The sequence below is a fragment of the Mytilus trossulus genome, chromosome 1 (assembly GCF_036588685.1).
Source record: "Mytilus trossulus isolate FHL-02 chromosome 1, PNRI_Mtr1.1.1.hap1, whole genome shotgun sequence".
NCBI classification, from domain to species: domain Eukaryota; kingdom Metazoa; phylum Mollusca; class Bivalvia; order Mytilida; family Mytilidae; genus Mytilus; species Mytilus trossulus.
Window position 1 is genome coordinate 3,061,467 of NC_086373.1, and position 72,089 is coordinate 3,133,555.

Here is a 72,089-nt window from a genome sequence, read left to right on the forward strand (position 1 = left end):
GGTGTGTCAATCAAAGTATCATCAGCCGAGTCCTGGTTTGCTGATTGATTGCTGTATATAGACGTGTCTTGTGTACCTGTTACCATATCAGTGATGATCGGAGGTATTCCCAAGATCCAAGATTTGGGGGCTGTGCGGTTGTTTCCAGCTCCTCGGTGTTTGAAGTCGGGTCTCTTGATGGTGAAGTGACTGCTGTAGTCTCCTCTGGTAGTTTCAAACATTCAAATTTTCTTTTATCATTAAGTTTCGCTCATTCAAATATCTAAACCGTTTACCTTTCTACAACAACAAATCCAAGAATTTCATAGTATGAGTATTTATTTTAAAAGTAAATTTTAGCAGGTTATGTTTCTTATTTGCTATTTCAAATAGTTGTTTAATTTGCTCACTGCTTCCATTAAATATAATGAAGCCATCATTTCATATTCGTTTATGAAATTTGATACTGTCTTTGTATGGATATTGTTCTATAATATTATTTATATGGTCAAATATAGCAATATCAGATATTTCCGGGGAGGCAAACCGCCCATTATAACGCCAACGATTTGTTTGTATGCGTTTTCATTAAAAGTAAATTCAGTTTTTGTCAGTAAAATACTCCGAATATCAAGAAGACTTTCTGTGGATGGTCTTTTAATTTCATAATTTCTTGATTTACATGGTCTTTCAGCGTACTTTCTATAGCCGTTTTAATTTCATTGAAATTGAGATTAGTATATAGCGATGTTATATCATAGGAAACAAGTAAATCACTCTGTTTCCTATGAGTATTTTCTATGTATCTGATAAAATGGCTAGTATCTGATAGATATGTATCTTGTGTCTTTACCAATGGAAGAAGAATATAATCTAGGTATTTTCCAATATTTAGTAATGGTCTCGAGTATTGACTAATAATCGGTCGACCTGGTACATGTACTTTTTCTTTATTCATACATTTATTTTAGTACATTTCTAATGTTTCCGTACTTAGTTTGTGAATCTTAGGAAGGAAGTGGGCTTTTTGAGTTTTAAATGTTTCACCTTCTTCTCGTAAAAATTTGAAAGAAGTTAAACTTTAGGTAAAATATTTAGAAAGCTGTGAAAATTGCAAAATTTGGTTGAACAGATAGGGACTTTTAATTGGTGGTATGACACCTTTAAGCGAAATGCGATAAAACATCAAATTCAGACAACAATTGATTTGTTTTGTCTTAACTGATCATTTGAAATAATAGTAGCCACATTTCAACCTTTTTGGTGGCAAAATGTCACATATTGCAAAGGAGTAGGTCCGGTAAGAGCCCTTTTTGGTCCCAAAATATAACAGTTTTACAAAATTGTTAAAATGTAAACTTTTAGTTATTTATTTGATAGTAGAATGGTTCTGCTACATACATATTGGCTATTTTTGGCAATACAATGCACATATATTGAGTACTAGTACCATTACGTCATGCTAAATTACTGAAATCATCAAAATTCAAGCATTTTAGTTAAATTTCAGACGGTTTTCGTGTAAAACGAAAGTGGCCGCATTCGTGTTCAGCCAAAATATTAAAATGGAAGTTGATTTGATGAGTATACATAACATATATAAAGATTGAGGATGAACACGGATGCGGCCACTTTCATTTTTGACAAAAACCATCTGAAAAGTGACATTTTTCACATATTTTGTAGATTTTTCATATTTAGCTTGAATCGGATCGTTTTTATGACTAAATGAGTTAAAATCTTTCACAAAAAATAATTGAATCAAATGAAATAGACACTTAAGTGTTTAAAAAGTGGTCAAAATCTTTCGTCAGATGAAACTGAAATTTGAGGCCAAAACTTGAGTTTGTGCTATTTTTAGCTTTTCTTACCCTGACAATATGCTTTTATACAAAAAAAAATGTCCTAAAATGTTATTATATCATTGCGTCATCCTATGTACTAAGCACTGCAGATAGCATAGCCTAATGTAAACAATGCTGAAACTCACAAAAATACCATTTATTATTCCAAATGATATTTTTATATCTAAAATTTTATTAACTGATGTAAATAAAAACAGTTACATTACCATGACTGCACTTTTGATCAATTTGTATGACTTTACTGACACCAGATGAAAAAAGGGGGGTCAATTGTCCTTGACACTTAAATACCTTCGATTTTGTACTAAATTCATTGCAAAAATTGTTGAAAGTCTTCAAAGTAGTAGAACAAACAAGGAAAAATCAGCAAAAACTGATCTTTATATTGAAAGTGTATGTTCCTGTAGCCCAAAATCAAATTTTCAAGTATTTTCTATCAAAGTCATACATTACAGTCAGTTTAAATTATGCTGTGAAATTTTAAAGATAAGTCCCATATTGGTCAGAAAGACTGTTTTTAACTACAAATTGACCAAGAATTAGGAATAAAGCAAAACAAAAGATTTCTAATCACCTTTTTTGTCTCTTTTGATGTCTCTTTAAGCGAAATGCGGTGAAACATCAAATTCAAAAAACAAATGATTTTTTTTGTCTTAACTGATCATTTGAAATAATACTAGCCACATTTCAACCTTTTTGGTGGCAAAATGTCACATATTGCAAACGTAGAGCCTAAAACTTGAGTTTGTGCTATTTTCAGCTTTTCTCACCCTGACAATATGCTTTTATATAAAAAAAAAAAACCCATCCTAAATTGTTATAAATGCACAGAAAGTTGTTTTTGGGGTGTTGAACATTGAAACATAGGTTGGTTACTACCCCAAACAAATTTTGTCATGCAGATTTAATGAAATTATCTGATTTTTACCCCTTATATCATTGCGTCATACTATGTTCTTGGCAGATAGCATAGCCTAATGTAAACAATGCTAAATAAATGCAGTGTTAATTGAGCTGTGACATTTTTAATATAAGTCGCACATTGGTCAGAAAGACTGTTTTTAACTACAAATTGACTAAGGATTAAGAATAAAGCAAAACAAAAGATTTCTAATCAACTTTTTTGTCTCTTTCGGTGTCATACCACCAATTTCTCCCTCAAATTTAGAACGTCATATGTGAAAGTAGGCCTACTCTGATAATAAAAAGTGCATTTGATGTCATTGTTCACCTAAACTAACCAACACATTTGCAGAAATGAAACTTTTGTTGAAAAATATATATTAAGACCATTTTGATTCAAATTTTACCAGTCTTGGAGTTTGCATTTAAAATTGATGATAAATGCGCTCCGTGGTATACTAATTTAAGATTTCCAGAAAACCAGGGGTTATTTTTAGTGGTACCTCCTTTCGGGAGCTCTCTTCATTCTTATATGATTTTGAATGTATGTTGAAAGTTGGCATGCAGAAAGGTGACACCTGAACAATTCAGGATATACCTAGTTTCTATAAAGTTAAACTTAAGGTAAAATATTTAGAAAGCTGTGAAAATAGCAAAATTTGGTTTAACAGATAGGGACTTTTAATTGGTGGTATGACACCTAAAACTACGTCCCTTCATAAACCGTCATCCATTTAACCGAGTTCAATATTTTCTTGAAAAGGAACTTTAGGTTACTCATGGATGCAGTTGAGGTCCATGCTTCATGATAAGTTATTAAACAAGTGCCAAAATGGACCAAAAATTTACTTTTGATCTGAATCGTCCAAAACTGTACAGTTTAATATTTAGAAGCGCTTCATTAATCGTCGTTTTAATATTTTCATACAGATTTTGAACCCTTTTAATAGGCCGTAGATGTGGATGCTTTAGCTTTCCATCACGACATATATTTTGAAGTTTAAGCAAAAAAGCCTGCACTCATATTGCTGTGCACGCAAAAAACCTTACTTGCAAAGACTCACAAAGAACTTTTGGCTAACAGTCTCACTGGTAATTCCTTTATACAATACATCATATAGAAAAGAAGAGATTTTAGAAAATTGTAAATCCGTCCTTTATTTTCTTATAAAAATCATATATGCATCTTATAAAGACCGATATGTATCCGGGTGTTCAAGATGTTCGATTAAACATCTTTCTAAATTTAACAAAAAATCTTTGTATGTAATAATATATTGAACACTCATAAAAACGGAGGTTTGGCTAGCCAACAAAAAAGTTCGACCAACCATTGTTTCTTAAAATGTCCTGTACCAAGTCAGGGAAATGGCCATTGTTATATTAAAGTTCGTTTTTCTGTGTGTTGCGTTATAGTGTTGTGTTTCTGTTGGGTCGTTGTTCTCCTCTTATATATTATGTGTTTCCCTCAGTTTTAGTTTGTAACTTGGATTTGCTTTTCCTCAATCGATTTATGAATTTCGAACAGCAATATACTTCTGTTGCCTTTATTTACGACACATGAGTTAAAAATGAAAAATTCATGGTTCTTTTTTTTCACTAAAAGTTGTTTTCATTAAACAATTACCTACTTGTGGACGTAAGGTATTTACTACATCATTGAATATGATTTCTTAAGCCACTAAAATCATAAATTGTTAAGACTATAATTGTATACTATAATAAACTGCTTAAAAACAAGTTTAATTGAATGCGAATAAATAAAAGAAATATAAAATCTAACAAAATAGTAAATCAATATTGAAAAAAAATTACAAAATGAAAGCAAAAGAAAAAAAACTTACAAAAAAATCCCCATATGTATTGAACGAAAAGTTCACAAATTGTAAAGGAGAGTTTCATCCTCACTTTTTCATTTATGTTTGAACTTTTTTTTTTATTTCTTCGTGTTCTTTTGCACTTATTGTTTTTGTTTCTTCATTCAATTAAAGATGCGAGAAATTAAATGTTTTTTTTTTTATTTCAGTCACGCCTTGTACAGCCGGTCCTTGTATACATGGATATTGCAATTTGTCTAACTCTATGGAAATTTATCCCTTTCCGAACCCATTGTATAAAAAAATGTAATCAACGTGTGGTTGCTAGTGATCTCAAAAGATCATTGGATGATTTTAAGGGTCATGACCTTTTTAGCTAACTGAATGAATCAAAATGTGATAACAGGTGTTAATGAAATTGACAACTTCGTGCAATGTGAAAGGCACTCGAAGAGGATTTTTGGTTAACAAAAAAAGAAAATGTCTTTTTAATCATTAGAGAAACAGATTCTTACATAGTTACTCGTGGATTATCGAATTTATCCAATCTCGATAGTTAAATTATAAATTTTAAAGTCCTCGCCGAGGCGGCTTGGACTTTAAAATTGATAATTTAACTATCTCGAAATTTGATAATCCACTGGTATCAATGTAAGAATCTATATATAACTAATGATGGTTATACATGTACTTGTGATTCGGTATACTTCGGTGTCAACTATCAATATAAGTACACAAATTCATTATTACATACTGACATTCTTGATCAACAAGATCAAAGAGAGAAAATAGATTCAAATACAATTTAAATTACTAGTAAAAAAGATGGAGTAATCTATAACACCTGAAAAAATCAAAAGTTTAACTATACAATCAATATAAATATTGGAACAACCACTGTCATATTCCTGACATGGTACAGGCATATTCCCCAAAAAATGGTGGTTACTTTACCATTCCAAGACTTTTTGGTCCCTAGGAAGTTGTATATTATAGGTCGAGTGATAATAACCGGGCTGATATCGAATGTACTCGATAACATAGTAAGACTAATATAGAAAATATTATCCATGTGGTTTATACTAAAGTCGCCATTCCCTCAAGCTCTGATCCGCAAAATCTGTTGAAGGAAAAAAGTTTCAAAACGAAAACGATAAATGTACAGAAAAAAAATCTCAAAAGTACTGAACTCTGAGGAAAATTCAAAACGTAAAGCCCTTAATCAAATGTCAAAATCTAAAGCTCAAACGTATGAATACGACTTTATACAGGTATTTTCTTGCTAGTTTAACCTCCCATCTGTATGACAGTCACATACAATTCCATTACTTTGGAAACGATGTGTGAACAAAACAAACAGACATAATATGTTAATATGTCAAAAATAAAGGTTCAGCAGTCAACATTGTGTTGTAATCTTTATCACAATAAAACAAACACATATGATACAAAGAAGCACAAAAGGGCATATAAACAAAGCAGACAAGCATTTGAAAATTTACCATAGCAGCACAACAACACAATAATGGGATGTAGAAGAACAAAGCCAGATCATATGTAGCAAAGAAACACAAAACGGCATATAGACAAAGAAAATTAGCAAAAATGAAAGAAAGGAATACAAATATTGTACCATTGAACAATAACAAAAAGACAGGATGTATATAAGTACAGATCCACGTCCAATGGATATCCCCATATTATTATTAAGATGATAAACATTTGCAACTCATATTTGCATATATTTGGAAACATCTTTATCTTATGTTTGTATATTTAACGTGAAAATAAAAAATGATTCTGAAATTAAAAATCAGCAGATAATAATAACATTGGTGTTCAAATCTTCAATCAACCTTGGCACTTTATTGATATAAGTAAAAATGTCCCACGTCATCGTCTTACGTTTGAAAACGGTCCAAGATATTTTGATATTGATCTTGATTCTATATTTCAGAATAAACAAATTATTATCCCCCCATAAGCAATGCATTGCTATACATATCTTGAACAAGCATATATGGAAAATCTGTAATTATTCTGGGTTTATTTGATAAAATTTTCGCTTTATAAAATTTCAAATACTGTACATGTACCTACTCTTTGAAAATCAAATGCAATGGTTATATCGCGTGTTGGTAGCGTATCGTGTAGACAGCGTGACACTGTTGTAGGACTGAGCTTCTGATTCTAGATTGCAATGAATTGGAATTGGAAGTTTCTGCGTACTGATGTTTCTCGCAAAGACGTTACTTTTTTCGATGCAGGCTGGTGATTGTGGGATAGTTGCAATATCTATGATAATTATTTAATGTCATCCCTGAGGATCGTCATTGTTTTGGCAGTTAAGTTTGTTCTTTATTTGATATAATTAAAAATTGATAGTTTCAAATCTGGATTGAAATATAGCATTTATTTGAAGTACAACAATATGGAATGCAGACTATGTGGGAAATTCAACTATGCTTTTGCATTGTAAAATTTGCTGACTGTAACATATTTATTTTTTATTTTTTAGACAATCCATGTGCGGCTAATCCGTGTAAGAATGGTGGCACATGTGAAGTTCGTCCAGATTATTCCTACAGATGTGCATGTACTCCAAACAGTAGAGGTTCACATTGTCAATGTGAGTTATCAAAACATATAAGTGTATCTATATAGCTACTCCTCAAGTTCAAAAGTAACCAATTCTGCAAACTGAACACATCCAAGTAATAAATGAACATAAGATCAGAAAATATTTGCTATGTCAATGCTGTATTTTTCATACTTTACTTGCTGAACGCATTCTACTAATTATATCTGACATATTTTTGTCTTATGTTTAGACTCTTGCATCAAAGAATGGATACTGCATGAGACAACGTGTTACTACTTCAGCACCTTTGGAGTTAATTGGTTGCGTGCACAGGTAAAATGTATTGAAATAAGTTTTCATTTTTTTCATTTTTGTTGTTGTAATTCTTGAAATTTTGCTTGACCCAATGTGTGAAATAACATACTACAGTATTACACACAAACTACAAAATTTAAGAAACAGGGGATAGACTGATCAACATTGACAATTAGGGTCAGTTTTAAACAAAACTTAACGGCAAAACAGATGATTTCAGCGTCCCAACTGAGAACAATCAATTTCAATGTAGCAAGATTTCAGCAGCGCCTGCATACGGAGTATATATCTTCCAATTTATACGATAGTCCCGGGCTTGTATTACCTATCATGATTTCCTTGATAAAGGATTGCTACCCACAAGAAAGCTATTAAACCAAATGTGACCTACCGAATTAGACTATTTATCGGATGTGTAATAACATATGCAACACGATGGATGCCATATGTGAAGCAGGATCTGATTACCCTTCTGGAGCACCTGAGATCACCAATTTTTTTTTAGGGGGGTCGTGTTGCTAACTCTTTTGTTTTCTATATTGTTTATTATTTGTCCGTTTGTCTTTTTATTTTTAGCCATGGCGTTTTTAGTCTATTTTAGATCTTCAGTTTGACTGTCCGTATGGTATCTTTCGTCACTCTTTTATTCTTTTATAGGGATATATTAAACAACTATATCCTTTTTATGAGGCCGATACAATTATTTATTAAATAATACAATTATAACAGCCCTAATAATAACAAAACGCCATGTGTCATCCCGTTGACGTCATCCTAGTCATTAAAATCACGTGATCTATATTGCTTTTCAGTCCGGTCCAATATTTCCAATACGGACTTGCAATGAATTCTGAATAACTTGTAAATATATATCGTGCATGTAATTCAGGATACATTGCCAGTCCGTATTGTACAAATTGGCCCTTTATTCTCATTTAATGTATCTAATACAACATTTAGAACACGTCTGTATTTAAAAAGTTGGATTATTTAGTAAAATTGTTATCAACTGGCTGTTTCTGTATTGGCACTGGTAAAGGCTATAGTATAATAATTTTGTAAATCTGATAATTTATACAAGCAAGATGTATTTACACTATAGCAAAATATAACAAAGTTTTCAAATCCCGATCATAGAACTTGGACATTTATATCCATTAGTGATAGAGAACTTTCACTATTGATACGCATTATATAGCCATCTAACAATTGTTATCGTAATATCATTCCAACATATTTCCTAAAACTCAACATTGAGAACATCTATACTTGTTTATTTGGAAATATTTGTTTGGTATAAAGATCACAGATATTTCCGTAAATAAGCTCCTTAAGCTTCTTCCTGATAATAGTTATCAAAAGTTATAATTTAGTACGCCACACTCGAGTTTCGTCTAAATAAGACTCATCAGTGACACTCATGTCAAAAAATTTATAAATCCAAACAAGTACAAATTTGAAGAGCATTGAGGATCCGAAATTCCAAAAAAATGTGCCAAATATGGCTAAGGTAATCTATGCCTAGGATAAGAAAATCCTTAGTTTTTTCGAAAAATTCAAAAGCTTTGTAAACAGGAATTGTATAAAAATGACTACATAATTTATGTTCATATAAACACCGAAGTGTTGTTACTGGGCTGGTGATACCCTCGGGGGCGAAATGTCCACCAGCGTTGCCATCGACCCAGTAATGTAAATAGTTATCAAAGGTACCGGGATTATAATTAAGTACGCCAGCCTTACTTTAGCAGTAACATGTTTTAAAGACCGTTATTTAGTGCTTTTGATCTAGCTACACAAAAGGTTTCATATTATAGGACACTTTAAAACTGAGCGGAATTTCGAAGAGAGAGGAATCATTTAAAGCCATAGGATTCCAGGGGGAGAAAACTTAAAAACAAAATTATTTAAAGTTTATATCAACAAGTCACCAACAATTTGGTTTGGATAGTCATATTGGCTTTTTAAGCAACGAATTGTTTTTTTCTTTTTTATATTGCAAATCCTTGCCTATTCAATTCCGATCAGTGATTTTCAAAAATTACATACAAGAATTCAAAAACAATCTATTCATGACCACTTTATCTTTTAATAAGGATATAATCAAAGAAAAACAAGAATACAAGCCAAATTATACAGTATAAAACTTTTTAGTCATTAAAGTAAAGCTAAAAAAAGTTATCAAAAGTACCAGGATTATAATATTAAACGCCAGACGCGCGTTTCGTCTACATAAGACTCATCAGTGACGCTCAGATCAAAATAGTTAAAAAGCCAAACAAATACAAAGTTGAAATTGTGCCAAATACGGCTAAGGTAATCTACTCCTGGGGTAAGAAAATCCTTAGTTTTTCGAAAACATTTAATCTGCTGATATGAGATCATGCTCTCAATAGTAACGACTTCAGTATGTACCAGGGGTTTCAATATCACAAACAAGTCAAAATTTTTACTGTATTTTAAAAAAAACACAGCATACAAGACAATCATTTATTTAATTACCGGTAATCAAATGCTCCGATTATGTCACTTGACCCATATATTTATTTCTCAAAGTTACTTTATCGAAATTAAGTTGAAAAAAAAAAAATCTGAAGTGATTTGATATGTCTTTTTTTTATTTATGAGTTATAAGAATAAAACAAGAGTTTCAAACACACCGGAATGCCGAAGGTGTACGCGACTTACTTCTTGTGTATATTTTAGCATACTTCTATCCTATATGTCAAAATATTTTTGTCAGAGGTAGAGTTTAAGATCTCTGATAGTACCTCTTGTATATTTTTTTCGGTCATCTTTCCGTAAAAAATGGGTCAAAAAGAATTTATAAGGATGCATCTTTAAGAACAAATATGAATACATTTAACCTTAATCATTTTTTTTAACTTCTCGTCTTTAATTATAATGATGTATGGATTCTAGATAGAGTCTATGCAAAAGTATGCGTGATTTGAATGTCCCGTTTGGTATCTTTCTTCTTTTATCTATAACATCATTGCTCACAATTTTTTTTTATGAAATTTTGGCGTTTAACTTATGAAAATCGGGCATGTGCGGACTATTTAATTGTTTTTTTTTTTTCTAAAATAATATCTTTATTGCACTTTTCTTTGCTGTTTTTACAAATTACTCGACTTACAGCAGTTGGCCGAGTATCCCTGTGAATTAGTCACTTGATAACCAGGGAATTTATTCAGTGAATTCATGTTTATAGGTAGTACGTTAATTTTACAATTTATAGGTATAATATACATCTTAGACATACATTTTACAAAATTTGTACAGTTTTGTCAGGTTTTGTTTTTAAAGATTAAAACTTTGTGATCATTTACCTTTTGTTGAAAGCCGTTAAAGCTGATTGATCAGTTGTCCTGATTAGTTCGTATTTGGCACAACTTTTTGGAATTTTGGATCCGCAATGCTCTTCAACTTTGTATTTATTTGGCTTTTTAACTATTTTGATCTGAGCGTCACTGATGAGTCTTATGTAGACGAAACGCGCGTCTGGCGTATAAAATTATAATCCTGGTACTTTTGATAACTATTTACACCACTGGGTCGATGCCACTGCTGGTGGACGTTTCGTCCCCGAGGGTATCACCAGCCCAGTAGTCAGCATTTCGGTGTTGACATGAATATCAATTATATGGTCATTTTTATAAATTTTCTGTTTACAAAACTTTGAATTTTTCGAAATACTAAGGATTTTCTTACCCCAGGAGTAGATTACCTTAGCCGTATTTGGCACAACTTTTTGGAATTTTGGATCCGCAATGCTCTTCATCTTTGTATTTATTTGGCTTTTTAACTATTTTGATCTGAGCGTCACTGATGAGTCTTATGTAGACGAAACGCGCGTCTGGCGTATAAAATTATAATCCTGGTACTTTTGATAACTATTTACACCACTGGGTCGATGCCACTGCTGGTGGACGTTTCGTCCCCGAGGGTATCACCAGCCCAGTAGTCAGCATTTCGGTGTTGACATGAATATCAATTATATGGTCATTTTTATAAATTTTCTGTTTACAAAACTTTGAATTTTTCGAAATACTAAGGATTTTCTTACCCCAGGAGTAGATTACCTTAGCCGTATTTGGCACAACTTTTTGGAATTTTGGATCCGCAATGCTCTTCAACTTTGTATTTATTTGGCTTTTTAACTATTTTGATCTGAGCGTCACTGATGAGTCTTATGTAGACGAAACGCGCGTCTGGCGTATAAAATTATAATCCTGGTACTTTTGATAACTATTTACACCACTGGGTCGATGCCACTGCTGGTGGACGTTTCGTCCCCGAGGGTATCACCAGCCCAGTAGTCAGCATTTCGGTGTTGACATGAATATCAATTAATGGTCATTTTTATAAATGTTCTGTTTACAAAACTTTGAATTTTTCGAAATACTAAGGATTTTCTTACCCCAGGAGTAGATTACCTTAGCCGTATTTGGCACAACTTTTTGGAATTTTGGATCCGCAATGCTCTTCAACTTTGTATTTATTTGGCTTTTTAACTATTTTGATCTGAGCGTCACTGATGAGTCTTATGTAGACGAAACGCGCGTCTGGCGTATAAAATTATAATCCTGGTACTTTTGATAACTATTTACACCACTGGGTCGATGCCACTGCTGGTGGACGTTTCGTCCCCGAGGGTATCACCAGCCCAGTAGTCAGCATTTCGGTGTTGACATGAATGTCAATTATATGGTAATTTTTATAAATTTTCTGTTTACAAAACTTTGAATTTTTCGATATACTAAGGATTTTCTTACCCCAGGAGTAGATTACCTTAGCCGTATTTGGCACAACTTTTTGGAATTTTGGATCCGCAATGCTCTTCAACTTTGTTTTTATTTGGCTTTTTAACTATTTTGATCTGAGCGTCACTGATGAGTCTTATGTAGACGAAACGCGCGTCTGGCGTATAAAATTATAATCCTGGTACTTTTGATAACTATTTACACCACTGGGTCGATGCCACTGCTGGTGGACGTTTCGTCCCCGAGGGTATCACCAGCCCAGTAGTCAGCATTTCGGTGTTGACATGAATATCAATTATATGGTCATTTTTATAAATTTTCTGTTTACAAAACTTTGAATTTTTCGAAATACTAAGGATTTTCTTACCCCAGGAGTAGATTACCTTAGCCGTATTTGGCACAACTTTTTGGAATTTTGGATCCGCAATGCTCTTCAACTTTGTATTTATTTGGCTTTTTAACTATTTTGATCTGAGCGTCACTGATGAGTCTTATGTAGACGAAACGCGCGTCTGGCGTATAAAATTATAATCCTGGTACTTTTGATAACTATTTACACCACTGGGTCGATGCCACTGCTGGTGGACGTTTCGTCCCCGAGGGTATCACCAGCCCAGTAGTCAGCATTTCGGTGTTGACATGAATATCAATTATATGGTCATTTTTATAAATTTTCTGTTTACAAAACTTTGAATTTTTCGAAATACTAAGGATTTTCTTACCCCAGGAGTAGATTACCTTAGCCTTATTTGGCACAACTTTTTGGAATTTTGAATCCGCAATGCTCTTCAACTTTGTATTTATTTGGCTTTTTAACTATTTTGATCTGAGCGTCACTGATGAGTCTTATGTAGACGAAACGCGCGTCTGGCGTATAAAATTATAATCCTGGTACTTTTGATAACTATTTACACCACTGGGTCGATGCCACTGCTGGTGGACGTTTCGTCCCCGAGGGTATCACCAGCCCAGTAGTCAGCATTTCGGTGTTGACATGAATGTCAATTATATGGTCATTTTTATAAATTTTCTGTTTACAAAACTTTGAATGTTTCGAAATACTAAGGATTTTCTTACCCCAGGAGTAGATTACCTTAGCCGTATTTGGCACAACTTTTTGGAATTTTGGATCCGCAATGCTCTTCAACTTTGTATTTATTTGGCTTTTTAACTATTTTGATCTGAGAGTCACTGGTGAGTCTTATGTAGACGAAACGCGAGTCTGGCGTATAAAATTATAATCCTGGTACTTTTGATAACTATTTACACCACTGGGTCGATGCCACTGCTGGTGGACGTTTCGTCCCCGAGGGTATCACCAGCCCAGTAGTCAGCATTTCGGTGTTGACATGAATGTCAATTATATGGTCATTTTTATAAATTTTCTGTTTACAAAACTTTGAATTTTTCAAAATACTAAGGATTTTCTTACCCCAGGAGTAGATTACCTTAGCCGTATTTGGCACAACTTTTTGGAATTTTGGATCCGCAATGCTCTTCAACTTTGTATTTATTTGGCTTTTTAACTATTTTGATCTGAGCGTCACTGATGAGTCTTATGTAGACGAAACGCGCGTCTGGCGTATAAAATTATAATCCTGGTACTTTTGATAACTATTTACACCACTGGGTCGATGCCACTGCTGGTGGACGTTTCGTCCCCGAGGGTATCACCAGCCCAGTAGTCAGCATTTCGGTGTTGACATGAATATCAATTATATGGTCATTTTTATAAATTTTCTGTTTACAAAACTTTGAATTTTTCGAAATACTAAGGATTTTCTTACCCCAGGAGTAGATTACCTTAGCCGTATTTGGCACAACTTTTTGGAATTTTGGATCCGCAATGCTCTTCAACTTTGTATTTATTTGGCTTTTTAACTATTTTGATCTGAGCGTCACTGATGAGTCTTATGTAGACGAAACGCGCGTCTGGCGTATAAAATTATAATCCTGGTACTTTTGATAACTATTTACACCACTGGGTCGATGCCACTGCTGGTGGACGTTTCGTCCCCGAGGGTATCACCAGCCCAGTAGTCAGCATTTCGGTGTTGACATGAATGTCAATTATATGGTCATTTTTATAAATTTTCTGTTTACAAAACTTTGAATTTTTCGAAATACTAAGGATTTTCTTACCCCAGGAGTAGATTACCTTAGCCGTTTTTGGCACAACTTTTTGGAATTTTGGATCCGCAATGCTCTTCAACTTTGTATTTATTTGGCTTTTTAACTATTTTGATCTGAGCGTCACTGATGAGTCTTATGTAGACGAAACGCGCGTCTGGCGTATAAAATTATAATCCTGGTACTTTTGATAACTATTTACACCACTGGGTCGATGCCACTGCTGGTGGACGTTTCGTCCCCGAGGGTATCACCAGCCCAGTAGTCAGCATTTCGGTGTTGACATGAATATCAATTATATGGTCATTTTTATAAATTTTCTGTTTACAAAACTTTGAATTTTTCGAAATACTAAGGATTTTCTTACCCCAGGAGTAGATTACCTTAGCCGTATTTGGCACAACTTTTTGGAATTTTGGATCCGCAATGCTCTTCAACTTTGTATTTATTTGGCTTTTTAACTATTTTGATCTGAGCGTCACTGATGAGTCTTATGTAGATGAAACGCGCGTCTGGCGTATAAAATTATAATCCTGGTACTTTTGATAACTATTTACACCACTGGGTCGATGCCACTGCTGGTGGACGTTTCGTCCCCGAGGGTATCACCAGCCCAGTAGTCAGCATTTCGGTGTTGACATGAATATCAATTATATGGTCATTTTTATAAATTTTCTGTTTACAAAACTTTGAATTTTTCGAAATACTAAGGATTTTCTTACCCCAGGAGTAGATTACCTTAGCCGTATTTGGCACAACTTTTTGGAATTTTGGATCCGCAATGCTCTTCAACTTTGTATTTATTTGGCTTTTTAACTATTTTGATCTGAGCGTCACTGATGAGTCTTATGTAGATGAAACGCGCGTCTGGCGTATAAAATTATAATCCTGGTACTTTTGATAACTATTTACACCACTGGGTCGATGCCACTGCTGGTGGACGTTTCGTCCCCGAGGGTATCACCAGCCCAGTAGTCAGCATTTCGGTGTTGACATGAATATCAATTATATGGTCATTTTTATAAATTTTCTGTTTACAAAACTTTGAATTTTTCGAAATACTTAGGATTTTCTTACCCCAGGAGTAGATTACCTTAGCCGTATTTGGCACAACTTTTTGGAATTTTGGATCCGCAATGCTCTTCAACTTTGTATTTATTTGGCTTTTTAACTATTTTGATCTGAGCGTCACTGATGAGTCTTATGTAGACGAAACGCGCGTCTGGCGTATAAAATTATAATCCTGGTACTTTTGATAACTATTTACACCACTGGGTCGATGCCACTGCTGGTGGACGTTTCGTCTCCGAGGGTATCACCAGCCCAGTAGTCAGCATTTCGGTGTTGACATGAATATCAATTATATGGTCATTTTTATAAATTTTCTGTTTACAAAACTTTGAATTTTTCGAAATACTAAGGATTTTCCTACCCCAGGAGTAGATTACCTTAGCCGTATTTGGCACAACTTTTTGGAATTTTGGATCCGCAATGCTCTTCAACTTTGTATTTATTTGACTTTTTAACTATTTTGATCTGAGCGTCACTGATGAGTCTTATGTAGACGAAACGCGCGTCTGGCGTATAAAATTATAATCCTGGTACTTTTGATAACTATTTACACCACTGGGTCGATGCCACTGCTGGTGGACGTTTCGTCCCCGAGGGTATCACCAGCCCAGTAGTCAGCATTTCGGTGTTGACATGAATAACAATTATATGGTCATTTTTATAAATTTTCTGTTTACAAAACTTTGAATTTTTCGAAATACTAAGGATTTTCTTACCCCAGGAGTAGATTACCTTAGCCGTATTTGGCACAACTTTTTGGAATTTTGGATCCGCAATGCTCTTCAACTTTGTATTTATTTGGCTTTTTAACTATTTTGATCTGAGCGTCACTGATGAGTCTTATGTAGACGAAGCGCGCGTCTGGCGTATAAAATTATAATCCTGGTACTTTTGATAACTATTTACACCACTGGGTCGATGCCACTGCTGGTGGACGTTTCGTCCCCGAGGGTATCACCAGCCCAGTAGTCAGCATTTCGGTGTTGACATGAATGTCAATTATATGGTCATTTTTATAAATTTTCTGTTTACAAAACTTTGAATTTTTCGAAATACTAAGGATTTTCTTACCCCAGGAGTAGATTACCTTAGCCGTATTTGGCACAACTTTTTGGAATTTTGGATCCGCAATGCTCTTCAACTTTGTATTTATTTGGCTTTTTAACTATTTTGATCTGAGCGTCACTGATGAGTCTTATGTAGACGAAACGCGCGTCTGGCGTATAAAATTATAATCCTGGTACTTTTGATAACTATTTACACCACTGGGTCGATGCCACTGCTGGTGGACGTTTCGTCCCCGAGGGTATCACCAGCCCAGTAGTCAGCATTTCGGTGTTGACATGAATATCAATTATATGGTCATTTTTATAAATTTTCTGTTTACAAAACTTTGAATTTTTCGAAATACTACGGATTTTCTTACCCCAGGAGTAGATTACCTTAGCCGTATTTGGCACAACTTTTTGGAATTTTGGATCCGCAATGCTCTTCAACTTTGTATTTTTTGGCTTTTTAACTATTTTGATCTGAGCGTCACTGATGAGTCTTATGTAGACGAAACGCGCGTCTGGCGTATAAAATTATAATCCTGGTACTTTTGATAACTATTTACACCACTGGGTCGATGCCACTGCTGGTGGACGTTTCGTCCCCGAGGGTATCACCAGCCCAGTAGTCAGCATTTCGGTGTTGACATGAATGTCAATTATATGGTCATTTTTATAAATTTTCTGTTTACAAAACTTTGAATTTTTCGAAATACTAAGGATTTTCTTACCCCAGGAGTAGATTACCTTAGCCGTATTTGGCACAACTTTTTGAAATTTTGGATCCGCAATGCTCTTCAACTTTGTATTTATTTGGCTTTTTAACTATTTTGATCTGAGCGTCACTGATGAGTCTTATGTAGACGAAACGCGCGTCTGGCGTATAAAATTATAATCCTGGTACTTTTGATAACTATTTACACCACTGGGTCGATGCCACTGCTGGTGGACGTTTCGTCCCCGAGGGTATCACCAGCCCAGTAGTCAGCATTTCGGTGTTGACATGAATATCAATTATATGGTCATTTTTATAAATTTTCTGTTTACAAAACTTTGAATTTTTCGAAATACTAAGGATTTTCTTACCCCAGGAGTAGATTACCTTAGCCGTATTTGGCACAACTTTTTGGAATTTTGGATCCGCAATGCTCTTCAACTTTGTATTTATTTGGCTTTTTATCTATTTTGATCTGAGCGTCACTGATGAGTCTTATGTAGACGAAACGCGCGTCTGGCGTATAAAATTATAATCCTGGTACTTTTGATAACTATTTACACCACTGGGTCGATGCCACTGCTGGTGGACGTTTCGTCCCCGAGGGTATCACCAGCCCAGTAGTCAGCATTTCGGTGTTGACATGAATATCAATTATATGGTCATTTTTATAAATTTTCTGTTTACAAAACTTTGAATTTTTCGAAATACTAAGGATTTTCTTACCCCAGGAGTAGATTACCTTAGCCGTATTTGGCACAACTTTTTGGAATTTTGGATCCGCAATGCTCTTCAACTTTGTATTTATTTGGCTTTTTAACTATTTTGATCTGAGCGTCACTGATGAGTCTTATGTAGACGAAACGCGCGTCAGGCGTATAAAATTATAATCCTGGTACTTTTGATAACTATTTACACCACTGGGTCGATGCCACTGCTGGTGGACGTTTCGTCCCCGAGGGTATCACCAGCCCAGTAGTCAGCATTTCGGTGTTGACATGAATATCAATTATATGGTCATTTTTATAAATTTTCTGTTTACAAAACTTAGAATTTTTCGAAATACTAAGGATTTTCTTACCCCAGGAGTAGATTACCTTAGCCGTATTTGGCACAACTTTTTGGAATTTTGGATCCGCAATGCTCTTCAACTTTGTATTTATTTGGCTTTTTAACTATTTTGATCTGAGCGTCACTGATGAGTCTTATGTAGACGAAACGCGCGTCTGGCGTATAAAATTATAATCCTGGTACTTTTGATAACTATTTACACCACTGGGTCGATGCCACTGCTGGTGGACGTTTCGTCTCCGAGGGTATCACCAGCCCAGTAGTCAGCATTTCGGTGTTGACATGAATATCAATTATATGGTCATTTTTATAAATTTTCTGTTTACAAAACTTTGAATTTTTCGAAATACTAAGGATTTTCTTACCCCAGGAGTAGATTACCTTAGCCGTATTTGGCACAACTTTTTGGAATTTTGGATCCGCAATGCTCTTCAACTTTGTATTTATTTGGCTTTTTAACTATTTTGATCTGAGCGTCACTGATGAGTCTTATGTAGACGAAACGCGCGTCTGGCGTATAAAATTATAATCCTGGTACTTTTGATAACTATTATCGAGTCTCACATACAACTTTTAAAAAACTTTAGCTAAAATTTGTATAATATGGTTAGTCTCGAAACTTTAATTGAACCTTCATTGAATTTTTATGCATAAATGAGTTTGGAGACACAATTCTGTACATTCGTTTGCAGTAAGCATGCTGTTTGGTTTATTGCCACGTGTTCATATAAATTATCAACTTTTGCTTAAATTTTCTATACATGAGAGTATTTTAGATCTAGCTTTTCATGATCATAGGTATCTTTTTACATCATTTAAAAATTGCTTTTTTTAGCATTAATATATTTGTTAATTTCGTATGTGTTTAAAACTTCATTTCTGAAGACCGCAAAAGCGTCTATGCCTTTTTGTTTATAATTTGATATATGAGTACTTTTATGGATAGAATATATTACGATAGTTAGGAAGAGATTTATATCGTGATTCATAGGATCATGTATTTTTGGATCCTTAACGCTCTTCAACTTTGTACTTGTTTGGCTGTATGAATATTTTGATATGAGCGTCACTGATGAGTCTTATGTAGACGAATTGCGCGTCTGGCTTACTAAATTATAATCCTGGTACATTTGATAACTATTTACCCCACTGGGTCGATGGCACTGCTGGTGGACGTTTCGTCCTTGAGGGTATCAGCAGCCTAGTAGTCAACACTTCGGTGTTGACATGAATATCAATAATGTGGTCATTTAAAAAATTTCCTGTAAAACAAAATTTGAATTTTCGAAAAACTAAGGATTTTCTTATCCCAGGCATAGATTACCTTAGCCGTATTTGGCACAACTTTTTGGAATTTTGGATCCTTAATGCTCTTCAACTTTGTACTTGTTTGGCTTTATGAATATTTTGATATGAGCTTCACTGATGAGTCTTATGTAGACGAAACACGCGTCTGGCGTACTTAATTTTTAATCCTGGTACATTTGATAACTATTATAACCCAGTACCAAAGTTCTGAAATTAAATATATGTGACCCAATTTTGATTTTGCTTACAAGTACATATACTTTCTTCCAAAATTCATGGAAGAATTGACATTTAAGAAAAATGTGTTCGTAATCTTCAGTCAGGTTACACAAGTCACACATGCTTTGATTGTAGTTACATAATTATATAATAATATTAGATTATTGACCAAATTATGATTGCATATTATATTTACAATTCTGTATGCGCGCACGTTCTACCTTTTTGTTAGCAAAACCGTTCAAAATCATATGTATACCTAATTAGAGTTGATCCACATTTTAAAAGTTGTGCACTGAACATGGAAATGTGGTGCACGGTATCTAAGCGCCACATTTTATTGTATTCTCCTGTATTTATAAACGCCTCTTTCTTCTTGTGGTAGGGTGCTCCACTCGACAGACGGGCAATAAAAGTGATAAGGGATTAGATATTTGGTCACTCTTAAATAAATCTTCTTTCAACCGGCATTTACAACATTGCCAATGTGAGACATGTGTTTGGCTGTGCAGTATTTAAAAGTACACAGTCATATCTGATAGCTTAGTTTAAACGTATTTTACTGTTCAAACAAATGGATTAGACAACTAAGTTATGTCTTCTCCATAATAGTCATGAATTTACATTATATTTATATAGCACATTACATAAATTTGTAATTATCTAATAAGCATGAAGGCATGAAAAATAATTTAATAAATCTTAAAATATTGTGATTATAAAAAAATGATAATAGAAACGACTCAATGGATATCAAAGAGGGACGAAAGATACCAAAAGGACAGTCAAACTCATAAATTTAAAACAAACTGACAACGCCATGGCTAAAAATAAAAAAGACAAACAGACAAACAATAGTACACATGACACAACATAGAAAACTAAAGAATAAACAACATGAACCCCACCCAAAAACTAGGGGTGATCTCAGTTGCTCCGGAAGGGTAAAACGTTCAAACGTTCTTACTTTGAATAATCAAACACACCCTAACGATTTCGGTCCAAAAGGAAAACACCTACCGTTACTAGTTTTTTAAATCACTTTCTATTTATCTGTATAAGTTGTAAATAGTAACGTGCAATATTGTGAACACAGGTAGTTTGGGCATGGACCCCCCTTGTTTGGACCTCACTAAAAATATGGTTTGGTGTCTTTTTTTTATGTGTTTACAATTTTCTACAATGTATAAACATATATCAAGTCTCAACAATCCATTGTTTTTTACTATCCATACGAGCCCCAAGTGCAAATGAAGTAGGTAATTACCTTCGATGAATGACCTACTTTCACTTTGGAGGATCAGGTCAGGAAATCGATAAAAGTTTCATATAACAACTCTCTTACTTTTCATAGAAATTACATCCTTAGAATACGGAGATATTTTTCTCGACGTTTGAATAGGTCACATTGGTGATTTGCGGCGGTTTTATGTCTTGTTTTACTGATTTTGTTCTACAATTGTCGTCCGTTTGAACCTCACTTCACGGAAGCGAAAAACAGCGCTATCTGCGAGGTCATTCACTATGTTGAAATAACTCCGTTTGACTAAACTGCTTCCCTTTTTTTGTTTACCAGCTTAACAGGTGGGTTCCGATTGCAATGTAGCTATAAGAAAAGGTAAGGTAAATTCGAATAGAGTATTTTTGGTGGACTTTTATAAATTCAAGAAAACAGTTAACAGGGAAGCAGTTTAGTAGGTTTTACATTATCAAAATACAATTATTGCAATTGAAACTTGAAAAAAGAGAAAGTAGGAATTTGACGAACATGCAAATCTAATTCATTCCACAATGTAATAGAAGTTGGAAAAAAGACTTTTGAGAAACTGATAGACGGTTCAATGGTATATTGGTGTTATGTCTATTTCGCTGGTTATAATTTTTAGTATCTGATACATACGGAGGAACCAAAACTTGTAAATAATCCGGTGTTTGGTTATCTACAATTTTATTAAACATTGTCATTTTTTGACTTCCCTTCGTACACTTTATTTTTCCAATCCCGTCTCTCTATAAATAGAGTTGATACAAGCATAACATGGTTAACCTGTTACTATGCGTGCATATTCCAAACTGAATATTTTCTAACCGTTTTGAATAAATTTGCCCACAGTTGTCCTAAACTTCAGATGAATATACCAAAATAGGACGAAAAAAAATCATATATTATTTAAATCTTTTCGTATATGCGACTTTTTGTATTTCTTTTGTTCTTATTACGTGACTCTGTAATTTAATCGATCCCGTCGGTATTAAATTGGTCTATTATATGTCATTATGATATATTTCTATTATGAATTACTATATACGTTGAACCACAAACGTCAAAATCATTCAATCGCGTAGTGGTATTAACTATTTTTGGATTCTCATAAATTCTACCTATAACTTTTGGACTAGTTTGAATATCGGTCTATTTCTGTAATTTATTCTTACATACTTTTGATTTTTTAACCCTTATGCTTACATTGCCTATGTAAATTTCAAAACTGTTTGTATGTACATTAAACGACAAATTTATGTGACGTATAAAATTTTCTGACGTCAGACACTCATATCAATTAATGTGTTCGTAGATAGAAGATGTTTTTGTGTTCGGTTAAATTGTCCCCTTTTAAAATTGTTATACGATGATGACTGATGTACCCATATTTTGACTATTTTATTAATTGTGGCTTTATTTAACGCATCATGTAAATATAACGGAATTTGATGAGACTGTTATTAAAGTGAGAGGGTTAGCGCTATAGAACCAGGTTCAATCCACCATTTTCTACATTTGAAAATGCCTGTACCAAGTCAGGAATATGAAAGTTCTTGTCCATTCGTTTTTGATGCGTTTTGTTATTTGATTTTGCCATGTGATTATGGACTTTCCTATTTGATTTTCATCTGAGTTCAGTATTTTTGTGATTTTACTTTTTTCAAGATATTCCCTTTTTAGTCTACATTTTAGTTTCCTCGGTACATTTACTTGTTTTGACGTCTTCTCTATCAGTTTATTAACATATTTATTCCATTTATAGTTACTACTAAAAATATTACCTAATTGTTTAAGTGTATCCACAGGAGCTATTGAGACTCTACCAAAATCAAAAGTGGAGAGCTGGTTTTCATGTTATTTACTTTGTTTCGCTGCTGTTTAAACTTAAGTTCAGCTACAGATGATTTCAAACGTAGAAATAATTTACGACGCAAGTTATAATTATACCAAATTTTGTCATCACATCTTACTACAACTTCTCGTGTAGGTATACACTCTGGTGCTATGTCAAGGAGTGAATTCGTGAAATTAATGCAAGCAACATTCATGTTATCTGCGTCAGAAATCAAATGCTACCTATTGGTCCTTAACACCTTTTGATTCATTAGATCAAAATCCCCATTTTAATAATCACAAATCTTCCGCTTATAAGTACGACTACTAGTAAATCCGCAATTAATTGTGACATATGTTCCCTCGTGATCACTGATCCCTCTATCAAAAAAATGTGAAAAAAACTCATATTTAATGCTTCCTCAACACATATAATTATATGCAATGTAATGTAAACTAGTGTGTTTTTCTGTATACCTTTGTTCAACTTAGGTGATACTAGAATAAAATGATATATGTGCAGGCGATTTGGTGTCACGATATCACAGTAGCATGGGTTCGAATCCCGGCGAGGGAAGAACCAAAAATTTGCGAAAGCAAATTAACAGATCTAACATTGTTTACCGAAGTACTGGCTACTGGGCTGGTGATACCCTCGGGGACTAATAGTCCACCAGCAGAGGCATCGACCCAGTGGTAGTAATTAAATTAACGGTACCAATTTTGTTGCACCAGATGCGCATTTCTACAATACATGTCTCTTCAGTGATGCTCGTGGCCAAAATATTTTAAAATCCAAAGCTTATATAAAAAATGAAGAGCTAATAATCCAAAATGTCCAAAAAGTATAGCCAAATCCGTGAAAGGAATCAGAGCTTTGCATGAGGGAGATACATTCCTTAATTTATAATAATTTATAATATTTTCTAACAGCAAATTTTAATAACACAAAAAATCCGTATTTTCATGCCAGTACCGAAGTACTGGCTACTGGGCTAATGATACCCTCGGGGACTAATAGTCCACCAACAGAGGCATCGACCCAGTGGTAGTAATCAAATTAACGGTACCAATTTTGTTGCACCAGATGCGCGTTAATGAGGCCGTTAATGAAAACAATATCACTTATATTTAACGATATATCTGACATGAAATTTTTGTTCAGATCGCCCAAACAAATTATACTATTATTTTCATCTAAGCCTCTTTTCAACATCATATCAAAATATTGCCAGCAGACTATCGCTCTGATTTATAATTAGTATTAATCAGTATTGATAGAAGTTTCGTCTTAAATTCGAACCACATACTTTCAACTTCAGCATGTTCTAAATCAATACAACGAATAATATTAATTACATTTTTATAATACATAATTAAGCCACCTCCGTTGGCATTACGGCTTTGGAACTTGTGTCTCAAAACCAAATAATGATATATCCAAATCAGTAACGTTGACATCTAAATGTGATTCGGTAAAAAATACTTTTACATCAAAATCTTCATTGTTGCCAGTACTATAATTTAGTTTGTTTCTTAGGCTTCTAACATTAACGTGGAAAATTGCAAAAAGTTTCGGGCGGGTCTGGTGTGCCTCCTGGACCAGGATTACTTTCTGTATCGCCACATATTAACAATAAGCTATATAACAACATATAAAATGATACAAAATCAGAGTATGATTTGTATTTACTTAGTATCCACAACTTACATTTCTTCAAATTTACACATATTTCAAAAAGTACATCATTAAAACTAACAGTACGTTTAATTACTGTTTTTACACAACCAGAGCTAAGTTTGCAATACAAGACTCCTATTGATATTCTTTGTGCAACAATATCACTACTCATTGATGAATACAAAGTATTCTTATATTACAGAAAGGATCGTTTTAAGACATCTAAAGAATACAAACAATAGCACTTCGAATGATCAAAATTGTGTTTTCAAACGGCACTACATGCTGTAACAATAATGTACAAATTGAACACATTGAAAAAAAGGGGGTCGTGGTTGCGAACTTGAACGAGAGAAGTTTGTATAATCTGACAAATATCTTTTCTATTGAATAAATTAACAAAAATATATATGCATTACATCCCAGCTCCTTTGTTCTAATAGGGGTGATCTGAGCCGGATCAACCCTACCAGATCACCCAAATTTTAGTTTCTTTGTTATGCATGCTTTCCTTGGTTCATTTTGGCGGGAATTTCAAATCCACTATAAAACTTATTATTAATTATACGGTAAAGACTACCTATCAAATTTCACGTAGAAAAACCAACTGTACATGCTTTGATTTGAACTCAAGAACTTTAGCATATCAAGCCACGACACATACCACTACACCAGGACGACTGGATTCGACTGGATTCGAACTAAAAGTAATTTAACATAAGGAAGCAAGATATACTTATAAGGGGGACGAGTTGACAGACCTTTATTCAGTGGGGTTTAAACTTTTTTCGTTAACAAGTGAGTTCTCAGACTGATTGTTCAGTTTGATTTTACACTTTTCAAAAGTGGGGCGAGTCGGTAAACAAGAGTTAGGATAATTTTTTTTTAAAAAGTGGCGATATTGTGTGGGCCGATTGGCAAGCTGGGCGAGTTGACATTGTTTTATATCTACTCATCGTGTTCTGGGTTCAGAAAGGGTATACATTATATAATATAATATTAAGTATATTATAATGGTTTGATGGCGTTCTAAACTAGATTCCATTAATTGTAAATGGGTTTTCGTCTAATTTAAAACAGCTGGGATGTTAAAGAGTTATCACACTCGGACTTGGTGTGTCAGTGAGAGATAACCCTCTCGCTTCCTGACACTGGGGTGATATGACACTGACAAAACGCGCCCTTGTAGGATAACTATTAATTATTGGTGATCAGGTGTAAAAAACAAAAACAAAAATTATTGTTTTTTTCAATTACTACTAGAACACACCCGTGATATCGCGGGTCCGTGACTGAATTTCAAATCTTTCCGATTGAACCCGTCGAACTGGAACTTATCAATCATTGGTATTATTAATTATTTGGAAAACAAAAGGTCCTGGAATTGTCCTATATAAGTTATAAATAAAGTTGAATTCTTTGATTCGCTGTTTTACGCTAATAAATTGAAAACTGTACCTATACGCCTTATTTTTAGTCCAGATTTTTAGTATTCGTATTGTTATCTTAAAAAGTCTTGCTGATTAAAATACTACAATAGGTAACAATTTGACAATTTAGTAGTTTTAACCCTGTGATTATGACCCGTGTATATAGCATATTAATCCTGAATACACCGTTTGTTGGTGCGCCTGTCAGATGCGGAACGTACAGATAAGATAATAGGTAACAGGTGAATATACTATTGGTATTGGTATCGGACTCGACCCGGAACTTCTTAATTATTGGCAATATTAATTACGTGGAAAACAAAAGGGCTTTGAGTGGTGTAATTTTTAATCTACACCTTTGTACTATATAAGTTATATATAAAGTTGAATTCTTTGATTCGTCGTTTTTACGTGATGACGGCTGACAAATTTGACCTCGTAATTTTAGTATTATAGATATCGATAAAATGAATAAGAGGCGGAGTCTACTTAGGTTTGATATTGAGGCCATATGTTATCTACTACTATCAATCACGCTAAAGTAAGCATGACACTTGAGTGTGAATTGAATAACACAAATAATTTGTATAAAAGTTTTGAAGAAACTGTGAACTCTACTCATACATTTATCACAGTACTTACACACTTACCAGTGCATGTAAACAGAACTACGTGCTATGTCATATAAAAACAATAACAAAACACAGGTTAATACAAAAGCGCAAACAATAATAATAATAGACACATGTGTATGAATTTTCTACATACAACCCGATATTATACAGAACTTGGTAAGGGAATATCTAATCCTCATACTTCCTCCCAAGTGTATATATGTCTTGTCTGGATTTTATCTTTTTCGGGCTGGATACATCAGTTTTCTTAAGAAGTATTGTGCCGTCATGTGTTCAGAATGAAAGTATCTTTTCTTTTGTACGCAGAGTATTTAGTCTGTTTATCAGATCATATCTGTGTTTCGTTAGGTTCTCAGCTATAACACTCTTGTCGGGGTTGTTTTCAAGTTACTTGTTATTGCTGTAGACCATGTTACGCTGACGATGAGAAAGGAATCTTACGATGATGGAGGTCTTTCCGTCTTTCATTTCACCAATTGGATGGGATCGATCTCTGTCAAAAACATTCAATTTGACTTTGAGCTTTTTGTCACAAATGCGTAAGACAAGATCATCTGTATCATTGGTGTTATGACTGCACCGTTATCATCGGTTGGTACAGGAACATTATGAAACATTAAACTTGATCTCCTGGAATATTGCACTTTTTCCTCTATTGTAGATTCTACCTTGACTAGCTCGGATTTTAGGGATTTCATTTCGTCGCTTTGCTTTTTCCAGTTCTGCCTCTTGCAGTTTCAAATCATCTTTGTTTTGGGTAATCGTGTGAATATATGGTTGAATTCTGTCATGAACAATTTCTATTATTTTGGGCTTCACTTGATCCATGACTTTTTTCTGCGATAATAGGTTTTATTGTATTGATGAATGCTTAGTTGTTTAATGTAGCACAAACCACTTCTGAGAGTTTAGATACTGTTTCATTTTCCATGGATTTTGCAAGAATGTGTTCAGCAAGTTAAATATGATTATCATCATGACTTGGGGATGTTTCCAATTCTGTTAGCTTAGTTTGTTTTTCGACCTGTTGCGAAGAAGGAGAAGATAAGTCAGGACTACTAGCTGGTTGATCACGTTTAGCATTAGACTTAGGTTTTGTGTTGATTAATTTATCTGACTTTGATTGTTTATCTTTGTTTACTAGGTCGGCCATGTTGTTCATTACTAAATGAACTCACTTTGATTGATGTTCAATTTCCTCAAATGGTCCGAGAACACAATTAATTCGTAGTGCATTTCTTTTAGAACATAAATGAAAATTAAAAAATTCCCACCTGCGCTTTCTCAATGAAATTTTTACAGTGTGTTGTACTACTTTTGGGACAAATTATATCAAAATTATAGAAAACTTCATCGCCTCTTACTCAAAATATGGAAAATTTTGTGTTTAGGGTGTCTTGAAATCTTTTGACAGCTTCCGAAGTGCTAATTTTTAACCTTTTTCAGCTGGACCAAATCACTACTTTTCTGTAAAATTCTGGACCCAAATTTTTTAACAGTGTAATTTCACCCCCCTACTTACAATTTGAGGCATTAAACATGGAGAAATAAATTTGGAAGAGGTATAAAAATTATTGGCAAGTAACCCACTGTTAACACTAGGGACTATATTCGTGAACAACGAAAATCAAGGGACGACAATTGTGGTCTCGGACCTAATAGGATAGAAAGAGTTGACAAATCTTTAAAAAACTTGGTATGACCAAAGCTTAATAAATTATAACACTACTTGCAAAGTTTCGTAACAATAGGATATATATTATAGACAATATGTTAAATTCTATACTCATCTTTGCGTGTTAAATTTTGACGTTAAAATTCAATAATTTCAACTATCAACATTTTGGGCTTTGAAAATTAAAATATTGCAAAAAAATACTTTTTAAATGCCCTAATATATCATTTATTATGTACTAAAAGCAATAGAGTACTCATTTGATTTATCAGACTTAGCATAATTATTCAAAAGTCAAATTTATATCAGCCTGGGCCTAAAAACTGAGGTTTTTCAATGAAAGGGGGCCTTACATGAAGATGTAATATTTTCCAGCAATTTTAAATTTGTGAAGCTTTTTGGTTATAAATAATCCTTACATATGTATTGAATGTACTTTAAATGGAAAGAAAAGTCACAAATAACATATCATATTAGTTTAAAAGGGTCTTAAGCCAAGTAAGGCTGGAAAAAAATAAGGGTCAATTTAGGCCATGCCACATATTTACATTAAAAAATTCATATTGAGGCTATAAGAAATAAAAAAAAAGTGTCTTTTTTATCATTTCTATACTCATGTGATATGATACAACAAATCTGAGCACAAAAAGGCTCTTGCAATTAACTTTTCTTACAGACAGTATGGTCTGATACAAAGATTTCTGCCTTTTTAATGAAAAACTTGAATGTAATTTTAGTCTCAACAGGCTTATATTTAAACCACTTGCTATCCGACAGAAGAAAAGAAAGATATTATGTGAGATGGAACAGGTACAATAGACCTTGTAAAGTGCTTTTGATACAAATTTAGTGAGGTCTTAATTGTGGACTTCAAATTTTATGTACCAAGAACCCCACTTTTGACTTCATCCAAACAGGGCGTTAGACAAGGGTCATTTATACAACACATTTTGTACATATTGTCTGAGATAATCTTCTTTTCTGTAGATTCTGAGTTCAAAAACAAGTAAAAGAACTAGATAAAGGCATAGGAACACAAGTATTGACACATTAAAGCCTGTCAGATAGAAAGTCAGGATGCCATGTATGCATCAGTATTGAAAAAGCCTTAAAATGCCTATTTTGACCATAAAATGCCAAAATTGGTCATTTTTGCAGAAATTCTATAAAATAAAAGTTTAAATCCTTTAGTTTCATGCTATTTGACAAATTGACACCACCAAATCATTTAGGGGAGTTGCCAAAGTACAGATTCTATATTTACAGACTTCACCTCTTAGGTCCGAGAACACAATTAATTCGTAGTGCATTTCTTTTAGAACATAAATGAAAATTAAAAAATTCCCACCTGCGCTTTCTCAATGAAATTTTTACATTGTGTTGTACTACTTTTGGGACAAATTATATCAAAATTATAGAAAACTTCATCGCCTCTAACTCAAAATATGGACAATTTTGTGTTTAGGGTGTCTTGAAATCTTTTGACAGCTTCCGAAGTGCTAATATTTAACCTTTTTCAGCTGGACCAAATCACTACTTTTCTGTAAAATTCTGGACCCAATTTTTTTTACAGTGTAATTTCACCCCCCTACTTACAATTTGAGGCATTAAACATGGAGAAATAAATTTGGAAGAGGTATAAAAATTATTGGCAAGTAACCCACTGTTAACACTAGGGACTATATTCGTGAACAACGAAAATCAAGGGACGACAATTGTGGTCTCGGACCAAATACACAATTCCACAAGTTGTTAATGACAGAGTTCAGCATACAGATATCTCATACAATAAATCTTCAATTCAGTTCATTATAGTTTGATAAGACATACTTCATAATATAGATTTTCTTACGTTTTTCGATGCTCTGAATTTTTTTAAATCTCCATACTCAAGGGCTCATAACTCTTCCCTTATATCTGATCCTAAGGGATACGTTATATCCTATGTATTTGTAGAGAGGATGTCACGCTCTCTGTAAGTTACCAATCATTGCATCATCTATTTGAGGGGCCTGTAGATGGCCTGTTACAAGTCATAATTTTGTCCTTATCCAACATACCCTAATTTTCTAGTGGCAGTGCACATTTCACTGATCTTCATCTCAGACGGCCTTTACATGAACTATTTGTTATATTTATTGATAATTTGTTCTTTTGATAAATATGCATGAACATATTTGCCACTTAACGAAAAGCAACCAACTGTCTTTCAATTGATAGTAGTGTAACTTTAATTTATTTTTAGTGAAGCAAACGATTTGAACCTAGACAGCCAAAGCCTTAACTTTGTAAAAAGACGTCAACGCCTATGAGGAGTTGACGGTTAATATCAAATCAAAATCACATAATAGTTTCCAATATATACTATGAAATATACGGTGAATTTTAAAGGTACACACTTTAGTAAGGCAGTTGTCTAAATAGAAGCTATGGGACTGCTCAAATGCGGGCTTGTGTTCGATCCCCGCCCGGATCATTGAAAGATTGGATGTTTCTCTGCTAATCACCTAAAATTTTGGAGTAAGAGTAAATATAGATAGGTCCAGAATCGCAAGCATGTGTCCAATTAGGGTGACATGTCTTTCTGTGGTCGTATACAAATTTGGATTCTGATTCATCTTCTCGTTTCAAATATGTCTCGGAAAACTACATATGCAACAACACGCATTATATAGTTTATTATATGGTTAATATATAAACAAGAACTTGCATGATTGTCAATGAGACAACTCCCCACAAGAGACCAAAAATGACACAGAAATAAACAACTATAGGTCACCGTACGGCTTTCAACAATAAGCAAAGCCCATACCGCAAAGTCAGCTGTAAAAGGTCTTGAAATGACAATGTAAAAACAATTCAAACGAGATAACTAACGGCCTTATTTATGTACAAAAAATAACGAAAAACAAATATGCAAAACATAAACAACGACAACCACTGAGTTACAGGCTCCTGATTTGGGACAGGCATATACACACATAATGTGACGGGGTTAAACATGTTAGCGAGATCCAAAATCTTCCCTAACCTGGAACAGTGGTATAACAGTACAACATCAGAACGAACTATAAAAATCAGCTGAAAAAGGCTTAATGCATATATTTTACACGTTCTATCCCTTATTATTTATGTCCTGTGTCCGCATCTGGCATCTCAATCTTATAAACATATGTTTGGTCTCTGTTTCATTTCTACATTCATTTAAAACTAATTTGGCGACCCTCTATACATAGTTTATCAGTACAATGGAAAACAATACTAAAATTTTGTTTACTAATACAAATCATGTCGTTAGTTTTCTCCTTTGGATTGTTTTACATTTGTGATTGCGAAGCCTTTCATAACAGACTATTTGGTATGTTTTTTTCATTGTTGAATGCCATACGGTGAACTTTAGTTTTTAATTTCCGTGTCTTTTGGTCCCTTGAGGAGTGTTATCTTTTGCAATCATACTACATCTTCTTATTTTTATATTCAAGGGATGCAAAATCATTTGCCTGGAAATGTCTTTTGTATTTGGACACTGATACTATCCCTTTGAAACAAAACAACATCGAACAGTTATCTATCGAGCACACCTTCTAAAATAAAACGTATAGAGTTGTTTTTTTTCGTCTATAAGTTTAATAATTAATAAAAAAAATTATTGGAAGCAATAGTTTTGTCTTAATTCTTTTTTTTCTTATTAGAAAGAAACAAACACTGACTTCAACATTTTTGAAAGTGTCATAAAAAACATATTTAAAAAAAACAAGTTCATCACAAAAAGAAAAAAAATAAGCCTGACAGACAGAACATCGCATAACAATGAAATTCGTTATTGACAAATAATTGCCATAATCAAAACCATATTTATTTTATATGGACGAATATTCCAGTGATTGATTTTTTTTAAAGTCTTGGAATAACTTGTTTTTAAATTAAGCGACGTATTTAATCAAATTCAATTATGGGCAAAACCCAGTTCCATTCAAGTTATGTTCTAATTTAATTTTATTGGAAATCTCTAATACGACATGACATGGGAAGACATCAAACAATGGTTATGATCTGCAAAGTATTACCAGCAGTTGTAGGTCAAGTAAAACAAAAGTGAACTTATTACAGTACAAAAGCACTACACCATGGTGATGTCTTACATATTTTATATTTCACATGAGAGGTCAATATAAAACTTTAAAATTTTCCCGAACTTGTCATCCTTAATGTTATAGTACCTGATAGCTCAAGCTAGTACCATCGAGATCAAATACCAATTAGAACTCGCTTAAACTGGTTAATTCTCAAACTCTTTACTGATAAACAATTTCAAAGATGTAACTTCTTTTTGATTCATGTGTTAGTGAGTTAGCCATGTGTATGTGCAGTGCGTTGTGAAATTTGTAAATATTTTATTGGTTTTCAATTTTTTCTGTAACAGTATTGTAAACACCATGTACGAGAAAAGTATAAAAATAGTCAAAGAAGATTCGATTTGTGCACAACGTATACAATTATATATTTTGCAACAAATTTGACTGATGATTTACTTTTTAGAATTATTGTATCAATAACAATGGTAGGCTGGCTGAACCTGGCTCTTACTCTAAGATATCATTTTTGAAAAGCAAAGCAGCGGGATTTAAAACAAGTAAGTGCTTTATTTTCTTTATTTGAGTGAAATAATGAACAAAAAAGTAAGTTTTTCTAATATGACGTGCTTATTTCGCTTTTAGAAAAAACCCATGCTCTAAATCCAATAAAATGTGTTTGTGCATGCGTATATTGACTACTGCAGAATAATGAATTTTATCAAATTGGTATATATATAAAGGAAGATATGGTATGATTGCCAATGAGACAACTATCCACAAAAGACCAAATGACACAAAAAATAACAATATAGGTCACCGTACGGCCTTCAACAATGAACAAAGCCCATACCTCATAGTCAGCTATAAAAGGTCTCTATAAGAATGCATTTAATATATTTCATTTACCTAAAACACTTCCAAACTCTTAAACACTTTTGCAGTTCGAAATTGACATATTTGAGATATATACAACAACCATTTATTGGCACTCCTCCCTCTAAAAGATCACATTGCCAGTCGTTTGCTTGTCTAACACAAGAGGCTCTCAAGAGCCTCAATACCTCACCTTATTTTTTTGGAATTTATCTTTTGTTTAGGAGTTAAAGCGTCCAATTTTATCGTAGTGTTTGTTTTTGTTTAATGTTTATTAATATGTGTTTGGAAATGCAGTTTTTGATTGGTTCAGTAGTTTTAGAGGAAAAGATTTTTCAAAGACAGAAAACATAATAAACAACTTATGTGAAATTGTCTTCAATGGGCAATGATTCTTAAAGAGGTCAATTGACAATTTCGATCATACACACTTATTTGTAGATCTTACTCTGATGAACATATTTGCTGTTTACAACTTGTCTTTATCATTAATGCTATTGAGGATATTTATCAAAAACTGCAACATGTCCTCAAAATTACCAATTTAGTGTCAACAACCCAACAATCGGTTTTGAGATTCATCCTAAAACTTTTACCCCTAGTCAGCTTTGCTCTAACTGCTTTGGTTTTTGAGATATAAGTCAAAAACTGCATTTTACCCCTATGTTCTTTTTTAGCCATGGCGGACATTTTTTTTGACAAAACAGAAAATAAAACTTAGACTTTATTTTACACACCCTAAGGATCAATCAGCTTTTTGTTTTGGAATTGTTTACGTTGTTTCTGATATGAAGATTTTTTTAAAATTAGAAAACATGATAATTTTTTTTGATAAAATTGTCCTTAAATGGCAATTACTCTTTAAGGGGTCATTTGAACATTTTGGTCATTAAACGTATTAGGAGATCTTACTTTGTTGAACATATTTGCTAATAACAGTTTACCTTTATCATTAATACTATTCAAGATAATAACCAACACCTTACCTTACACTCATAGAAATTACCTTAATTGTCCTAATCAGAATCGAAATAATTGATGCAAGGTATACTTGATTGTAGTTTTAACATGGGTAGTAAAATATTAGTGTTATTTTAGCCCTCACAATCGCTAGCGCAAAATTAATCACCAATATAATGCCTACCCATGTTACAACTACAATAAAGTTTAGCTTGCATCAATCATTTCTTAATTAAAACTGCTATATATTTCTAGAAAACAGAGAGAAAACAACTTATCGTTATATGATACTCATTTGTCAGTTATAATCCTTTGCTATAGTTCAACTAATTGTGTGGATTTCGTACTGCAGTTCTGTTATAGTGTCTATTGATTACATTTTACAATATCAGTATATTGTAGTTTAAAAAGACATCTGTTATTCACATAAGTAAAATTGTCAGAAAATAAATTTACATAAGGGGCTTTTATGTTTATGTCAGTGCAATGAGTGCATTTCTTTTCATAGAATCAACACTAAATTAGATTAACTCAAGATCAAGTTTTATTGATTCAAATCTTTCTTCTGATGTCAGAACTATTGTTTTGAATTGTAAATATAAACTTATAAATATGGAAACACTATAAGTAATTCTTGAATATGGACATAATAATGGGAACAAGTAAGCCTATGTTTTCTGTCACTGACCAAAAAATAATAATATGCTGACGTAAGTTTCCATTTGTTCGTAAAAACCTCTTTAACTTGTAAGCTGAATTCTAGGCGAATTGATTTCTAATGATGTCTGCCCTGCATGCATGATAATTTTTATCCATTATTTTGATGTGTTTGAGCATTACGTTTTGCGTGGGGACATTTCGTTAAGAATTTCCTCGGAATTTTTTTTATGTTTTACTTTTTATAATTTTCTCTTGTGAATCGGACCTCTCTTCTAACAAATGTACGGCCTCATCGTAATGTACATTTGTGAGTGCGAACCCTGTAAGTGCTTCATGTTCTAGTTGTGGTTTCACGTAGTTATATTTTTGTATATTCGTAAGTGACAGCTTCAAATGAACGGCCAACTCATATGAGTCCTGAATGTTTCTATTCTGACATGTTGCCTGAGAAAGTTGAAAGTTTTGGTAGGCGATGATACTGATTACTGGTTGATGCAAATGTACTTTGATGCGTGCTGAATTTGTGACCGACTAAAATAGACGGGTTTGCAAAAGACTGTGCGTTTTGTGGGTTGGATATATATGTAGGTTGGATAGGTTGTGCAAACGGCATAGTTTCTGGATTTATGTGAAAGTCATAGTATGTGATGATTAAGTCGGACAGGACTGCGGGTTTGGACAATTGTATATGAGCTTCGTATATTTTCGTTTCCATATTCACCAAATATTTATCGAAATCAATAATTTCATTCTCACACCCCAAAAGAGTTTGTTTATTCAAGTGCCCAAACAATAGATATAGGAAGATGTGATGTGCGCGCAAATGAGACAACTGTTGATCCAAATAACAATTTATAAAAGTTAACATTATAGGTCAATGTATGGCCTTCAACACGGAGCCTTGGCTTACAACGAACAACAACTTTGTTTTTCACAAGTGTTCCGAGCGTTGCAATGTCTTTTCTTCAACGAAAGTTATATTCTGACAGTTAAGTGCTAGTAGTCCTTTGATATTTATGTATTATTGTCATTTTGTTTATTTTCTTTTGTTACATCTTCTGACATCCGAATCGGACTTCTCATGAACTGAATTTTAATGTGCGTATTGTTTTGCGTTCACTTTTCACATTGGCTAGAGGTTAAGATCTCATAAACATGTGTAACCCCTCCGCAAAAACGTCGACAGCAGTGGCATCGACCCAGTTGTGTTAATAGTTATCAAAGGTACGAGGATCATAATTTAATGCGTCAGACGCGCGTTACTTCAAGTTACTTTCATAGATATTTTAATAAGAAATTTCCTCAGCCTTACCATAGACACGTTGAGATTTCTATATTGATGATTTGTTTCTTACACCATGTCTTGCGCTTGATTTTTGTGTGTGTATAATCCTACATATGAGTATATACCCTAATTTAATCAAATTTGTACAGTACATGCATATAAAAGAGAACGTTAAGATAAATACACATGTCACTTCCTTTATTAAGGTATACACAATGTTTCGCTGGAATCGGTCCCTTTTACAATTAGGCAAATATATGACTGTCTCTTGATTATAACAAACTTTAGACTTAAGGTGGCTCGTGGGTACAAAAATTTCAGGAAAAAAACTAAACCTTTATTTTTTCATTATATATTTTATTTATTACACTATTAATTATTACTTTATGATATGGTACATAACTCAACCCAAAAATTCGATTCGGTATGACCCCAGACGACTTTTAAAATGTTTATATCATTGAAAAAGCTCCAAATTATCCCCCTTTGGTGCAAAAATGTCATTTTTTGGCATTAAATTTGAAATATCTTTTTTTACTCATCGGTGACCTTTATTTTTTATTATTGTTTTCAAATAAGCTGTACATAAACTACAGATGTAAGTAATTGTAAAAAAAGAAGTTTATTTATAAAAAGATATAGCAAAATCCTATATTAGAAAAAAAAGAATTTATACCCAGGAACCCCCTTAATATATGACAGAATAAACAATCTCAGACTAAATACATGAAATAAAAGACTGCAGCAGACAATTCAGACTAATATTGTTCTGTGCCGGAAACTTTGGACTAAATATATGATTGGAGAAATAAATTGACACCCAGTAGTCCTTTATATTATAATCTCAATTTTAAAATTTGGGAAAATAATTATATTGTCTAATGGTTTTAAATTCAAGAAGCAAATAGATGATTTTTTTTTATTTCTACCTGGCTCTTCAGTAATGACGATAAAAAGTTTTATAGTTGTTATTTGAAAAAAAAAATTGAATGGTCTTTTTTCGTGATTTGATGATAAAGTGGGCATGTTAAATTTTCGCTGTTTGTAATTTTCGCTGAATGGAAAAATACATGCGAAAACATTCCCCGTATTGTATTTTTAAAGATATAACAAACCTAAATTTTAATGACTGGCAGATGGTCGATTACATATTTAAATACATATATTACAAACGAGATCTATCAATAAGCGTTTAAAAGAATTCCATTATGGCATGGTAAAAACATGAAGTTTTTAAACAAATTGGGGCTGGGTTTTTTTAAACATTTTTGTGTAAATAATTTGACTTTTAATGTAACTTTTCAGGTTATGACAACAATCAATAGATGTCGGTTATTAACTTTTTTGATCATATTGCTGACTTGATATATACTAACGTTAAACCAAAAGTCACCCCTGAAGAGTTAGAGAGAAAATCTCGCCATTTTAATAGCAGAAACAGATTCTTGCCAATCGTTTTAATCATACTTTATTTTTCTCATGAAAATCTTCATATATGACAACTCAATTTATAGAATAAAATATCAGCCAACTGTAAATCATTATTCTTCAAATTTAGGTACGTCTTTTCGGACCGTCACCAATTACATGAAAAGAAATAATTCTCGACAATAAATACCTTATGACCGTCTACTGGCTGGTATGAGAGAATACCATACTCAAATTAATCTCGCCAATCAGTTCACAAAACAATATTTCTCCTTGAAAATTTCTGCACATTTTTTGTTTTTGAAAACGGGGGAGAGGTTATATTGGAGATCAAAATTGGGACAAACTGTTAGCCGGTTGGAGGTTGGGTAGTATTTGGGGACTTGAAGCTGGAGTTGTATGAAGTAGAATCAAGAATATTTGGAGAACACCCTGTCGGACGTTTTGTCTGCAACACATATTGTACATTTTTATATGTGGGACGAAAAATCGATTGTTGACAATTTCTTCTTGGTCATTAAGTTAAGCAGGCTTGTATAATTATCTTTCTGCCCCCCCCTCCTTCAGTCAGAATGAAATAGTCTGATAATTGTATTTTAGGAGTAATTAAAACCGTTTATTAACTAGTCCCGGTGTCATCAAACACTTACGATCAAACTTATTCGTAAGGTTTTTTTATGAAACGGAATTGGGGTTTCCGTTCTCTAACGCAGCGCCACTGCCGTCACCAGAAAAGAAAAATAAACCGAGTTTCTGTATATATGCCGCACAAAAACTACATTAATCTTTTTTTGTTTTCCTACGGTCTGTATTCCATTTGAACAATCCTGACACGACTTAGTGTGTTATACGACAAGGAAAACCCTAAAATATGCATTATCTATAACGTTACAACCCATATATGGGGAACAATACCCAACTAAACAAAGGCAGAATAAGACCATGTATATGTCAAAATAAAATAAATAAGGTCATATAATGTAGTTTTATTCCATATTAGATATATTTTAGTTTAATTTTTTCTAGCCATTTCAGCAATGATGACCTAAAATGAAATGATACACATAAATGGAAATAAAATGTATTAAAGTAGCGACTACCTTTGTTGTTTTGTCTATTAAAGTCAAACTTGACTTAGTAGTTAGTAAAAAGTAAAATATTAAAAACTCCTAATTCCATGGAAAACTCAAAAAGGAAAGTCCTTTCTCATATGACAAAACAGAAAGATCAAACACATCAAAGGAATGTTAAACATCTGTCATATTCCTAACTTGGTACACATATTTCCTTATGTAGAAAATGTGGCAATAAACCCTGTTTTCATAGACAGCTAAACCTCACACTTATATGACAGTCACAAAGAATTTCATTATATTGGCAACAATGTGCGAGCAAAACATACAGACATAAAATGTAAAAATGTCACTAATAGGGGTTCAGCAGTCAAAATTCTGTTGTAATCTTAATCTTTATATAACCAACTAACTATTTCAACAACGAATGACAAAATGATATGTAAACACTTTAGAGACAAACCACGTACGCAAAAATGAAAGACAAGAATTCAAAAAAAAAATCCATGGCACGATAACTCAACGACAGGATGTGTGATTACTGGGCCACACCATGAAAATATTTACAAAAATTGACTAAACAGTTAAGTAAAAATATTCAGAAAGACAAATGAAAAATCACTATAACACGTTATTTACATGATGAACAACGTCTGTACCTCAAATCTATGCTCCATATTGTATTATTTGTGACGCTGGTACATATTATTTATCAACAAGGTCTTGGTATCATCCACTCTATCCTTTTCTTGGTGTCAGAATCTTATAATTTTAATATTTAAAATGTCTCGTTTTGGCTCAGTCTTTAGTTTTCTCTGTTGAGTTGTGTTGTGTGTAATGGGTATGAGTCTTTTTTAGCAATGGTATTGTCAGTTTATTTTCGACTAATGAGTTTGAATGTCCCTTTTATATACATCGTTTCTCTTTTTTTAAAATGGAAAAGAAAATATTAGAATCTTTAAATGATATTATTGAAAACCTTCAGGGAAATATGTATGATCACAACATACCAATAAACTATAAGGTATTCTAAAGATATCGAGATATGGGCGAGAAAAACATCTAAAAGTTAATTTCTTGATATACTAGTACCTGATCGTAGATAAAACGGTAAATGGGGCAATTTTAACAAGCAAATACAGTTTCTTCCACTTTGTACTTGTTTGGCTTTATACATATTTAGATATGAGCGTCACTAATAAGTCTTATGTAGACGAAACGCGATTCTGGCGCACTAAATTATAATCCTGGTACCTTTGATAGCTATCATTACATCATTGTCAAGTCTTAACTCTTTTCTCAACTTTTTCGAGTTTTTCGTTCTTTACTTGGATTGCTTTTGTTTGATTTTATTAGCATAGTTGACTTTCCCTTTTGGAATAAATCTTTGAGCAATGTATTTTTGTCTTTCTTTCTTTATTTTTCTTGTAGATATAAAAAAAACTATTAATAATTTCCAACAACGACAGAAGGTGTTCCTTTTAAAATTGTTATACGATGATGACTGATGTACCCATGTTTTGACTGTTTTATTGATTGTGACTGTTTTTTTAACGCATCATGTAAATGTAGCGGAATTTGACGAGACTGTTATTAAAGTGAGAGGGTTAGCGCTATAGAACCAGGTTTAATCCACCATTTTCTACATTTGAAAATGCCTGTACCAAGTCAGGAATATTACAGTTCTTGTCCATTCGTTTTTTATGCGTTTTGTTTTTTGGTTTTGCCATGTGGTTATGGACTTTCCAAATTGATTTTCCTCTGAGTTCAGTATTTTTGTGATTTTATTTATTACTTTGTTATTTTTGTTGGCTAAATTTTAGCCATATATTAACCAACCGACACTTTTTTACGGTCCTAGGTTTACCATGACTGTTTTTAATTTTTGAATTCTGAGATTATTGTGTATTAAAATGACCTGTATTTAGTGGTTAAAAGTTTCAGTTTTATCGAAATAGTTTTGTGCATTGCTAAATGTTTGAAAGATTGTATTTGTTTATTGCAAGCTAGCTTACAGATTTTAAACAAGAAATTATGTACATTTCTTAAAAGGCAGCATGAAAGCTTACACCACTAGTCCTTATTCTAGTATTTGATACAGTTGTATTTGTGTGCTTGCTTTGTACTGATATTGTCTTTTTACTGTCATTATTGTCATTATATACTAGTATATTATGTTATTTTGCTAATAGCATTGTTTTTGCTGCTGCAAATAAATTCCATTCATCAATTTGTTTTGATTATATATAGCTTTTTGACTTGGAGGCACTGATAGAATTACAGAAGGTTCATTTAAATGGGTCACTAGCAAGTCATACATTCGTTATACTGATTGGGCACCACGCAGCTACATTAAGGACGCAATTTTGTAAATTTGACGAAAAAAGGGGGGTGAAAACGGAATTGTCAGAATCGGCTTAATGTCAAATATTTCATAGTCGTACATGGACAATAACGAAAGGCCGTCTGATTTCTCATTACTGAACATAAAAATATGACCCCGTGACCCTAACACTGTCACGTGACATGCCATTTTCATATGTTAAAACTGTCGTCTGTATTTGGCTCCAGCACAACCTTTTACCCTTCACCATTCTCATCCAAATTTTAACAATAGGTTAAGCAACTACCAGTGTCACTTAAAAGTGCTGGGGGTCAGAACAGTTTGTTAAAAATGTTTATTTAGAATGATTTTACGTCTTTGAAGGTCAAATTCCGTGATTTTGTCATCTTTGCTTACCTCGTATGACTCTCAGAAACAAAATTGGAGAAACCCCCAGCAAGATTCATGATCGTATTTAAATTCTTAAAATAATTTTCCTCAGTTGGTGGCATTTGTTTGAGATTAAAAGGTTGTGCTAGGTCAAAATATTGAAAATTAAACGAAAATTCTATTGTCGGCAATATTTTAAAGCGCAACAAAGATAACGATTTTAAATCGGTACCGGGGAAAGCGAGGGTTGTTTCCGCGCTTAATGAGAGATGATATAATACGTTTTTTTAAATATAAAAGCCGGTGTTTTTAAAATTTATAAGAATATTTACACTTTGTGTGAGTGAATAAAAGTACTCAAGATATATAAGATGTGTCCGTTTTTATTTATGGGACCTTATATTGATTAACTAAAAACGGCAAAGCTTTCAATCTACATGTATCTGCAATGATCATGTTAAATACAATTTTGTCAACATGTGACTTTTCATTTTAAAAGAACCTATAATCTTTAAACTTAACAAGATACATTTAAGTGTATACAATGTACCATGTATACTCTGATATATCTGAAAAAAAATTGCAAGCATAATATTCCAACAGAAATTAAGGAAGAAAAATTACTCTACATTTTGTAATGAACTTAGACAAATGTTAGACAAAAATAGATTTTACTTTTACAAACTTATGAGTTTTCAGTCTGTGATCTTACAAATCTAACAATGCAATAACAAAATCTCCAAATTTCAGTAGTAATATAACCCTTTTTGCAAGCCCATTTATACCAGTAATCAGTGTCAGATATGCAAGAATAAATTTACAGAAATTCTATTTGTTAAATTGTGACCGCAAAATCAACCATTGACATATTTGCAACATAAAAACACTAAACAAAATATAGAGATAAATATATCTTTAACATCTCTTTAATGTTATAGAATGAATTTTGCACCCATTAATTGTATATTTATTATTTTAAAATCTCATGGTAAGATTGTATTGCAAGAATTTACAATTAATTTATGAAATAATATTGTTACAAATTTATGCTATAAGCACGAATTTAACCATCTTTTAAATCATAATATATCTTTGATATATTGGTAAAGGGAATCAAAGCAATATGTTTTTTTAAGTTTGGATATAAAATAACTATCATGGTCCTATAATTTGGTTTAAATTAAAATGATATGAACTTACAAGTATCTCAATTGTTACAGTTAACTGTTACATATAAAAAAATAATGTACAAATATATTAAATTCAACATCTGTTACACTTTCTTTTAAAATGCAAAAAGCGTGAGTGACCTAGGGATTATAGTGTTTTGTCATATTAAATAACGGTCCATAATTTTTTATTGTCAGCAATAAGAACAAATAATTTTCATTCCTCACACATATCTTCTTCAGTTTAATTTTAATTTTGAATGTATGATGCTTTCTACGATTGAATACATTTATTACAGTGCTTACAATGAATTACCGTGGTTTCCAAGTGATATAAAATTAATGCGTTGTTCGGTCATTTGTTGACTATTTTTCTCTATTTAAATTCCTCCATAAGATTTTTTTTTAGCTTTTGATCATAAACAACCTTCTGTCCAAGTTTCGTACAAATCCAGGATAGTTTAAGAAAGTTATTAAAATTTTAAACTTTAACCACAGAGTATTTGTAATGTTTACTAGAATAAAAACTCCATTTATAAGTAAAATAGGGATAATCAAGTTTCTTTTTTACAAAACTTTAACCGCAGAGTGAATATTTGTGGAAGCCGTTGCCAATGCAATGTAGAATCGTGATGTCTCCCTTCTATGACAAAAGTCGGTGACTCAACAAAAATGAGATGTGGTATGATTGCCACACATGATCAGACAGAAAATGAAGTGGCGATAAGCAATTATATGACTTCATACAGTCTTAAATAAGTTAGTGCTGATAATATCAATACTAAAACAGCATATTCCAGATAGTAAAACTTACAAGTACATGGTCAGTATGGACTTCTTTTACATCAACAATTGAAATAGGCAATGACCCAAGGAACTTATCATTTCAGTTTCATTTTTTCATGCCTCATCTTCTTTATTGCTGCCATGTTCTTAATGATGAGATATTTTAACCTACCCAGCAACTGTTAAGTGCTACAATTTTAATGTAAATAGCACATAAACAGTTACCAGCCAGGTAATATGGCATAATGCCAAGAGTTACCCTGTCTGATCTTCTAGGAAGCTATATATACCCTGCCTGATCTTCTAGGAAGCTATATATAAAGTAAAAATAGCATGTGCCTGTTGAATAAAAAGTTGACATCAGCAAACGCCATTAAATTACAAAACTAAATAACATAATGAATATAATCAAAAGTGGAAAAACTATATAATGCCTATGTACCAGACCGTATGAGTTATTGGACTGTACGCGTACCGTTTGGACTGTATGCATACTTTTTTTAAATACTCATATGGTCGACCGTACGCGAACAGTCTGACTAGTATTAAGAAGTTAGTCAAGTTTATTGGATACAAATGCATATAACAGATCAAAATAACTTTACTCTCAAATTAATATAAAAGTTCAATTGTAATTGAAATAAGAAGTTTATATTCAAACTGTTTAAAAAAAGTCACGCTTATTAAATCTGTTAATCTCATATATTTAGCATGTCGATCAGTAATTCATCTGACACTTGAATTATGGCCACTGAAATTGAAGTTATGGGAAGTAAATATAATGTGGGAGGGCAATTGTTTTATTATATTTAGCAACTTTACAAAAAGTGCAAATGCTTAGGATCATGCATGAACTGCAACATGTTAATATAAAAAAATATTACGTTACTTGTGGTAGCAAGTGTCACCTTGGGCGAGAGAACAAAAATAGCATTCAGATTTACAATTAATCAAATGTCTAATTTCAATTGCTCGCTTGTTCACTTTATCCATCTTATGGTAATAATTTCAACTTTTAAAACTAAAAATAAAGATTTTGATAAATCTTTAATTCAATTTAACCCAAATGCGGCGTAAAGCAACCAACAATCAATCAATCAATGATTTAAATACATGTATGGTCAGGTCCAAATACTCATGTGGTCTGGAACACCTATATGGTTTTATAGCTGACTATGAGGTATAGGCTTTGTTCATTGTTGAAGGCAGTAAAGTGACCTATAGCTGTTAATTTCTGTTACATTTGGTCTCTGTGGAGTGGTCTCAATGACAATCATATCACATCTTCTTTTTTGTATATAATATCTTGCTTAAATAACTATATCATTTTAGTAAGTTGGTAGTCATCCAGAACCGGCTTCAAATATATTATATTCAAGATGTACATGTACAAATGTATGTTGGTACAAATGTACGTACATGTACGATGAATGTATTTAACTCAAAGCTGACATGTCAACATAGCTGGCTAACTTAGCATACATTTGAATTTTAATATTTATTTCTCACTTGCCTACCTTTCTGGCATGCAATTTCTGGATATAGTAAAATTGTACCCAGTTTTAGTGAAAGGACTGAAGCTCTCACCGAGTCATTCTAATAGTGACATCATGCCATGACAATAAGAGATATGTCCATATTAAAAGTTATTTTAACATAGACGACGGGAAATGTTAATTAATGTTTATGTATATACAGTGTATCTGGCACATGACTTCTTTTTTGGCATATATGTGTCTATGTCATGTATGTACAGTATATTGAATTTTTGTATCCAGTATGAAATAAAACGCATTCAAAAATGATGATATGAAAAGCATTATGTCCATAGGGTATTATGTGATAATTATTACTCAAACTGACTATATATATTGTATATATATATATATATATACAACTCGTCTAAACATCAACCCAACAATGTTAGATCTGTAAATTTGCTTTCGCAAATTTTTGGTTCTTCCCTCGCCGGGATTCGAACCCATGCTACTGTGATATCGTGACACCAAATCGCCTGCACTGCAGCCGTCCCGCTAGACCACACGACCACCTGGGCTCTCAAAAAAAGAGCTTTCGGTGGCCATATGTTACCTTTCCACGTCAGTTTTAATCTAGCGGCGTACTACAGTACATGATATATAAGGCATGAAGGTGTTATTGTTACAGATCAGCTAAATATATATGTTCCGGACCATACGAGTATGGTCATGACTATATGGGTATTATTAGTTACATAGTGTGCTACATGTAGTGACCTAATACGAAATATATGGGGTCAGTAAATTCCATATGGGGTGAGAGCGAGGCTCGACTCCCCATATTGAATTTACTGACCCCATATATACCGTATCACGTCACTAGCACACTATGTAACGAATTTATCTTAGCGACTATCTTAACGTGTGAAATTTAGACTACTATCAAAATGAGCAAGTCTTCAATACTGTTAGCATTAAGAACCTTTTTCTGGCGATCCTACAAAGACAGATGCCAATATATATAATAACAACTTGTTAGGTTTAAATGCATTTCATGAATTTATTTCCATCTTAATCATCAATTTAGTAGCTGTTGAACCGTAAAGATTTTTTCTCAGTACCTTTTGTTTTTATAAAGCGACACTACTAACTATGTATGAAATAAGCCCCACCTCCCTTTTGCCTAATATAGAGTATTCAGGGACAAAACACCACTACTAACCATGTATGAAATAAGCCATGTCTCCCTACTAACCTGATATCAAATATACACAGTCTCCACGAGGACGCTTTTAACCGATCATATTCCTAGAAATGTATAGGAGGTAAGATAAATACTCATATGGTCCAACTGTACGCATATGATCTGGGTAATTAACACGTTTTCTAAACTCTTCGTAAGGTATGTCAGACCCTTCTAGTTGTCATGTCATTAAAATGGTAATTTTATTATATTTTTATAAGAATTTTTTTCAACTAAATAAAAAAAAGCAGTTTCACACATTGAAGTTTACTGACTACTTGTAAGAACAATAAGAAGATCTCAAAAATCAATTGCACTTATTGTAAAATGAAGTTTTGTTATGTTGCGCATATCGGTGGTTAACAGGGCAGGGCGTCTGGTGATTTACCACGTTTATTGTGTAAAGTAGATGACATCACCGCCAAGGACCATAGTTTAAAGTTAATTTATAAATATTTTTTCTGTGAATATACTAGAAGTGTACTGCAGTCATGTTACGATATTGAAGATCTAGAGCATCTTAAAGACACTGCAGACACATCGGTATGGCCCGAGACCTTGATATCACTGCACGCAGCTGCAAAGAATGCTAGTAGTAGTTTAATTGTCACTTACAAGCAAAACATGCACAAGATGTTAATAAAAAGATTCGTGCACAACCAAGACATGCAAATGCAAAAAAGCTATAAGATATAAACGTGTGGAAGTAAATGCCATCCTAAACATACAAGCAAAAGTACAGTTAGAGATGAAAACTTATGTACATGTATCTCAAATTATCATTATCGTTAGAAACTACTGACTCAATATACTGTACAGCGTAGACGAAAGGTGTGTCTGGCGTACTAAATTATAATCCTGGTACCTTTGATAACTATTTTAAACATATGCTAACTAAACTAATCATTAAGTCTATTCCAATCGGTCATAGGAAAGTGCCAAAGTAAAAATAACAAGCATTGAAAGCGTGACATCACAATTCTTAATGGCAAGAACAACCAAGAGACGAGGATAATATTGAGCTACGCCTATTAAACGATAACTTTTAGAATTTTTAGAGGAGCTTTAAGTTAATTGCTGCATATAGCTATCACAAAATGAATGACTGAAAGGGCTTGACCACACATTCAGCAAGATGATCTGCATAACTGCACCAATTCTGGTATAAATATATCACTTTCCTGGCTTGAAGACTATATGAACATGATAAGGGGGTATAATTTCACCATCTTGAAACAAATGTGCCCCCCCCCCTTTTTGTGTATATCTTCATTTGTAAAGGAAATGCATCAAACATTCATTAAAATCAACAAAAATGTGAAAACAATAGATTGGATCAGTGCAAATAACTTCTTTTAACCGAGAGAATGCATAAATTAGGCTAGTTATACCCCCGACACTGTCGGAGGCACAACATCACAAGTCGGAGGCCTGAGATTTGCAGAATACTCCGTTTAAACGTACCGTTTCCATTTTTTGTGATGTTGTTGGGTTAATTCTTACTAAATATCTATCTAGATTAACACAAATTCCACATTTCTGTCCATATTTCCTATTTTTCGTCACATTACAGGTGCTCGAGAAAAATATTGATGCAAGCTTCTAAATGAAGCAGGTATTTTTTGATTGGCTAAATATTCGTAGAGGGCGGGGCTTAATACTCGACAGAAAATCGCCTAAATCATATAATTTATCCATGACTTTTTACAATTTTTCTATAATTACCCTGACTTGGACCATTCCGCATCCTAAGGCAACGATTGCTGCAACGCTGCTTCATCAAAAGATGGTAAACTGGACATTTTTTCTTCTCCATCATGGCGGCGTGTACAACGACGCATGAATATTTAATGAGATTGAACGGAGTTATCTGCCCTTGTCGAAAGTAGTGTGAAAACGGCCTTAATGTAGCTGCGCAGGACAACCTGACAATGGCAATGGTGCTGCAAGCCAGGATTGTGTGTGTATTTCATATAACCAAGGTTATAAATGGGATGACATGGATTGTGATCGAACTTATAGATTTATTTGTGAGAAGTCGTAAGTATAGTAATGAGATGTAGATTTGAGGAATATTAAGTCATATGAAATAACAAATAAAAATCATAAAAGCGAAACCTTATGTTTTTTTTAATCGAGACCTTTTATAGCTTGCTAATATGCGGTATGAGTTTAAATCACTGCTTAGGGTCATACAGCGACATATATTGGCATGCATTCCATATCTCGTTATTCTATATAAATTGTGAATATGCATTAGATATTGATAATTTTTTAAATATTTCCAAAATGAAATGATAAACTTTTGTACCTTAATTTACAAACATAACATAACCGGTTATTGTCAACATAGAAATTTGGTTAGCGGATGCACTTTGTAAATACAGCTGATTCTCAAGTCACACCTCTTTTTGGTAGATAAATGATAATCATACATATTTTGATTTGTTGACATACTGGTTTCAAGATAAGATATCTATGTTTCATCTCATAGGGACATAACATGGAACTGATACCATTTAAAAAAAAAGATACTATTGCGTGGAGAAATGAGTTCTGATGTAGGCAAAAAGGAAAGATAAGGGCAATTTTAGTATATTTTAAACTCTCACACGTTCAGGGTATATAAATGTGGAAAATATGTTTTGACCTTTAAATAAAAAAGTAGTAGTGCATATGAACTTTTCGTTCTAGGATATAATTTTTCACGACACTTCATAGTAAACATGTCACAGTTTTAGTCGCAAAGGAGTTCCTATGGGAACTTGCATTGTCTATATTTAAAGAAATGCAACCTATATATGCATAGATACCTGTAAATGTTTAAGTATTTTAAGACTGAAGTGTTTGTTTATATCATGTATATTTCATCATCGTGTGTTTCTCAAGATCCCGATTAGTTTTTCTCCACATGTAGATATTTTCGTGATCTAGATGATGGCAATTTATTTTCAATGTACATTGCAGATGAACGTTCTATTGATGTTTACAATAAAACAAATAAAGAGTTAAATATTGTTGAAAAGGGAACTGATTGGTAAAGTTTTTAATTAACCTTGTACTAAACTAAAGTTTTAAAGTATGATATCTCGCCATCAAGTTAGCCGAATCGCTTTTGTGTAAATAATAGACTAAAGTGTTATTGGCAAGAAAACAAAACATAAGGAAAAAGAAACGAAAATAAAAAAACAATCGCTCACGCATCCCCACATAGACCAATGTAGGTAAGCCATACACTCAAAGCATCCTACTAGACCAAAACTGTATGATATATTCAATGCATGTCCGTTTTTAGAGGCTTTTGTCTACTATATAACTTAGATATTTCATAAAAAACATATGTGTGAGTAATAACATTATATAAAGTGTAATTAATCTCTATTTATCCTGAAAATGAAAAATTCTCATTAATGATAAACTGTCTCTAATTCTATAGCAAAATTAAAAAGTCCTATTTGGTAAATGCACTTTCACCTGTTTTCTTTGCCGAAACAAACACCATCTTGATATAGATGATAAACATATGCAAATGAAGTACGTCTGATACACCTTAAGGGGGGTACACTAACAGTTAACGGAAGTACTTTCATTGTACTATTTAGAAATGAATTTGAATACCGGTACGTATCATGACCGTTTACTTCTTTGGTATCTTAAAAATCCTACGGACGGCAACTAGTGCTTTGATGTCTTTTATCATGCAGTAAATGCAGTGAATGCAAAATTTAAAAAAGAAAATATCAAAACTCATTTTCACCTGTATGTAAAATTATTTCATATTTTTCTAAACCTAATTCATCCCTCAGATTGGAAATGTAAGTTCAGTTGATACTGTATTTTTTAACTTAAGTGGGGTACACAAAAGAGAAGAATGCTAGTCAGCACTTATTTCTTATTTAAAAAAAAAATATACCCATTTCACAGCCGGCAAATTTTCACTTTTTTTTTTTATCTTAACCATTTTTACTTAAGGCCAAAAGTAGAGAACAATGCCCCAACATATGATGTTTCACATCAATTCAGAAATCACCCATGATGATACGGAAGGGAATATTGAATTCTCAACTATCTTTACAGTTAATCTGACAGAAGGATTCAGTTTAAGCACCAAAACCACGAAAAATGATACTAAAGTCCATTCAATATTTTACAGCATGCCATACATTTGAGTATTTCCAGATTATGAAGTCAATATCACAAAACTCTTTGGATGACAGTTTGACAATACATGTACTAGAATATATTTCTAAGTTGACTGTTTGTCTATTTCACATGTATGCATTATCTAAATTATGTCCCCTTACATAATCAATTTGGCTTTAATGTGTTTTTCAGGGTCTGTCCGAAAATCACATAAATTGATTCCCGTGCTTGCATTTCCTATCATGATTTTCTTGATAGAGGCTTGCTGCTCACACGGAAGCTATTTAACCAAGAGTTCCAAATGGTGAAGCTTAAATCATCCCTTTGTAAATTTTACGGACGCCATCACGAATAAGTTGCCCGTTATGGAATAACCGTTTCACAAATGATATCGGATATGTTCCTAACGTCGTAACTACAATCCCCTTCCCTTTCATGAATGTGACCTACCAAATTAGACTATTTACCAAATGACATAAGCAACACGACGGGTGCCACATGTAGAGCAGGATCTGCTTACCCTTCCGGAGCACCGGAGATCACCCCTAGTTTTTGGTGGGGTTCATGTGTTTACTCTTTAGTTTTCTATTTTGTGTCATGTGTACTATTGTATTTTCTGTTTGTCTTTTTCATTTTTAGCCATGGCGTTGTCAGTTTGTTTTAGATTTATAAGTTTGACTGTCCGTTTGGTATCTTTCGTCCCTCTTTTTGCATGTACCACTATGAAACTTGCTAATGTACATTCATAATCAAATTCTTTGTCCAAATAAAATGTCTTGGTAATGTAAAGAAACCCTTATTGCTATCTATATTCCAACTAAATAAGAGGGCCCAATGAATAAGAAAGGACCAAAAACCACTTACTGGTTCGAAAAATGCTCAAACTGGCGTCATATTACAACAGAACTACAAATCAAACCTTAAGAAAACTAGTAAAGGTGTAATTTTGTGGAAAAACGAATATGCACTTTATTCATTTCGTTGATACATATCCAAGTAAATGGGAATGTTATTATTCCCTGGCCTATAAGGGATATTGATAGCCTTTTCGAATGTGTACATACTTCCAAATATGCTACATAAAAAGTTAACTGAAAATCTTTCATTATACTATTCAGAAATTAATTTGAATGTGTATCATCACCGTTTACTTTTTTCATATCTTTAAAAACCTGAGGCAACTAGTGCTTTTAGGTCGTCTGTTATACAGTGAGTACAAAATTAATAAAAAATCTCTAAAATTCATTTTCACTTTTATATAAAATTAGTTCATATTTTTCTACACCTGATTTATCACTGAGTTTGGGAAAGTTTTTTCTGTTGATACTGTTTTTTTTGTCCAATTACACTGCTCATTTACAATGAGTTAGGTAGGATACACAAAACGTGCAACCTAAATTCTGGAATGCAAATACTACCGTGCTACCTTTAATATCCGGGAAGGTTTGGACCTTTTCATAAACTTATAACTTATATAACAAATAAAAATGAAAACATTATCTAAGTTCAGATTTTATCGTTTACATTTTGTTAGGCAAAATTTGAATAAATTGCTTTTAAAAGTCCACCTTTTGAAAATAATAAATATATGAATCAAGTCATATAACCAATTAATAATCGATGCATTTGATAACAAGCAATGCATTTATTATTTCCGTAAAATAATGTTGTTAAATCATACAACATTAGAATATGTTCAGATTTAAAAACAAAATCTGCTTTATTTTAAGATAAAAATTTAGACAAAATAAGCGATTAAAGAACTAATGCAGTCTATGCTTATTTTCGTTATGCTTTAGTACTTTAGGCCAAAATACGTTCAGATAGAATTGTTATCGTTAGTACTGTCATTGTATTTGAAACCTCTATTTAATAGTCAAATGGTCATATAGCATGCAAGAACACGAAGAAAAACACATAAAAATTGAAATAACTCTTTAAAAACTTGATGCAATCCGAAATGTTTTGTAGAATTTTTGTGAAAAATTATGTATTTTCTGAAAGAGCTATATAATATACATTACCTGATTATTGAGTTGTAAATATTAAAGGGGGAACAAAGCTAAATTAAAGAAAGGCTGGCGATCTCATGTCCAAAAATAGGACGATCAGACAAAAACCAGCTCATTACGACACTTGAATGAAATCATAAAATTCTGTCACACACAAGATAGAATTAAAAAGAGCTTATTTTTTCCGGGACAACCGATTTTTGTTGCAATACTTTTTGATGCTGAATTTTTACTTTTATGTGAACTCTTTGGTGATTATTTGTTTTTGTCTTCATTTGCCTTATTTTTTATCATCGCTGTATGGCTTTTTGTTGCCTCTCTGGTATTACAAATTTTATTTTCATTTTTTGTAGAGTGTATAGAAGATAACAGATCAAAATAAAGAAGATGCTTCATTTAGTTGAATGAATCTATTGATGTTGTTAATTAAAAGTTATGATTGTAAACAGTTTACACTCTATGGATATCGTTTGACTTTGTATTATGATTATCAGTCAGATTTCAGACAAGATCATGCATGTCAAACAGCACTGACCTATATTATTGATGAATGGCTAAAACATGTAATTATAGTACATGGAAAAGTAGTTGGTACTGTGTTCTTAAATTTCAGTAAGATTGTTGGTCTTGTAAACTTTCCCATATTTTTAGAAAATATCATCGGAGAACATATGATGGGTTAGATAAAAACCATATTTGTCTGAAAAACAACAAGAAGGTCTTTACGCAAACATCAAATCTGATAAAACGTTAATAAAATATGGAGTACTTCAAGGTACCATTTTAGGTCCTCTGTTATTTTAGTTATATCAATGATTAACCCCTTCATGTTAAACAATCAAACATGAATGTACATGCTGATGATTCAACATTGCATTTTCATAATAAGAACATATAAAAAATAAACAGTATATTGCAAAATGATTCAAATGGTATACGATCTTGGTGTAACAATAACAGTATGAACAAAATTATTCACTGAAAACAAGGTTAGTGAAAATGGGTTCAAAACAACAAACTTGCACAACTATTATAATTATGTATTACCATCAACGAAGCCTGTATTGGGAATGTCCTTTCTTTCAAATTATTTTTAATTGTCATGAATGGAAATTTAAGTTGAGATGATGTGTTGATCGAGTATGTAAGATAATCTCATATAAAAATCTCTTTTGTATAGAATTTAAGAATATTTGCCAATACACATAAGACACATATTTTACAATTCATACATTTGACCATATATAGAATATTGTAGTTCAGTTTGGGGAAAATTTATTACTAAAAGATTTAGATAAAATCATAAAACTTCAAAAAGAGAAGCAAGAATTATACTTTAATGTGATATATCTGTTCCATCTAATTTTATGTTTTCTTCTTTGAAATGACTATCTTTTACAACGAGAATAAAATACAAACAATAAATTTTAACGTATAAAATTGAAAAAAAAAGAATAAATTTGATTGCTAAGTAAAGCTAAATATTAATGACGTTTATCACTACAGTTTATTATCTGTCTCTAACAATGACCTATTTGATCCAAGAACAAATACATTATTTTTTTATCAAAAATCTTTTCATTATTCTGCAACCAAGGTATGCAATAATTTACCACATAAAAAATAGTCGTAATGTGGAATTATTTAAGAAACGTTGTTATAATCATTTTCTTGAAAATTCTATGCAAGTCAAATAAATTGTTTTTCTTTTTCTTTTATGGTTAGAATAAGAAAACTTAATCAATTATTGAATGATTGAATTGTGTATATACTAGTCATATATAATGTATTCTAATCAATAAATGTTAATTATATACATGTATTTTGTTTGAGGGCTCTTTAAATAAAATTATTATTATTATAATTGTTATGGAATGAACAGAAATATCAAGTGATATCAAGTAATATTATTATATTCCCACGGGTTGTTAAACCAATGTCACCTAATTTTTATGGTAAACATTATTTTTGTGTTAAATGAAAAAAGTCAGCAATTCTTTTATCTACATGTAGTTTTTTTTGCAGTTTTACAAACCCCTATGAGTTTTTTTCGGTCATCAAAACGTGAACAACAGACAATTTAACACTTTTTAAAGCTTCAGGATTACTTAAATTGAAACCAAAAAGATATTCATGTAAACATTACATTATTACCAAAGAAATTTATTCTGTTGAATTTACTTTAAATAAAGCTTATACTAACAATGAACACTACCCTCAAGCTTACAGAACCTTTAAATATACTTATTAAGAAGGTTTATAGTAACGATATTGTTGTCAAGTCATTAGGAATAACAAGTACATATTTTGGCTTTAATATTGAATCACGTATAGGGTCTTAATCATTTCACATAAATAAGGCCGTTAGTTTTCTCGTTTGAATTGTTTTACATTGTCTTATCGGGGCCTTTTAAAGCTGACTATGCTGTATGGGCTTTGCCATTTGTTAAAAGGCCGTACGGTGACATATAGTTGTTAATCTTTGTGTAATTTTGGTCTTTGGTGGATGGTTGTCTCATTTGCAATCATACCACATCTTCATTTTTAGATTTGCATTGGAACTAAACCCATGTATTATGACCAAGGTTGTGTTCTTCTCATATATATTATGATGGTATGATACTTAACCCCTAACAGGAGGAAATTTGTTTGTTTGTTACATTAACAACATCTCTGGAACTGATTTTTAATGTGCGTATTGTTACGCGAACTTTTTTCTACATTTGCTAGAGGTATAGGGGAGGGTTGAGATCTCATAATAGATATAGGAAGATGTGGTGTGAGTGCCAATGAGACAACTGTCCATCCAAATAACAATTTATAAAAGTAAACCATTATATCTGAGATCACCCCTAGTTTTTGGTGGGGTTCGTGTTGTTTATTCTTTAGTTTTCTATAGCTATGTTGTGTCATGTGTACTATTGTTTTTCTGTTTGTCTTTTTCATTTTTAGCCATGACGTTGTCAGTTTGTTTTTGATTTATGAGTTTGACTGTCCCTTTGGTATCTTTCGTCCCTCTTTTATAGGTCAATGTACGGCCTTCATCACGGCGCCTTGGCACTTACCGAACAAAAAGCTTTAAAGGGCCCCAACATTACTAATGTAAATCCGTTCAAACGCAAAAACTAACGGTCTTACCTATATAAAAAAAAACGAGAAACGAGAAACACTTATACATTACATAAACAAACGACAACTACTGTACATCAGATTTCTGACTTAAGACAGGTGCAAGCATTTGCAGCGGGATTAAACGTTTTTATGGTACCAAATTTTCTTCAGTTTTCTGAAACAAAAGCAAAAACATCACGACATTGACAATCACACAATAAAATATCAATCAAAAACCGTAAATTAATACATTATGAAAGAATACATTTGATCTGCGAAAATTGAATGCCAATGGACAGTTCATAAAATATTTGGGACAAACATTCAAGGCCAAAAGCAAACAAACACGACCAAACAAAGCCATGGCAAGACATCAACGCGAAATATAAAACCCTTCGAAAATAATACTTTTGAAAGAAACCTGGTGTTAATAATATCAACAGATAAATAAAAATTAATTTTGTCGTTTTAAGTATACTATTTGTGTGTATAAAATTCTCTCAATAATAAGGAATACCAAGAAAGTTCTGTCATAAAAATACATAATTTAATACACAAATTGGGGTGAATATCAACAATAAACTATACATATTAACCCGCCCAAAATTTTACGCCTGTCCCGAGTCAGGAGCCTCTGCCCATTGTTAGTCTTGTATTTTTTTAACTTTAGTTTCTTGTGTTTGATTAAGAGTTTAGTATGGCATTCATTATCACTGAACTAGTATATATATATATATATATATATTCATAAAATAAAATAGTAAATTAAGTTAACAGTTCCATTCAATCGATTTCATCCTTCCATTGGGACTCTTCAGGATAACTGATATGGCGTCGTTATGGGCGACGTCGTTACAGAGGTTTGTGACGTTCCGTCATTGTTCGTAATTAAAAGTTTTCGGGATTTAATTTTGATCGGAACGTTGCGATAAAATAACGTTCCATCTCCTTTCGATAGGCTCCATCCCGTCTACATTTAAAAATGGGTATGATTTGATGGGCGCTAATTGGCGAGTTTCTGTATTGTGGGTGTTTTATTTGTTCTTTATGAACTCGCACCCGTTCACAGAGACTATTCCCGGTCTGTCCAATATAATTTTCATGACAACCAGGACATGTGACGCAATAAATAAGGTTTGTTGTCTTACAAGTCATATTGGCGTTCACATGAAATATTCTGCCATCTTTAAATGTTTTCATTTTTCCCGTTTCCAAATATTTTATTTCTTGACCGCAAACACCGCATCTTGAATCTCCGCAAGATTTTATTTCCAACTCACTAACCTTCGGTTCGAATCGAGTTCGGTTAAGTGTTTCTTTAAATTTTAAGGTTGTCTGCGGCTGTAGATCAAGTTTCCTTCCGGTATCAATTTTTTCATTGTTTTACTTTCATGTAGAATCGGAAGGTTTGATTTTATTGTTTTAAAAACGTTCGGTTGATACGGGTCATGTGTACTGACGAACGGTATTTTCTTTAAGTTTTCATTTAAAATTGATACCGGAAGGAAACTTGATCTACATTTAAAGATGGCAGAATATTTCATGTGAACGCCAATATGACTTGTAAGACAACAAACCTTATTTATTGCGTCACATGTCCTGGTTGTCATGAAAATTATATTGGACAGACCGGGAATAGTCTCTGTGAACGGGTGCGAGTTCATAAAGAACAAATAAAACACCCACAATACAGAAACTCGCCAATTAGCGCCCATCTCGAAAACTTTTAATTACGAACAATGACGGAACGTCACAAACCTCCTTAACGACGTCGCCCATAACGACGCCATATCAGTTATCCTGAAGAGTCCCAATGGAAGGATGAAATCGATTGAATGGAACTGTTAACTTTTTAACTTATTTTACTATTTTATTTTATGAATATATACATCTGCACATGTGAAATTTGTTTTTTACGCCTATATATGTAACACTCCCAAACGTGTCCTGTCCCCCAAACGTGTCCGATTCCCCCAAACGTGTCTATTCTCCCTAAACGTGTCCGTAATATCCAATATTCCCCAAACGTGTCTGATTTTATAACCCCCAAACGTGTCCGATAATTGTTATTCGCCAAAGCGTGTCCACTATTTAACGCCAGGACGTCTCACGTCTTTTAGCGCTAATACATGAATAAAATCAATAACGTTTACGGCAATTCTATAATGGGGGACACAGTTGATAAAATGATCATTTATTAGTATCAGTTAGTTCAATGCCGGTTGTTATTGCAAATTTAACCTGTAACATATAAATCGACTTTTGACTGAAATTGCTTATACTCCAGTTGCAAGTATTATGCTCGTTAAGAGCGCGTGTACATGTACAAACAATTCTAGTTCAGTTGGATTAAGCGTTTACCATAGGATAACACCAAATTAAATTCAAATATAATATATTCAGGATAAACTATGCCTATACATATTGTTTAAAGATGTCAGTCTTATTTACAAAGCTTGTATTAACAATTATACACAAACAAAGCAAGCAAGCCAACCAAAGTTTTAATTTGCAAGCATTAGGAAATCATCTGTAATCCGCGAATACTGCAAGGTATTTTAATAAATTTTAGATTTCCAGCATCACTACTAAAGTGAAGACATACAAACAAGAGTCATGAGTCCAGTGCCAAATATTTCATGCATTATTTGAACGATATCATATTACCAATAAAATTGAGAATGGAAATGGGGAATGTGTCAAAGAGACAACAACCCGACCAAATAAAAAAAAAACAGCAGAAGGTCACCAACAGGTCTTCAATGTAGCGATAAATTTTTAGAACTTCAATAAGAAACTATTTGATTCTCTCAAAAAAATAGAAAAAAAGCTCTATTAGTTATAAACTGTTAGTAAGTTTTTTTTTACTATGAACTTTTAGTTTCGAGCATCACTAAAATACACGCAAACAAGAGACATTACGTCCAGTGGCAAATATTGCATGCATGGACAGGACGACAACATGCTTTGGATAAGTTATATAATGAGATGCAGAAGAATATTTGCCGGAACTCTTGGACTGTACCTTAATTATTCCGGGAATTTGGGATTAGGCCTGAATGAATTGTGTACAGTTATAAGAATTTACACTTTACGGTTTTTAGGTATCTACACTAATCGTAACTCGGAATTAAATTATACTTTTTTGGAGCGGAAAAGGACAGTTTTATTTTTACGGAATATCAGTTTAACAATCTTTTAGTTTCCTTTATATTATAGGACAAGTTTGGGGGATTGGGCACGTTTGACGGATTGGGCACGTTTGGGTGTTTATTAAAAAATGGACACGTTAAGTCGTTAAAATAATACAAATGACACGCTTTGACGCCCTTTTTACAACTAGACATGTTTTGCAGTTCAGTGACGTCGATGTGGACACGTTTGGGAGTATCGGACACGTTTGGGGGGGAAGGACACGTTTCTGAGTGTTATATATATATATATATATATATATATATTAATTAAGGGCCGATGAAGGACGCCTCCGGGTGCGGGAACTTTTCGCTGTATTGAAGACCTATTGGTGACCTTCTGCTGTTGTTTGTTTGATGGTCGGGTTGTTGTGTCTTTGATACATTCTCCGTTTTCATTCTTGATTTTATTAGTGTTAAGTTTATTAATTTCGAAATCACATATATCCGTCGCTGGAAATAATTTGTACATGGACTGTCATATTCCTGACCTTATACATACATATATCTTATGTAAAAAAAATGGTGGATTAAACCTGGCTGATAGCTAGTTTGAGTTCTCACTTGTATGACAGTCGAATTCAATTATGTTGGCAATTTAATTTAAACAAACAAAACAAACAGGCATGATATTTGGCACAACTTTTTTTGAATTTTGGGGCCTCAATGCTCTTCAACTTTGTACTTTAATGGCTTTATAACTTTTTTAATCTTAACTGATGAGTCTGATTTAGACGAAACGCGCGTCTGGCGTCTAAAACTATAATACTGGTACCTTTGATTAAGCACTCTTTTGTTTTAATTACTTGATATAAATTCAATTCCTTGTCCTGAAAATTATCGATTTTTGATTGGTCTGGACGAGAGGGTAACATTAACAAAAGGCACCTACTCAGCCATGTCTTAGGGTAAATTAACACCCTCATAAATGTATAAGCCAATCAAAATATTGCATTTAAACATGAAGTATAAAAATAACAAATATAACAAATATGTCAACAGAGAAAATCTAAATGACAAATAGACAAACAATATAACTTAAAATGAAAGACAAAGAGACACAAATTCGCAATAATACGATAATCTAATGGCTGGCTGTATAAGTATCGAGTCATGCCAAGGGTCAATTACCAACAATGATAAAACAACACTATTACACTTAACTAATATGATAACCAACGTCAAAAATAGCATCTATACTCTAAGACCAATGTGTGTTTTTTGTGAAGTTAATACGGAATATTTATCAAAAAGGTCTTGGTATCTTCCGCTGAACTTTATAAGAAAGACAAAGATGCTCTTTGAGATAAGCCTTGTTCATAAACATTTGCTCAGACACATGAGACGTTTGATTATGTCTGAGTAGTAAATTCAGGTTACTGAATACCCAATGATGAATAAAAAAATTATCTGATAAGTAGGTAAAGTGGGTATAATGCTGTTTAGGATGGGGCATTTGATAAGTCATTATTTTCATCATCATGTTATGCATAAAGTCTAGTATTCAGATGACCGCTGATTTCAAACTCGATGTCTAAGCCTTACGATGATACGGAAGAAGCCGTGTCTGGTGTTTCCTTTATTTATAGTTCTTGAAGATATATTGATTGAACCAAAATCAGAATAGTTTGGATATTTTTAGGATATAATACAATCTATATATCTGGATGGGAATTTCAATGATCTGTCTTATCTGATCTCCTGATTTTGTACTCGTTTCTGAATGAAACTCGATTCAAATGAAAATACAAAGAAGTCGACAAGGAGAGACGCAAAGTTAATTGATATATGAATGCCAATAATGTGTTGAAATTATCCACCTTCAAATTCATCCACATTTTCATTAAGAAACTTCAGCACACTGATAACTTTTTCATCACTGTAGTATGTTTTACCATTTGTTTTTAATTTACAAAACATATCTTTTGGTATAACAAAGCAAAACATTTATAAAGACTTTTTATTTATTGAACCGCATTACAATTTCTTCAAATTTACTGTCTTCAACTTCTGCTAATTATCATGTTTGATATCTATATGTCCTGTTACTATCAGCAATGTTGTGCTGTTTTTGAAAAATATTTTATGTTGTATATTGATACAAAGTTATTATAAATATGGGTTCTTTAAAAATTCTATCTGTTTTATATTGTCAGGGACTCAGAGATAAAGTTAAAAGAAAAGATGTCTTTTATATGCTGATGTTAAAAGCATGTAATATTTACTGTATCCAGGATACACATTTTACAAGTGATTTAGAAAATAGTATTAGATCTATGTGGGGATATGAAAGTTATTTTCTTCAGTCAGTTCCAATTCTAGAGGAGTTGCTATATTATTCAACAATAATTTTGAGTTTAAAGTGTTATAAGAAAAAAAAGATATAAATGGTAACTATTTGATTTTAGTAATTTTTGTAGAAAATCAAAAAATTACTTTAGTGTGCTTATATGGACCAAATATGGATAGTCCCGATTTTTTTAATAATATTGTGGGCATTGTTGATGCTTTTGAAAATGAAAGTTACATAATTTGTGGCGACTTCAATCTTGTGCAGAACCCTTATATAGATTATTGTTACTACAAACATACTAATAATCAAAAGGCTAGAGATAGTATTTGAGGAATCATGGAAAAAAGAAGTTTAATAGACCCATTTAGGGAGCTTTATCCCAATGTCCAAAGGTATACTTGGAGAAAAAGAACTCCATGTAAACAGGCTAGTAGTTGTCGTTCGTTTATGTAATATATACGTGTTTCTCGTTTCTCGGTTTGTTTATATAGATTAGACCGTTGGTTTTCCCGTTTGAATGGTTTTACACTAGTAATTTTGGGGGCCTTTATAGCTTGTTGTTCGGTGTGAGCCAAGGCTCCGTGTTGAAGGCCGTACTTTAACCTATAATGGTTTAATTTTTAAATTGTCATTTGGATGGAGAGTTGTCTCATTGGAACTCACACCACATCTTCCTATATCTATAGATTGGACTTCTTTCTTCTTACAGATAATATGTTAAATAGTCTTAAAAAACTGTGAAGTACATCCAAGCTATCGTTCAGATCATTCTATGGTATTACATACTTGAACTGGAATTTAATCCTTTTATTAGAGGAAAAGGTTTATGGAAGTTCAACAACTCCTTACTTTATGATATAGAATATATAAATACAGATAAAAAAAGATAAGGGAAATCAAAGCACAATATTGTGCACTTGTTTATGACTTTGACAATATTGATGAGATAGATAATGAAGATATTCAAATAATAATTAATCACCAACTTTTTCTTGAAAATTTCTTAAAGAAAATCAGGGGGGAAAAGTATTTCTTATTTCAGTTACAAAAAAAGTGAATCTGAAAAAATCGAAACAACTTTACGAAATGAAATTATACAGTAAGAGGACATTGTTGACGAACTTTCAATAACTTAGCTTGAGAGCAAAAAAATTGAACTTGAGCAATTACGTATCAAAAAATTAAACATGTATCTATCTATGTTGCACTTACAAACACATGTATAATCGTAGCGTAGGAAATATTAGATCCCGTCTGTGCTAATGAAAATATATATTTTTTAATTGGTATTATGAAAAGTTTACGAGGCCTTTTATGCTATAAACTAAAGGGTTTACAAATTTAACAAGCAAGATTAGACGTACTCTTAATTCTGAATACATCTTCATTATATAGCTGCACCCATGATATTTATAGGTTGATTGCTATTCTAAAGATACAGGATGATAATCAAGAAAAAAATGTTAGCATTCAAATACTTTTAGTATGAACTTGATAATTTACGTAAAGTCTTTTTATTACATTTAGCCAGAAAAAGAGGCGTATATCAAATAGAAAAAAATTAGATTTAGTATAAACACAAAAATGCACCAACGACAATACAATAGAAGTTGAAAAAATATAGATCACAGTGCGGACTTTAACCATGAACAAAACTAATACCTCAAAGATAGCTTTTGAATATCTTCAAAACAATTCAAACCATAAATCAAACGGCACTATTTACATACAAGAGACTAAACTAAACACATGTTTTACTAGTAACACGTTTATGTGTCAGATGTCAATATCATGCCATAAATTCTTAGCAATGACCCTTTAATTTTATAAAATAAACCTATCAACCATACACATTTTTCCATTATGATATAGATATAGATGCATGTCATGTAAAGGTAATCTTCATTGGAGATCAAGACTTAAGTTATAGACATATTACAGTTGTTTTATATTGTCTTACCGGGGCCTTTTATAGCTGACTATATGCGGTATGGGCTTTGATCATTGTTGAAGGCCGTACGGTGACCTATAATTGTTAATGTTTGTGTCATTTTGGTCTTTTGCGGATAGTTGTCTCATTGGCAATCATACCACATCTTCTTTTTATATATATTACAAAATGAGGTTATATAAATAACGGACTGAATAACGGACTAAACCGCAGTAAAAATAATAAGGATATGATGTAAAGATTTGGCGGGAATTAAAGTCTACAGAATTTACGTACAAATAACATTGTACTTTAATTTTTTTAGACTATGTAAATAATAACATGAATTTAACAAAATGAAAAAATGAAAAATCATCCAATTTGTCGAACGTTTGTGTGCAGTGTTTAACTGAAATAACCCAATCTAAGAAAGGACAGTTATTGCTCTTTATATTTAATTATTCAAAATAAGTTTCTTAGGGGTACTTTTATAAATCTTGATTTTTTAAAATAAAAATTACATCACGATAATGGAAAGTGTTGTTGGATTTATCAAATGAATCAAAATAAATTCACACTTTACTGAGTAACTTATTTTCCATATTTTGCTTAAGTTATTTTAATGGTTCAAATGTTCTGAAACACCATATTTTCTTTAAAGGTCTTTGTCTATCTTGACATGTCTTTAATAATTATGCTTTTAAATTATCATAGTTATCAAAGGTACCAGAATTATAATTTAGTACGCCAGACGCGGGTTTCGTCTACACAAAACTCATCAGTGACGCTCAAAACAAAATATTTATAAAGCCAAACAATTACAAAGTTGAAGAGCATTGAGGATCCAAAATTCCAAAAAGTTGTGCCAAATACGGCTAAGATAATCTATGCCTGGGATAGGAAACTTGAAACTGTTGGAAAAATGTAAGTAGAAACTGATCCTTTGGTCGGATCAAACCAAAGATACGGCCATTCTTCTACTGTAAAATCAATAGTTATATTCATATACAAGAGAGGTGAGAAATGCATAAAGAAAACTTTAAATACCATTACAGAATGCAATAGCAAGGGCAAAAAAAGATAAAAACAATTATTAGTATACAAAACACAATAAAGTAAAAAGAGTAACAAACACGATCTCAGATGATCCTGTTCAACATGTGAGTTGAAATATTTTGATGCGATAATTCTATTACAAAATTATCATCTAGCTTTTTTATATAAAGATATATAGAAAATAATGTATCAAATATAACAACATCAAATCATTTTGTTGTACTGTCCAAACTTTCGTTGCATTAAATTTAGTGCCATAAAAATGTGCATGTTAGCAGTGTGAATTTCAGAAGGTATAACCAATCATTGGATTAGGAAAAAACTCTTTCTTCAATTCCTACCCGATTCATTCTAGATCTTTTGCCTACTTGTTGATTATTTGTATTTAATCAACGTGTGGTTCTTGTGATCTCAGTTTGTCATTGATCAAAATTTGATTGTGACGTCATGAAAAAAGGCGACCATATCTGATGAAGTAACGTAGAAAGAATACATCTTTTTGCAGATCATTCAAAAAGAATGATTATGATTGTTTATGAATCTTCTAAAACATTGGAGAGACCAGGTAATCTCCTTCGATACTTTATTTATCCACTGTCGACAGTTAAATTTTAAATATTTTAAACGTTCGGCGAGCTTCCCGTTTCAAAATTGAAAATTTAACTGTCTTGAGTGGATACATATCGTAATATACTCAATGCAGTGGTAGAATCTATATTTATAAGAAGGGCAATTTTATAATTAAACTTACGAACAAAAACTGTGGAATATATGAGATTTGTCGGTACGTTTCTCTTATCCTCAGGTAATATCAAGTACGAGTTAATGTAAAATCTTCTTCAAAAGACTGTTAAATTAAATGTATACTGCATTGTCTTGTCCTACTATCTTACCTTTGATCTATTCGTTTTATTAGCTAACGTTAATGGGGTTATTTTAGTTGTCATTTTAATTTAGTTTATGTTGAGCCTCCAATGAAAATACAAAAATTAAAACACACGAAAATAATTTTCGGATATTGTTAAGAAAACACAACATAAATTTGTATTCATACATGTTATAAATATGTCAAGCTACGGCAATAGAGATCATAAAAAAAATATTTCTTAGGAAATAACCTATCTAAAAAGTAATTTGAATGTTAAAGATTGTATTTTTTTTCAGCTTGAACTGCGATATACGGAATAATTATCAGTTTCAACCGTAAACGATTCCTTCATAACGTTACCTTTGTCGTGTTTCTAGTTCGAGAATGTCAATGATATTTTCTCAATTAACGGTTAAATAAAAGCAAATATGGCACTTGACATTGTTGTGCCAATATTAAACATATCAATTGGACGAAGCACCAAAATTAAATACACCAAAATAAAGCATATTCTTTTCGAGAGAAAACCGCCGACATGTCCCGAGGTAAATATTTCCTAATTTACGGTATTTGATTTCTTGTATTTACCCAAGTGAGTGATTAACTAGTTTTATGTATTAGCAGTCTTACTTTATCATACTTATTTAAGCTTACAGTAGATTACTTATTTATTTAAATTACTTGTTTATGTTTTCTTTTTGGTTATGTTCTGTTTAAGGAATACTGTTCAGAAAGAATGTTGGAATATGTTAGTTTTGGAAAGATTTATCTTTTGAGAATTTGTTAAAACATTCAAGTATTAAATCTTTTCAGAAGTAGTAGTAACTGCATTTGGGAACATATTTGATCTCTGGAACATTTTTTCCGCTAGTATTCTGGTCATTTATTTCACTACGAACCTGACAGCGTCTTATCTTTTATGATCGATGCTGGCTTTTTGTTAATGTTTAATGTGCGCAGGTAACATATATTTAAATGTTTTGAGCATCAATTTAAAAAGAAAACCCTTAGAACTTTTTAAAAATAACATTTAGCCTTGAAAAGATTTAATTCCGGAGTTACAATCATTGGAAAATATAGAACAATAATAAACTACACTAGAACACACCTGTGATATTGGGGTCCGTGACTGAATTAAGGTATTTAACTATGCGCAAGCCTTATTTTAGTATTAGTATTGTCATCTGATAAAGTCATGCCGATTATAAGGTCCTGGAATGGAGTATTTTTTAATCAACAACATTGTTCTATATTAGTTATAAATAAAGATGAATTCTTTGATTCGCTGTTTTACGTCATGTATGCCCACTAATAAATTGAAAACTATTCCTCATTTTTAGTCTTGTTATCTTTGAAAGTCTTACTGATTAAAATACTACAATAGGTATCTATTTGACAATTTAGTAGTGTCAACCCTGTGATTATGACCCGTGTATATAGCATATCAACCCTGAATACACCGTTTGGTGGTGCGCCTGTCAGATGCGGAACGTACAGATTAGGTAATAGGTAACAGGTGAATATACTATTGGTATCGGTATCGGACTCGACCCGGAACTTCTTAATCTTTGGCAATATTAATTACGTGGAAAACAAAAGGGCCTGGAGTGGTGTAATTTTCAATCTACACCTTTGTACTATATAAGTGATATACAAAGTTGAATTCTTTGATTCGTCGTTTTTACGTGATGACGGCTGAAAAATTGGACTTCGTAATTTTAGTATTATAGATAACAATAACGCTAAACTTTCCCTTAATATTTCATTGTTTATTAATTTTATAGTCAAAACTAATCCAGACTTTTAATTCCAATTTTATTCAAATGTTTTTAAGATCGAAACGTCTCTTTTTATATATACTTTTTATGGATTAAAATAAATCATTATTTTTAAACCACAGCAATTACAAAAAAAGTTCTGGTGTGAAACAAATAGTCTAAATTGTCAACGTCGACATTAAGAAGATCATGCCATTTCTGCAGTATCTTTGATTTGTCATTTTCATAGCAATTTTTTAAACGTCGGTAATGCCCGCGTCACACTGTCCCGATTTTTACGCCGATGACAACACGATTATGGAAATTTTCAAAATCGGGACTGATCGTATCCAGATCGGGCTGTTCGTATTGCCATCTTTAACAATCGAAGAACTATCGGCCACTTTATCTAGCCTTCGGGGACAACTTTGGGAAGGGTTCTACATTTTTTAACATGTTAAAAAATCCCCGAAGGTGCGTCCGATGTTGAGGGTTTGTATTGAGTTCGTATCACCATCCTCACCATCGTAATGTCACCGGAATGCATCTTTGAACATCGTATTGCATTCGTGTTCACATCGTTTCAATCGGGCAGTTTTGACATTACGATGTCTACACGAATGAATAGCGAAGCTACCCGAAGGTCTTACGATGGCAACACGACTTCGTGAAGACCTCGTAATCCCGTCGTGTTGCCATCGAATAAAAGTACGAAGGTGACAAGATGGAACTACGACGGCAATAAATCCAGCTAAATGCAAGGTAATTTTCACGCTAAAATACATTCAAAGTGCCATGCGCGATACGCACTGGTCAGTCTAATACGACAGTTAAGAAAGACGTTCAGAAAACATGGAGCTCATATCATATGATTCTATGAGAACAAGAAAAGTGACAGCGTTGTTTCTATTAATTCAAATGAAACAAGAAGAGCAGCTATAACAGGCTCAGGATTAACTTTTACAAGTAAAATATTATTTTTTGTCAATTCATCATATCAAGTAACATAATGAAAATCATAAACACGCGTCGTACACCAACACTGCAGGTACACGTATATAGGGAAACCAACTTTTTCTTCATTATTCTGATTTTTTATGTACCGTCTTAGTTGTTGTCACACGAATGTTTACTCCATAACCATTTTGTTTTCTATATTTCATATTTTGCTGCATTTGTTGCTTAATTCCCCCACATCCTTCCTTTTGTCTATAGTATTATGATATTCTCATGGAAAGAGCTCTTTTTGAATAAAAGGAATCAACGAACCCATTACCTTACCTTTAAGATATAAGATCAGTAAACATGGGCATAATTATGGGTAATTATCCAGACTAGTGCACACATTTTACAGTTCAAACAAGGCAATGCCGAGCGTGGCATTCCTTCGTATGTAACATATTGGGGACAAACATGCAGAAAATGGTAAATTGAAAAGCATGTTTGATACATAAACTATTTTTTTTAGAAATCAACCAAAACATTCAGTTACTGAAAATACCTTTAATATTGCCTTTAGAAACAGCAGGTAAAAAAATCAGCAACCAATTGTCGTGTATTATGCTATTTCAAGGAGAAAAAAAACAAGTCCATCTGCATGACCTTGACCTTTGGCCTTGATCGTAGAATTTGTCAGATCATTACAAGGAGGAACAATATACCAAATGTGGTTAAAATCTTTTGAAGCATATTGGTTTTAGAGTGTCCACAAGGATGATATTGCCTTGTATTACAACTGCCACTGTGACCTTGACCTTTGAACTTAAAAGTCAATAGCGCTTAAGATATTCTTAACGAGTAACACCACACCAAGTTTTGAGCAGTTTGGTTCTAGAGTGTCCATTACAATTTTATCTACACGCAACTTTCATGTAGTATGCGAGAAGATAATAAACTAAGAGAGTTGTCTCATTGGCACTCACACCACATCTTCCTATATCTATTATAAGAATTAGACAAAAAGATCGATTTCTCGTAAGCTGTACACGACGTCTTTTAGACATCGTATGGCCATCGCACCATCATCGTAATCCATCGCGTAGCCTTCGTAGTCCATCGTGTAGCCTTCGTGATCCATCGTGTAGGCTTCGGCTGATATATGAAGCTTAAATACCTGTCTTTGGTTAAACTTCGTAAGTCCATCTTTTGGTATCGTATATAATTTCGGCAAATCGTATAGACTTCGTTATTCATCGTACTTGCTGCGGTCACTTTTTGGTATTTTAACGAGATCGGGACCAACTTCGTACGAACTTACAATTTTTGCATTCGGGTGTCCATCGTATATAAATATCGGGACAGTGTGAGGAGGGCATTAACAATTGACAAGATTGTTTACCGACGTTTTAAAACTATTATGAAAATGAAAAATCAAAGATACTGCAGAAATCGCATGATCTTCAAGATGTACGACAACAGGATAATCGTCCCTTACCATACATACATCACATACCAAACCAACACATACTCATTCAAATGGCATAAATCGTAGTTCCCAAGAAACGTTATGAATCACAAATCTGTTGTTATCTATTTTTATTTATATAAGAAAAACTTCTTTTTGTATATAGATAACTAAATCTTTACGATTATTTTTATTAAAGGAGCACTAGCTACGATATATATAAAAAAATAAAGATTTTTTTTTAGATTAATCATTAATTAAATTTGAATAATGAAATAATAATTTGCTTTTAGCAATCAATTTGCTTTAATTTTGTTGAAATAAGCGATTATACATAATTTTTGACTGATTCACTTGCAAGTGAATACGTCATCATCATTCTAACCGGTATTCATGTGAACTTCAATTTAACCCCCTAGCTAGAGACTGACAACGCATGCATTGTACGTGAACTGGTTATTTAAAGAAAAAAACAATGAAAGTGAAACTACGGTAAATCATTTGATTACTAATTCGATCCACATAAATCATTCTTCTACGGTTAAAAACAATGAGAAACTTATATTTTCAATCTATAAATTCAAATCAAACAGACCTATAAAAATCCAATTGCACGTGCTGGTTTAACCTATTCATATCTTTATTTGTGTTTACATCGCTTATATGGTCATCTGAGGTCAAATCGATAGTTAATTAGATGGCGTCTGGATTTAAATACACACGAACCGAACCTACATATCATCTACCCCTTGCTCTAAAAACTGTTTATTTTAAACGTTTGATAGATTGGATAAATGTTTTACATTGTTATTAATCAAATATGAGAATTTGAATCAAATTGGTGACCATGAATTTGACAGCTAGTACCCCTTTAAGAACGAAATAAATGAATTTATATGATTCAATAATTAAAAAGAGTAGGGCACACATTTGTGGATTCTTAAAAATCAAACAGAGTTATCGCACAATGAGTACAATGTTGTCGATAATAAAATTGAAGCTTGATTAATGAAAAACAATATATTATATACAGCAAAAAGCGACAACCACTGACATAAACCAGCTCATTCAGAAATTTAAAACAAAATATGGTGCGTGGTATCCCAAAGCGTATAATATATGATTTGAAAATCATTGCAGATTGTTTCTTTAAGACAATTCAAACTTAGGATTTGGAATGGCGATATCAAGGATTAAAAATCAAAGATTTAAAAAAAAAAAAAGTTTCAAAATAAAATCGAGATTCAAAATCATCCAGAAATTGTTAAGAGTTTCATAGAATTCACATATTGTTTAAAGCAACTACGCTATCAAACAGGTTCGCGGTATATCTTTAATCCATCTTTCAGATAGTTATCAAAGGTACCAGGATTATAATTTAGTACGTCAGAAGCGCGTTTCGTCTACACAATACTCATCAGTGACGCTCTTATCGAAATATTTATAAAGCCAAACAATTACAAAGTTGAAGAGCATTGAGGATACAATATTCCAAAAAGTTGTGCCAAATACGGCTAAGTAAATATATACCTGGAATAAGAAAATCCTTAGTTTTTCGAAAAGTTTAAACTTTTGTTAACGGGAAATTTATAAAATAAGACCACATTATTATATTCATGTCAACACCGAAGTGTTGACTACTGGGCTGGTGATTCCCTCGGGGACGAAACGTCCACCAGTAGTGGCATCGACCCAGTTGTGTAAATAGTTATCAAAGGTACCAGGATTATAATTTAGTACGCCAGACGCGCAATTCGTCTACACAAGACTTATCAGTGACGCTCATTTCAAATTATTTATAAAGCCAAACAATTACAAAGTTGAAGAGCATTGAGGATTCAAAATTCCAAAAAGTTGTGCCAAATACGGCTAAGAGATATATACCTGGAATAAGAAAATCCTTAGTTTTTCGAAAAGTTTTAACTTTTGTTAACGGGAAATTTATAAAATAAGACCACATTATTATATTCATGTCAACACCGAAGTGTTGACTACTGGTCTGGTGATTCCCTCGGGGACGAAACGTCCACCAGTAGTGGTATCGACCCAGTGGTGTAAATAGTTATCAAAGGTACCAGGATTATAATTTAGTACGCCAGACGCGCGTTTCGTCTACACAAGACTCACCAGTGACGCTCATATCAAAATATTTATAAAGCCAAACAATTACAAAGTTGAAGAGCATTGAGGATTCAAAATTCAAGAAAAGTTGTGCCAAATACGGCTAAGGAAATATATGCCTGGAATAAGAAAATCCTTAGTTTTTCGAAAAATTTTACTTTTTTAACGGGAAATTTATAAAATAAGACCAAATTATTGGTATTAGTGTCAACACCGAAGTGATTCAGAAATTGTGCAATCTTAAAAACAATTATTTTGTAAAATATGAAGATGATCCGGTAATTTACCTGTATGTATACAGTTTTTTAAACTTAGGGTAGCTAATACAAACAAGGTTAGTCCTCAGATATACTTAAATCGCTTTTGTTGACTAGTTTTATGACTGCTTTGCACACCATATTCATTCAAATCTCAACCTTTTCAAGTATTAAGACTATATTGAAAGAAATTGTCAAAATTACTATTTGTGGTCTTCGTCAAATTTAAAATAAAAAGAAGATAAATGAATGAATATGTTATATTTTATTTTAATTATTCATGTTAATCAATTATAGACATGCATTTGTCAAGCGTATTCTTGTAAAGCTATTGTTTTAGAAGATACCATGGAAATCTATTTAATAATTCATGAATGTAAAACTGAAATATGCAACATAACTATCAAGACTCCCGGGGGTGGTAATGTTGTATATAGCTTTGTGTTTATACAGTTGTTATCCATTCGTTTGATATGTTTGGCTTTTGACTTTGTTAATTGTTTAGCGATTTTCTTTTTGTAATTTTGCTCGGAGTTCAGAATTTGGTGATTTAACTTTTTTATGCATACAATATAATAACATTAAAGACATGATGAACATGAGCACATTAAATTGGCTTATATTGCTCGTTGTAAATATTCTTCAATGCGCATCAGAACTTATTTATGGGGGAACGTTCCAGATGAACAAGAGAATGAATGGACATGTTATCCATATTCTCAGTGATATGGGGGCTAAAATGTGTGTACGTCATTGTCACCGCTACAAAGACTGTAACGCTGTGAACTATATACCACAAATACTTAAATGTCAGTTACTGACTCTTACTGCTGGAGATGACAATTTAGTCGTGGATTCAGAATATATGTTCAGTAGTATGACAAATTGGAATATG

At 32.7% G+C, this 72,089-nt stretch overlaps 1 long non-coding RNA gene across 1 annotated transcript; it reads left to right on the forward strand.

The window, feature by feature from the left end:
- The first annotated feature begins 7,083 nt into the window (after positions 1-7,083).
- Positions 7,084-41,004, forward strand: LOC134706247 (uncharacterized). Its single transcript, XR_010105602.1, has 4 exons — positions 7,084-7,193; positions 7,396-7,478; positions 32,847-32,940; positions 40,913-41,004. It is a non-coding gene; the product is annotated as an uncharacterized LOC134706247 (long non-coding RNA).
- The last annotated feature ends 31,085 nt before the right edge of the window (positions 41,005-72,089 follow it).